This window comes from Lolium perenne, chromosome 6 (assembly GCF_019359855.2).
Source record: "Lolium perenne isolate Kyuss_39 chromosome 6, Kyuss_2.0, whole genome shotgun sequence".
NCBI lineage: Eukaryota > Viridiplantae > Streptophyta > Magnoliopsida > Poales > Poaceae > Lolium > Lolium perenne.
In genome coordinates this window covers 237,308,733-237,380,148 of record NC_067249.2, presented here as the reverse complement: position 1 = coordinate 237,380,148, position 71,416 = coordinate 237,308,733, and the positions used below count along the sequence as shown (strand labels likewise).

The 71,416-nt window shown below is 47.0% G+C and overlaps 3 protein-coding genes and 1 long non-coding RNA gene across 4 annotated transcripts; all 4 read left to right on the top strand.

Annotated features, from left to right (window-relative positions):
- The first annotated feature begins 7 nt into the window (after positions 1–7).
- On the top strand, positions 8–1,589 carry LOC127305762 (putrescine hydroxycinnamoyltransferase 1-like). The gene has a single exon (XM_051336290.1). The coding sequence runs from the start codon at positions 60–62 to the stop codon at positions 1,377–1,379; it is 1,320 nt and encodes a 439-aa protein (XP_051192250.1). The 5' UTR covers positions 8–59; the 3' UTR covers positions 1,380–1,589.
- A 3,422-nt stretch (positions 1,590–5,011) lies between these two features.
- Positions 5,012–5,818, top strand: LOC127309257 (uncharacterized). The gene is made up of 2 exons (XR_007857063.1): positions 5,012–5,106; positions 5,672–5,818. It is a non-coding gene; the product is annotated as an uncharacterized lncRNA (long non-coding RNA).
- Positions 5,819–11,126: 5,308 nt separating this feature from the next.
- On the top strand, positions 11,127–23,023 carry LOC127305764 (uncharacterized). The gene is made up of 20 exons (XM_051336291.2): positions 11,127–11,297; positions 12,696–13,016; positions 14,257–14,448; positions 14,619–14,702; positions 15,633–15,692; positions 15,905–15,949; positions 16,019–16,218; positions 17,084–17,773; positions 18,275–18,401; positions 18,487–18,684; positions 18,829–18,918; positions 19,415–19,477; positions 20,183–20,257; positions 20,345–20,395; positions 20,615–20,689; positions 20,954–21,088; positions 21,390–21,497; positions 21,748–21,813; positions 22,014–22,131; positions 22,525–23,023. Exons 2-19 carry the CDS (start codon positions 12,714–12,716, stop codon positions 22,080–22,082), a joined length of 2,631 nt encoding a protein of 876 aa, XP_051192251.1. The 5' UTR covers positions 11,127–11,297; positions 12,696–12,713; the 3' UTR covers positions 22,083–22,131; positions 22,525–23,023.
- Positions 23,024–39,835: 16,812 nt separating this feature from the next.
- On the top strand, positions 39,836–41,858 carry LOC127305765 (growth-regulating factor 1-like). Its single transcript, XM_051336292.2, has 3 exons — positions 39,836–40,244; positions 40,328–41,305; positions 41,391–41,858. Exons 1-3 carry the CDS (start codon positions 40,004–40,006, stop codon positions 41,396–41,398), a joined length of 1,227 nt encoding a protein of 408 aa, XP_051192252.1. The 5' UTR covers positions 39,836–40,003; the 3' UTR covers positions 41,399–41,858.
- Positions 41,859–71,416: the final 29,558 nt, after the last annotated feature.

Sequence of the window (71,416 nt, the reverse complement as noted above, 5' to 3'; positions counted from 1 at the left end):
CGCGTTAGCAGGAGTAGTGTAGCTCTTAGCTGTTTCTCTAGTTTTCCACTCTGAGCAGAATGGCCCGTGTGGACGAGAAGGTGAAGGTGGTGGAGTCGTGCATTGTGACGCCCAGCGAGGAGACGCCTAGCCATGGACTCTGGCTCTCCCCGCTCGACCTCATGATGGTCAACAGAGGCCATACCCCAAACGTCTACTTCTACCGGTACGCGTCTAGCTCCGGCGTCGTCGGCGACATCTTCTTTGACGTGGCCAGGCTGAAGGAGGCGATGGCCAAGGCCCTGGTAAGCTTCTACCCCCTCGCCGGCCGTCTCGGGGTGGATGCCGACGGTCGGGCAGAGATCGACTGCGCCGGCCAGGGCGCGCATTTCGTGGTTGCTCGCTCGGACCTCACCGTTGACGACTTCAGCGACTGCCAGCCGTCGCTGGAACTGAAGAGGCTCTTCGTTCCACGCATCGTCGACGACTCGCCGTGCGTCATGCTCGCCGTCCAGCTGACCTTCTTCAAGTGCGGCGGGGTGGCCTTAGGCACGGCGCTGCACCATGTCGCCGTCGACGCCGTGAGCGCGGTCCACTTCTTCGAGACGTGGTCGGCCTTCTCCAGGGCCGGGAGCCGCGATAAGGACGTCGCGGAAGTGCTGGAGCTCCCCTGCCACGACCGCACCCTCCTACGTGCGCGCTCCCCGCCACGCGTCGTCCACCCCGACGCCGCTCCCATGTTCTGGCCGCTTAAAGATAATCCAAACATATCACCGGCGGGGCCCGTGGTCAACGAGATTTTCGTCATCTCAATGGATCAGATCGCCGCTCTCAAGCATGCCAGCAGCGGTGCGAGCACGTTCTGCGCCGTGAGCGCCCATGTGTGGCGGTGCATGTGCGTCGCCCGCCGGCTGGCTCCAGAAGCCACGACACGCCTCACCTTCCCGGCCAACTTCCGGCGCAGCCTGAGGCCGCCGCTCCCAGAGAGGTACTTCGGCAACGGGATCATCGTGGTGGGAGCCGCCGGCAAGGTGCGGGACATCGCATCGGAGGATCACCTCGCGCTGGCCCCCGTCGCTGGACGGGTCAAGGAAGCCGTCCGCGGGCTGGACGACGAGCTGGTGCGTTCCACGATCGACTACCTGGAGATGAATGAGGCTCCACCTGCGAGCAGCATGCCGGAGACCGAGGTGAGGATTGTGAGCTGGCTAGGCATGCCGGTGTATGACGTCGATTTCGGGTGGGGGAAGCCGTTGACGATGATGCGCGCCGTGCAGCAGCGTGCCGGTCTCATTTACCTCATCGACAGCGGGCTGGGAGACGGCGGCGTTCGCATCCTCTTGTCCATCGAGGCAGAAGCTCTCAAGGACTTCCAGCGCCTGCTATACGAAAATTTATAGGATAATGGGGAACACCTTTCATGTTGTTTCAGTAGTGGAACTTCGATTTCTTTCTGTCGCGAGTTTGTTTCCTTTCACATAGAGGTTTAGAACGCAAAATTGTCCCTTTGGCGACGTCGAGAACTGTTGATCTGAATAAAATTACAAAGCCGACTGCGTTCAAAGATGGCGGCTGGAGTACAAGCATACACTGGAAAGCATCACTCCCTACTTTCTGTGTATAATCTTCGGGCTATGTTTCTTTACTGGATCTGCTAAACTTGTATGCATCTTTAAAGTTTTTCTTCAGTGTGTGAAACCTGTACGAAAATTCTAAACTTGAATAATATACGAATCTTTGAAGTTTGAAGGAGGCTTCGCAGAAAAACGCCTCTCGGGTAGCCCCCTCCAGGCGACCAGGGAGGCGAAACCCTAGTCGCGCCGCCGCCGCCTCTCCCAGCCGTCCTCTACCTCCTCGTCGCCCTAGAGGCGCCACCGGGCTAAGCCCGCGACGCCGGTGAAGGGGGCGGCGGGGATCTGGGTCCTCGCCCCCCGCGCGGAAGATCGGTGGAGGAACTTCGCGCTGGGTTCGCCGTGGCCGGTGGGGCTGCTCGGTGGCTCTTCTGTCGCCGCTGGCTGGCCTCGGGCCTAGCCGGAGGTAAGGGAGGGTGCTGCCGGCGGCGTCCTCGGAGGGGGCTATGGACCTCAGGGCGGCGGCCCTGATCTGGTGGACGGCGCCGGCTCTGCGGCGAGCGGTGGCTGTGAGTGCTTGCCCTCCTCTCTGGTCGTGTGGACGGCGGAGGGGTGGCGGGCGTCTGGTGTGGCCGGGGAGCTGCCGCCAGCTCTGTGTGCCTGTCCGCGGAAGATCTCCCCTTTTCCGGCCGGTGAAACATGCATCCCATGGCCAGATCTGCTTGCTCTGGTTTGCTGGATGGTGGCGGGAGGCTCGGGACCGGGGAAACCTGTGGCCGGCGGTGGCCACGACGCTGGCGACGCTCCTGGCGCCGTTTCCCTCCTTGGAGGCAGCGTTGAGATCCCTTGTTTCTTCCCCACCCTCACCCCTGCCCGGGGTGAAAACCCTTTTTCCTCGTGTGGGCGTTGGCGGCATTGCGATGGCGTTCCCTTCCTGGAGGCTTCGTCTGAGGATTGCAGGGGTGGTTGGCGGGTTCCGGTTGGTCATGGTGGTGCTTGGCAGTGCGTTCTCTCCTTTGTCAACCCTGCGCTTGGCCAGGTTGATGCTCTTGTTTGCCGGTCTTCGTGGTGCGTCGGCGCCCAGCAGCTTGCGTCCTCCTCATGGTGGTGCCGAGGCGCCTGACGGCGCTCGTCGGGAGCTCTCTGTTGCGGTAGCCGACTTGCCCACTTCCATGCTCTTTGGGTGTTCTTACTCTGGTTTGCTCTTGGGAGAGCTTCTCTATCTGCCGACGGCGGCGCTCTTCGGACCGGGGCGAGAGGGAAGGGTCCCTCTTCGGAGTCAGAGGCCATGAGTTGGACACTAATCACTCTTCTGGAAGCTGGCGTGCTCGTTCCTCCGCTGATGGTGCTCCCTTCTAGCTATGTTTCTTCCTCTGGTGGCTGCTCGGGTAGACGATGGCCTTAGTGATCATAGGGTCTGTGCTTTTTCTCTTTGGTTTGTAAGCTGTGTATGCCTTGTTGCACTTTGTATCTGCTGTTTTGGCTTTATTAATTTAAAGTTGGGCCTTTGGCCTTATGTTTAAGTTTGAAGGAAAATGATTGGCTTCAACCGGGGGATAGCACGACTTGCAACCTCCGGGTCCTGAACGCGCCACATCCTTTTCTTCCTTGTTTTGCACGAAAAGAGGGATACTGCCCATGGACTCCACGCATGATCTCCGGCACGAACAACGACCTCCCCGCACTAGTAGAAAAAAGAGGGTTTTGGTATTTTGCTTCAGAGCTTTCGCACAGGATTTGGCACGAATCGGTGCTAAAGGGGGGTCATTAGCACAGGTTCGTGCGGTCTAGACGTCCAGGGGACCCGCCGGGGTATTAGCACCGGTTCGAGCGGTACCTCAGCACCGGTTCGTGACATGAACCGGTGCTAAAGGTTTGTCGCCAGGCACGTGGCAGCCGCGAAATCTTTAGCACCGGTTCGTGCAATTATCCAAGTTTATTATTTTTCCTTACAGCTATGACACATAATATGACAACACGTGAAGGTTTCACGTTGTTTGGATCGTTTTTTAATGTTTTTATGCTCATTTCAAACTATATTCAAAACGGCGGGCATGAAGATCCTTCGCTCGGGGCGGAGTTTCGCTAAACTTGCGCTGGATCTCTGATGAAATAGCATGTCGTGAATCCAATAAGAGTATAATGATGTTCTTGATTGTTTCCATGTGTGAGTAGTTCCTCACTTCCTCTAGTTCTTGGGGAGATGGAGAAACCCTAGCATGAATATGAGATGAATCTGAGATGATCTATAGTTTTAAGTATTAATATGTGTTAGTTATCTCACTTGATATTATATGTTGTGCACCATGTAATATTTTCCTTATGGTCTCGAGAGAGAACTACCCTTTGAAGTATGGTAAAGTGAACGACGAGAAGTGACATTACCGTATCGGCACTTTAACACGTGGATGAGGGGGGTCAAGGGGGACACACCAAGCTCATATCATTAACCATGGGGTAAAACCCTTAATTTTTAAAGTCAATATGTGGTTTGCATAGGGCTGGCCGCGATGATTATTTTGAGATGCGATGACCTATGGCATACTGGGTGCATCTTGTTATGGAGCTCTCTCCACACACAATATGATTAAAAGAATATTTTATATTGATTGAAATGAATCCTAATGCTAGAGGTGGATCCAATAATCCCCGAGAACACTTTATCTTATTAAGTTTTAACCTATTCTCTCCACACTCAATATTAAGAGAAGGGCGGCGCAAGGCGACGAGTTTGGGGGCGGCTGCACAAGCGCGGAGCGGGCGGAGATGGGCGGCGGGGAGGTTCCTTCTTCCTTCGGCGTGCGGCCACAGCCCCTAGTATATACTCTATATCAAAGCTGACCCATTTTGCTCAAATTTTAGCTATTTAGATACTGTTCACGTAAGTTTTCTTCAATCAGAAAATGACACGTTACCCAAAATTAATCTGTTCATCTTTAAACCGTTTTTTGGAGATAGTTTCAGCAGTGGTTTTCAGATGTTGTGACATGGCGTGCCTTCGGATCATTGTAGAAAAAAGATTGATGTGGATTTAGATGGGTACAGAGTCATGGAGGTTCATCAAGTGTGATTAGTATAAGGCAATCTTGAACATTACTGGTTTCTGAAACATGCCATGGTAAGGTATTAATAAAATAGTGGGTTCCATGCAGAGAAACAGACATCATTACTTTTAAGAGCAAGTACAATAAGTCCTAGTCAGCTGGCTATAAGCATTAAAATAATATATTGTTGCTTAGTTGGAGGAGAGAGAGGAGGAGAGAGAAGAAGAGTGGGCTCTTATGCAAGAGCCAACTCTAGCACGTGCTCCTAGGCACTATGTGAGAGTGAATGGTGGGCCATGCTCTAATAAAGTAGTCCAATTTTATAGCTCACTATTGTACATGTTGGCTCTAAGATTACTATAGATGACATGGCACTTGGCTTATAGCTAACAGTTGGCTCTACTATTAAACTTGCTCTAAGGTGAGCACGCCAGGCAGCATCCAGTTTGTTGGCATGACGGTTAGCCAGTTTTCAGGTCAGATCAGCAACTCCAGTGGAGATGACACCTAAGGTGATACGCTGTAAGGTTCAGGCTGCAACAAAGTTAGTATGAATCAAAATTTTCCTCCTGCATTGTTTCAGTGGGCTAAGATTAAAAAAAAAGGTCTTTACAGAACTTTCTCTGTCCAGTAAAAATATATGTGAATTGAGGATTATATTGATTCTTTCCTGCAGATGGAGTATTGTTTTTATGTATGAAATCCATTTGATGGAATGCTTAATGATATGCATAGGTGTTATTTTTTGTCAACTGAACTATTTTGTAGATTCAGTTCAGTTTTGATTTTTTCCCTACGTTCTGTACATTCATGTTTCATACAATAACTGTATCTTCCTGGCCATTCGGAGTATGGTGCTTTTGTAAGGATTTAGGAATGTAGTACTTAGGCGTTTATTTATTGCGTCCACCTTTAATCTTTGGGCTATAGTTCAGAAAAGACAGTCCATCCATTGTTTTCCTCTCTTACTAATTGTAGTACGTGAAACACCATAGAATGTCATCATATGTGCCCTTTGAAGTTCAAAAATTTCCATTATATTAGAGTGTAGCTAATGCATTCCTTTACTTCCCTCAGGATTGCACTTTGTTGATGTGGAACAGCGATACGAATACAAACAAACGATGTGGCCTGATCATCTGATCTGCATTGTAGGTGCAGGGTGTGTTCAGAAAATTCGTTTAAGTCTTCTCCCATGTTAACTGCAGATATTTAGTACCTTCATACTCCCTCCGTCCCAAAATGTAAGGCATCTAAGGATCAACTAAAAGTCAATGTTTTTTAAGTTTGACCAAGTTTATACACAAAAATATGAATATTTACAATACTGAATCGACATCTATAGATTCATCATAAGTTTTATTTTCTTAATATTTCCATTTGATATTATAGATGTAAATATTTTTTCCTAAATATTTAGTCAAAGTTAGTAAGGTTTGACTTTTGATCAATCCTTAGACACCTTACATTTTAGAACAGAGGGAGTACAACAGTCGACGAAGTACAAACAGGCTTTTGTGCATTAGACCCTCTGATGCTGACTGCAGACATTTGGTTTGGTACCTTCCTACAATATCAACCAAGTAAAGATATGTTTTTTATTTGGATTAGATCCATGTACTGCTACATCATGTTAGGTTATGTGCTGTCTCTTTATTGTTGCCAGCAGTCTGCTACATGGCACCATCGGTCTTTACGCATGCTTATGTTAGCTCTAACCATTCTGACCAGTCCACTTAGGAATGAGCTGTGACCTCTCTGTACTAGATTTCTGCCCTTCCTTTTCAATTTTGCTTCACTTGTATGAAAACACGCAGAAGGTCTTGATGTGCTGAAATTGAAGTGTTCACTTTGGAAGGAAATTAGCTCAATACAGCCATATCTGGGACTCGCAGCAAGAATTGTATGCCTATCAGCCTATGGTTTACTCAACGCCGAATTTCTCTTAACCAATCGGCATACACCCTCGACTAAACCTTTTTGTAATGAATGTAACTGTTCACAGCCTTGCTAATTTTCAGCTTATTTTGCTACGAACCAAACCATGGTGGTTTTACCATTGATCTATGGTTCATTCCACTGTTTGTTTGACAGATTATAGCCTGTTTGTTTGACAGATTGCTGCCCAGTTTACTATAAACATAAGGCACAAGTGCCCAACTTTAAATTAATAAAGCCACAAACGGCCGAGTTTGATACAAGATGCTAACCAGCTTACAAACAACGAACACCAAAAGCACAAGATACACACAAGAACACAGCTTGTTGATGTCGAAGCCTCCTCGCGAAGCCACCAAGGAAGGAACAACCCAGGTTCGAGGGAACCGCCTGCCGCCTTGAGGAAGACCATCGTCTGCAGCACATGATGGGAGGGGAAGCAGCATCGACCATTTCCAGCGCCGAAGAGGGACCCTTCCCTCTCGTCCTGGCTCGAAGGACGCCGAACCGTCGGACACTAGATGCACTCCCCTGAGCTATGGCTGATACTGACCACACACCAATCTGGTCAGAGCTAGAGACCCCTCGCCGAAGCTGACAAACCATCGAGGTTGCGCTGCCACACACCGAAGGAGCTGCCGCTGGGAACGTAAACAGGGACCGCAATCGCTGACGAGGAAGGAGCAGGCACCAAGAAGACTCAGATACCACCGCAACCAGCCTCCCACCACCAAAGGCACCCTCAACCGGCCAACTGTTCCCCAAGCCACGCCCCCAAGGAGGAAACGGCGCCCATGGCGTCGTCGTCGCCCAATCCGAAGGATTATAGGTTTTCACCCGGGAACACGGCCGGGTGGAGAGAATCGGGACCTCAACAGCGCCTCAAGAGGATACACGGCGCCCGTGGGCGTCGCCACTGCCGTGGTCAAACCACCCGACCAGGGATTTCTCCCAGACCCGATTTCACACCACCACCCCCAATCGGCACCGAAACCAGCAGGCTCCGACTACCAAACCTGGTGGGGAAGAGGACCAGTGGGAGGGGAAGACTGACCTTCCGATCTGACGGATGGTCGCCGGGGCAGCCACCACGTCGCGACCGCCGTCCACCGCCACCTTGCCGCCCACGCGACCAAGGACGACGACGCGCATCCGCGGACGCCACTAGCCGCCATAGTCGACGCCGCCGCACCACCAGAGGCCGCCGCCTCTTCGCCCGAGCACCCACCGCCTGAAGAAGCCGCGCCGCCGCTGCCGCCGTCCGGGGAAGATGACAGCTTTGCCGAGCTCCGCCGCCTGCACCACGAGGAACCGCCTCGCCGCGGCTCGCCGGCCCACCGCGCGAGGAGTCATCGGTCCGTCGCTTTAGATCGCCGCCGTCAGAGTGGAGAAGCCCCGCGCCACCACCTCACGCACGGGATCCAAGAGATCCGCCGCCGCCGGCAACCGCACGGGCTTTGCCCGGCGGCTCGCGCCGACGGCGGCTTGAGCTAGGGTTTGGAATCGCCCTTCCATCGCCCGCGGGGAGCGACGGTACGGGCCGAAACGTTTTTATCCGTTGACCAAATTGTGGCTGCCCAGTTTACTCATTCTGCTGTTTGTTTGACAGACTACTGCCCAGTTTATTGAGTTCATGTTGCTTATTTACTGATTGAAATCTATTACGACCGAATGTCTTCATTGCATCACGTTTCTAATATAAACCAACCTGGCCGAACATCTTTATTCAACAGGCAAGCTAATGCTGGTATCACACTTTGTTCATGTTTCTAACATAAACAAAACTGGTCATTTACTTTTATGGTATATGACACAGCTGTGTTAGACTTCATGTGTGATCATGCCGTACCGCCTGCATTTAGAAGCAGCATGGTTCCACACTTGCATTGTCTCCAGTCGATGGCGCCGCGCCGGAGTTGGAGAGGACGGGAAGGGAGGAGAGGAGCTGTGCGCCGCCGCCGGGTCTCCAGTCACTGGCGCCTTGCCGGACTTGGAGAGGACAAGGATGGAGGGCGAAGATGTGCGCCGCCGCCGGGTCTCCAGTCGCTGGCGCTGCGCCGGAGTTGGAGAGAACGGGAAGGGATGGGAAGGGAGGAGAGGAGCTCGCGAGGAGGGAGGCCAGGACGTACCGCTTCGCTTCGCTCGGTCGTTTCCGTGCATTTCCGAGGGAGCGAGCTTAGAATTGTTGGCCCGCTCTTTACACATGGATTCCGAGCGTCCCATTTCCGAGCAAAGATTCCGAGCGCAGTCGAAACGCCAGAAAGCGCGGAATTGGACCCAAATTCGAATTCCATGCCTAGTTTCGGCGCAATCAAACACAACATAAGAGAAAATAGTTGCAGCAAGAGAAGCCATCCGGCGCCCTGGGCAGTGGCTGTAGGAGCCGAACGCAGCGGCAGCCACATCTCGTATTCCACGGGCCTCGCGTCCAGTGCATAGAGCATGATTTGGGATGGGAACGATGAAGAAAAACCGCACAAGTGCATAACTGAGGGTATAAAACTAATTCTAATTTGGATGATTAATTGTTTTTCCTAAGCTGCAACTTTCCTTTACTTCTCATAGTGTGTTTTAGCAAATGGTACACAAATTTATAATGGTACTTAGCAAAGCGACAATTGATGCTATGGTTTAATAAAGCAAGCCGTGTGCATCTATTGATGCAGAGGCTGTGGCAATGCTCCTTTATCTAAAAAAAGCAAAGCGACAATTTAGTAGTGTCTTTTAGAAAATGCCAGAAAATAACGGTGTCTAAAAGCAAATTTATCTAAAATAAACGGCCAAATGACTTTTTTTTAACGAGGAAGGTTGTAGATTACCATAATAGTTATATTCAGCTCAGAAGCATTGTACGTAAATCATTGTACATCAAGGATTACAAAGTCCTGCAGCTAGAACTGGACACGACGTGCTATTATGAGCCGTGTTCCAGCATGAACTATAGTCTATAGGCATAGGCACACAACTTAGCTAGCTTTACCTCACGTGCACATCAGTCGGCGACGTGAGTATCACAGTTTTTCATGGGCGACGTGAGTATTTGCTCTATTCAGTTATCTTTTCAGGTGTGCACGTGGTGGAGAGCGGTAGAGCCTGTTGCACTGTATGATGATTCATGGCGGCCGCAAAGCTGACAAAGCAAAGAGTGCTGCCGTGCATTTATTTTATTTTTTTGAGGCAAGAATGTTTTTTTTCTCTGAGAATGAGGGCAAGAGTCGACTCAAGACAAGAGTGGTGCCGTGCACGAGCCAAATTGGTTAGTTTGGGCCGTAGTGGGCCATTCGAACCACAGCAGGGCCAGGCGGTTTTCTTCCCATGCCGGGATGGCCCAGGTAAAAATAAAAGATCCGGGATGTTGACGGAGAAAGGGAGAGCCGCGTCCTACTCGTCCGTCCTCCACGCCGCCCGCCTTCTCTCTTGGTCTTGTGCACAGGCACGGCGCGCGCATGCTTCATGCGGCCATTTGTGTGTTCGGTGCAATACCGAAGTTGCCCATGGAGCAGCAGCAGGCTTTGAGCACGCGAGTTTTTTACCGCAGCTTTCGTACGGGGCCGTACGTGTTGCTTCCATGTCATGCAAAGAGCCGGCCGGCAGCCGTAAGATTCACGCATCCGGTCCAAGGGGGAGCCTCAGATGGATCGATCGATGGATCCGCCGGAGAAATCAATAACGCATTAACGCCGACGACGCGAAACGCTTGCAGTAGTCAAAGCTGTTAGTGCTCGCTGTGAGAGTAACTCTTCGATCGTCGGCCTGAATTATCCGGAACCGGTCGTGGGAGCGACCGTATCTTCTTCGGCCTGAATTCTCCGGAACCGGTCCAGGGCCTGGGCGCGCGCGAATCAAATCAAAGCGCAACGACCCATCGCATACCACTTCCTACGAATCTCGTCTCGGCAAGCTCGGACCGGAGAAAGCTTCTCGGAGAGAGAAAGAAATACTGACAGAGAAGTCTGCGGACACCCAAGAGTCGCGCGAGGATAGCAAGAAGCGGAGATTGGCCTGTTGAAGCATATCCGCGATCGACGTAGCTATCCGACACCAGAAGCACGTACGCATAGGGACAGCTAGGAACGGGACGGAAAACGACTCGCGTTGCATCATCACCATTATCAATTTATCGGATTAGAAGAATTCTCTGTCGACAGGAAAGTCGACTGCTCGTCGGACACCTCCTAGCCAGGAATATAATTTTATCCACGCAAAAAAGAGCTGGAAACCAATCAGCGTACGTATTATATTCAGTTTGTGTTGGCGAAAAGAAGAAGAAAGAGCCCATCTTCGATCGGGAGGAGTAGCAGCTTCTGCCTTGTGCAGCGGTGGCTCCGCCCAGTGGTGTCCACGCCTTCCAAAACGATGATGTGGCGGCGAGCGACACACACGCATGCCACACGGCCATCATGGGGTCAACCCCGACGCTTCCCTGGCCCCACAGGCAGCGAGAGGTGGTGGGGCCCAGTTCGTTTGCGCCAGCAGCGAGAGTCCCAGTCGGGCACGACAAGCTCGCTTTCGAAATCTGCCCAAACCAAACCAAAAACAAACCAAATCAGGAGGCCACTTAAACTCTCTCTCCCATGCCATAACAACGGATCCATTAACCCGCACGCGGAAAAGGAAGTAGGCAGCCCAGGCCAGGACAGGGAAGACCGGCCGGTCCATTCAGGCGGCGGCGGCGCACACAGCACCACCACCAGCAAGGGGATCAGCGACGAGGCGCGCCGGCCCAACCTTCCGAGACCCCCCGCCGCGGCGGCGCCCACACCAGGTGCCGATTCCCCTATCCCCTAGCCCGGATCTTTTCTTTTCCGGCCGTTTTCGTCGATCCTTCGGCGGAGTCTCTGCTGTCAGTTTCCGGAACCATCTGCCTGCCGTCCTGGCCGCCCAATCCCCGCTAGCCTCTACGCGCCGCCGATTGCCTCTCGCTTGCCGCGGCGGGAGGGGTCTGGACTTCGGAGCGGCCGGGGGTCAAACACGACCCAATTTCGGTCGACTATCTGGGCGACCCCGAGGTCAAACCCGGAGATCGGGTGGGTGGTCTTGTGCGATTCCTAGGTAGAGAAATCGATGGCAGTCTTAAGGAAACAGAGAGGTCAATAATTCTGGTACTATTGGATTATGTGGGATTCTCTGATTCCAGATGCTGCTTTTCAGATTCCGCCGTATGCTCTTGGACTGTTAGTGACTTGGTTGATACCGCCGGAAAAGTGACTTGTTAGCCCAGTGGAGCGCTTTTCCGTTATGCAAAGTACAGACAGTTTTGTTAGTAGATAGCTTTCCCTTTCTTGCTGGATGGTAGAGTGAGATGCAAGCTGATTTGTTGCCCTGTACCAGGTAGGTGTCACCAGTTTACGTGTGCTCCTCTTACATATAGGATTGGAAAAACACAGATAGGTCCAGTCCAGCTAATTCGGAGCTGAGGAACATGGATTACTTGTTGGGAAGGTGCTACAGCTGGGTCATGATCATACTGGGATGCTCCTCACCTTTTGCTAGCCACAGCTGAGGGCTCGGCCTGCGGCTGATGTGCTTCTGCTTATTTTATGGATGATGTGGAGATGAGTTAGTTTATTACTTTTCTGAATATTGAGATGAAATGCAGTCAAGTTATCTTATCCAATTGTTGTATTTAGTTTTCTGGTGATACCTTTCATATCATTTGTGAGCGTCACAATAAAAGTGAGGACAAGTATAGATAGCCAAAGATCCAGTTATCTAAAAGCAGCTGGACCCAATGCGATTATAAGTTCTTTTAGGATTGAAAACCCCTAGTTTCTGTGGGTGATAGCTTCAGTCCAGTCAAATTTTGCTAGACATGGCTGAGGGCTCTGTCTGCCGTTGATATGCTTGTGATTATTTTCAGGATGATGTGGAAAGTAGTTAGTTCACTACAAGTATTGGGATGAATGCAGACAGGTTATCTTATGCAATTGCTCTCCTCTCGCCTTTCATCTCGTACTTCCCTTCTCCCGTGGGATACCTTTCATATCATTCGTGAGCGTGAGAAATATATAAAGAGAAACGTAGACAGCAAAACATCAAGTTATCTAAAAGAAGCTAAACCCAATGTGATTATAACTGCTTCCGTTGTATAATGCTTACTTCCTGATGCTGTGTGGATGGATGTGTGCTCTCAATGAAACTAATGAAACGATTATGCTTGCAGGAGTGAAAGGCATTTAGGATGGTGAACCAGAATGACGAGTCCGAAGGGATCAAATTCAACGCGGCGCACCTGATGCAAACAACTGAAGAGGTTGCGAAAGCATTTATTTCTGCTGCTTCAGCTGCCACCGTGCAGTCGACACGGCCATCTGTGGTCTATTCCTCTGGAGAAGAGAGCGGCAGCCCGATGCGGAAGCTGCAGCAGCAATTTTCGAAAATCATGAAAGGGTTTTCAAATTCACCTGAAGTGTCTGGAACGTACAATCCAGAAATTCTCACTACACACAAGCGGCAGTGGTCGAGGTTCCAGCTCAAGTCATTGGTATGTCCCTCTCTACCTATGTTGAATTCATGTCTATCTATTGTGCTCTACTTTCTGTGGAAATGTGGGGTATACTCTGCTGGTTAGCTAAGGTTCTTAGCCAGAGCTGTAATACTAATCATTGATATGGTACCTTGCTTTTTAAACTAATAGGTATGAAAACAAAACCACATTTATTTTGTATTGTTGTTTAGTGACAAACTAAAAGTATCTTCAGTTGCAGCTATCATTCAACCGTAATACTCATGCTTGCAGTTCACATAGACTAGACTAGGAGTTGGGACGGAGGGAGAGAGGGTGGGCGGCGACGTACCTGGCGGCAAGGTTCCTGGTGGCGACGACGGGAACGGAGCAGGAGTCGCGAGAGCTCGTTCTTTTTTCGGGAGAGCGACCCGTCGCTCGATTCCGAGCGAATACGGAGGTCGAGAGCTCTGAATTGGGCCACAGCTAAAGTTGCCCCGCGCGGGCCTCTGCTTAGAATTGGGCAACAATTCCACACACCAATATCTAGCACATCCAAACAGTAGAATTGGATCCTCAATTCCAGATTTCTCAATTCAGAGCCCAATTCATTGCAACCAAACACAGCATAAGTGACATTTGTTTTGCAATCTATGTTGCTCTAGTGTCCAGACTAACTATTTGTTTTGGTGTTGTCGCCGCCATTTCATTATTTAACAGTATGTATTTGATAAACTGATTAACATTGTTCTTTCCAATATCTACAATCATGTAATGTCGTCTGTGAGAGTACAATATCAGAGGAAGTTATTTGTTTGGGACCTGTGGACTCCTATTACTGTTTTTTTTTAAAAAAAAAAATTTGGCACTTCACTTTTCTCAGGAGCCTATCCGGCAGTCAATTATTGCTAAATTACTTAGAATTGATTATGTATAATTTGTCGTGCTTGGGTCAGAGGTTTACACCAGTTGACTTATGAGTTGTGAGAGCTATTCTGTTGTTGGTATATTCTTGTTAGTCATCTGCTGAAGTGGTCTCATAAATTTATATCAAGGAGAATTACTGATGATTAGTACCTTCTACACAAGAGTAGAAGTATCTATTTATGCTTGACACACGATTTGTTTGTTCAGGATTCTTCTCAAAATTCCAACCTAAGTGCAATAGATAGTTATTTGGCCGACTGCTCCTTGTTGAAAAGGCCTAGCATTTTGAATCTGGCAGGGCTGGTAACTTGTGGCAAATGTTGAGAGCATGGTCCTTTTTTTTTTGGAACAGGGCAATCGGTGCATCAAAGAACCATCACATATTTTTGAGAGCATAGTGATTGTGGGGCTTCCTCCTCAGGCAGATATCCATGAGTTAGAAAACATCGCTCTAGGGAGAAACGATGATGATGCAAAGAAATCCAGAAATATATTTGGCAACAACCACCACCAAGTTCACGCCGTATCAAATTTGGAACCTCAGGTTATCACTCACCTCATCTATTGGTTCATGTTAACAACCCTGCAAATTTTTTTTTTTTGAAAAGAGACGGTCATATTGCTGCCTTCCTCCATGCTTCTGAACTTCCATTTCTTCTCTCCTTGGTTTTATTTCCAGAATAAACCTTTTGCTACTTATTTTCTTGTCCTTAGGTTCTTTTTACATACCCTCCGGAAAGATCTCTTCCACTCAAGTACAAGGATATCGTCTCGTTCTGCCTTCCTGGAGGTGCACAGGTTTGTCACATTTGAACTACATAACACTGATACTTAGTAATTCTCTGTAGTAATAGTTTGCAACAATTTTTTTTTGACTTTGTTTTTTACTAATTTTTGTGGGGCTTCATATATAGGTAATACTTTGTTGTACTGTGCTTAAATAATGTTATGCTGCTTTGGGTCAGATCACAATACTGTAAATTACCAGCCGTATTGCAAATTATAAGACAAGGAAAAAATATACAGCACTCCATGTGTAGGAAATAAAGGGGGATAAGTGGAAAAGAAGACAGATGAGAAAGTAAAAAAAGTTAGTTCGCATAACTTGTTGGCATGTCACCCTATGCTGAGTCACCAGCCTAGTTGTCTCCACGCCCACCACATATGCAATATCATCCTCAAAAATCTCTTCAAGGGGTCCATTGGACGGTTTGAAGGCCCAAAATCTCTCTATGGGCTGTGGTCCATGCAATCATTTGGACTATTTCTGAAATACAATGACATGTCAGCAGTGGCAAGTAACTACGCAATCAGAATGAGCAGTATGCCAGTACCACGAGATTTAGTCAATAACAGCAGTGAAACTAGAATTGGTCATTAAGGCTTTCATATGCTAAGGCTTTCAAGTTTCAGTAATGGTCATTCCCCCGCCGACCCACACAATTTTTGTAGGCTCCATTACAATGTTGTCTATATCGGATCTTACTTGCGTGCTTCAGTGCTCTCCTACAAAAAGTCTTGAAAATCTCAGTGACATATAATTTAGTTTCTGTTGGGGGCAAATCTGTAAGTTCAAACTTTTGTGGGCTGAATATGGTCCATATCCTGATTCCATGACTTAAACTAGGGTCATGCCATCTATGTTTCTTCATTGTGAGCTAAGCTTTTAGAGAAGATCATATAAACACTTCTCACCAAATATTTTACCTATATTTACATTTGTATTAGGTTAATGCTGTTGAACGGACTCCTTCATTCAGTGAGCTGAACGAAATCCTCCTAGGGCAGGTAGCTGTTTCTCAACTCAGTTTGTGTTTTATTCTTCAGTGAGTTTATACCTATTTACTCGACAAGTCTCATAATTACTCCTGAAACCACATTGCGAACTATGCACAAGATTTACAGTTTGTCAGAGTCCATGTTTACTCATAAGCAAGCTTAACCTAGTCTATTCAAGGTTTTTGTTGTGAATCTTAGACATTTTTTGTTGCGTATTTCAGGAACAGCTCAAAGAAAGCAATCAATCTTTTGTGTTCCGGTTACAGGTATATTTACATATTTCTTCTTTTGTACCCATTCACTGTATGAGGGCGCTGAGCATTGAGAGATTGCAGGTTGCCGATGACCCTACATTATATGGATGTTGTGTATTGGTTGAAGAGATTGTACAGAGACCTTCAAAGCTAGTTTCGATGCTAACGAATGAAAAGCCTGTATTTCCACGCCTCAGTCGTTATGTAGTAACCACACCCAGATGTTATTGCATCCTGTCTAGGCTGCCATTCTTTGAACTGCATTTTGGGGTGCTACAGAGGTAGCGTGCTCACCACCTTCTCCTGTTATCTTAATGGTTCTTATTAATATCTGAAGTTCTCTTTTCAGTTTAAGTCTCTTACTTTGTCAAATTTCGTGGGATGGTAGAAATGGAAATGTAATTATGCTTTTATTCAAAACAAATCGTTTGCAAGTTATTCAATTCACCTGCCTTTTTTAGTCCTTAATCCGAGAGCTTTCTGTTCCATTGATGATCTTTACACGTTGATTTTCTTCTCTTGGTTATAATAGTATAGTTCCGTCCATGCAACTAGTACATCTGGTTTGGATTTTGTATAGTACTTTCTAGTCTTCTAGTTACAGTATCTAAATTTTTCATTTGTTGATGTGCTTTGCATTTATATGTGTTTTCTTGTGTACTTACTTTCTCCATGTGATTCTCAATTCAAAGTTCTTCAAGGTCTTACTTTGGAAGTCACTCATGTGAAGTTTCTGTTTTACTGTATTATAAGGTTACATCCAGAAGCTACCTGAGCAAACATTGCAGGCTAACAGAATGTTACCCTTGTATATATTTTGTTTTGTTCTCTCTTGTGTTCTTCTCTTGTTTCTTTGTTTTTTTTTCTTTTGCCTTCTGCTGTAGCCTTGCTACCAACGCTGTAACTTTCCCGTCATCTTGACGGTATTCTTCTAATATACAAAGACACACGTCTAGGCGTGTGTTCGAGAAAAAAAAGTTACATCCAGAAGCCTGCATGATTGGTTTGATTTGTCTTAGCCTCTTAGTCTTTGTCAAACATTACTGTGTTTGTGTGTGTTGTTGATGCTATCACACTCAATATTAATAGTCTACCCTTTTCATCTGCCTCCCATAACCATAAGTGTCTGCTGTATTTCTTATGCAGTATTCTTATGGAAGAACGACTTGAATGGCTCACGGATGGTGTTAGCATGCTAAATTCGTTATCACCGGAGGAAATATGTGAGGATGATAATAGTCGTGAAGGCACTGAAGTTGTAGGACAGAAACTGTATTTTGATGGTACGATAGTAGAAATATCCTCCGAACCAAATATGGATGTTTCTAAGCAGCTGTCCGACACAGACAGCAGTTCTGGGTGTAGGGAGAACCAACTGGACTTCATCTCCCAAGAAGGCCAACAGGAAAGTGGTTCTCCTCTCGAAGGACAGAATGATCTTGCCACAGGAACGGCTACTCAGTGTGATACTGCAGAAGAGCCTGACAATTGTGTTTCATATACTGCAGAAGAGCCTGACAATTGTGTTTCAGACGATACAACGACTGATATGTCTGGAGTTAAGACACATGAACTGAATTCTATACCTGTTGTTCCGAATGAATCCGATGCCGAGAAAAATTTGAATGTTTCAGACGATGCAACGACTGATGTATCTGGAGTCAAGACCCACGAACTGGATTCTACACCTGTTATTCCAAATGAATCTGACACTGAGAAAAATTGGGATTTTTCTCATGAAATTGTGTATGATGGAGAACTTGATATCTTTGTCAATGATACTATTTTGCCGCTTATACGGTCACGCCTTAGTGAAGGTTCTGAATCGCCTCCAAGGTATGGTTATGATACTTAGGTTCTAGCAAGCTGGGGATTTTCCTCATCGCGCTTAAAACCTTAATTTTGCTAGGTAGATTCTCTTAGTTTGTTCATTGATATAACAATCATCCCAGTCTTAACCCAAATGTTGCTAATAACACTTGACATATAACCAGATACTGACAGAATCATTCAATCAACTTTATGCTGTACTCAATTCTGATACCCTTGACTCAGATCCTCTTGTTATGTCTGTTACTTACTGTCGACACATTGTGTCTGCGAAGCATGACTTAAACGTGTTCTGATACTTCATTTTACGTGAGCATCAGCCCCTTATTAGATTCATAAGACATTCTTAATTCCAATACCTTCGCCTCAGATCCACTTGTTATGTCTGGTATTAACTGTTGGCACAATGTGACTGTGAAGCATGACTTCAACTTGTTTTCAAACTTCATTTTATGTGGACATCAGCCCCTGATTAGATTCGTAAGCGGTTTCCACTATTGTCTGCAGTTCCCAAGATTCTCCTTCTGAAAGCATAAATTCGAGAAATGATACCCATGACATGGATTTGGAGGAGCCATCTTCTATCGGACATGGGGATGTAGTTGGGCACAACAGTATATTGCAATGGGCTAAGGTTCTGTATGCATGAAGTTATGCTTTTTTTTTTTGCTCAGCTTCTCTTCTTGTGGATTTGTTGTGTGACCCGATGTTTCCTCCAGGCAAAAAAATATGGATCTCTGCAAGTCGTCTGCCAGTACTACCAGTTGCAGTGTCCGACCAGGGGTTCATCACTTAATTTTCATCCGTTGGAGCACTTACATTCTTTGAAGTTTCACCGGCCAGGTGAAACCGCTCTTCATCTTGCTGGGTCGACTATTGATCTCCGGTCGCGTGATACAAGCTTAGAGGTGGCTGAGGTAATTCATCTGATGCATTGCCAGAATATGCATTTGGTGTTGACCTACTTGGTGTGATGACTGATGAACTACATCTATTATATATAGCATGAGGAAATATAAGAATATACTAATATGCTTGTGACAAATCTACCCCTTTTTCAGATGCGCAATGCACTCTATGCTGAGGAGGAATCGACTGCTTTATCCACATGGGCTGTTGCATCCCTATGTGGATGCCTCAGGTTGGAACATGTAAGTACCCATAACTTACGGCGTTTTTGTTTTAGGGTTTTAGCCCAAGTTTGCGTTGCCAAAATTCTGGATCAGGTTAACTAGAGTGGATAAAGGAGTATTGGCATGCCAAAATATTGTCCATCGTCCAAAAATGAACCAAAATTTTGGCTATGACCAAAATGTTGGTAGGGTAGCTTTTGACCACAATCCAAACATGTCCTGAGATGATATAGCTCATTTGGGAAAGACCTATTGATCCTTCTATCCCTCTAGTTGCTTGAAACTGTTGTTGGAAACACACATCAAAATTTGTAGAATATGAAAGCGCCCCTGTCAAGAAATTAATTCCTTCTCCCTCCGTTCCAAAATAAATTTTTGTCAAAAGTCGGCATCTAAGTTTGACCAAGTTAATAATAATAAAAAATATAATTTAGTAAAAACTTATTCTGTCCTTAAATGGCTTGTGATCGACACTTACCTGCAATTACAAACTTTGAATTTATTTTGTTGGCAGGTCATGTCACTTTTTGCTGCAGCGCTCCTGGAGAAACAGATTGTTATTGTCTGTTCTAATTTGGTATTGATCCGAGCCTAACAATGTTCTGGCCTTCAAAATTCTGTTTTGTATTTATATTATACACACTAGTTAAAATTTACCTATGACTTAGCTTATCATTTTCTGTTACAACAATAGAACAATCATACATGAGTTATTATTTAATAAAGAACATTAAGATTACCGCAGTATCTTCTGCTTAATTGCGTGTGCATTAGCTACAGCAACTCTAGCAACTACCCCTTACCATTTGAACAAGACTAACCATTGCATGTTGGATAATTGAACAATGTTTCATATATCTCATCTCTATATGCTTGGCTTTTACCAGCTTTCTTTTTCTCATTTACTTTGCCTCTGTAATGAAGATAAATTCTCATAGAGCAACTAGTTACAAGAAGAGAATTTGCTAAACAACAAGATAAACATGAAGTTTGACTTTGTCAAACACTTCGCCATATTTTCAATGGGATCAGTTAATGCCCCCTAGTAACCAGTATAAACCTTATTCATGGATCTTTCAATCATGTCATATGCTTTACATCCACCTTTGTCTTTCACTTTCCATGGCTAACTGAATCCTCGGGTGCCAACCTTAACTTATGTATTCATTGTTTTGCTTCAAATAATATTCAGTAGAGTATATTTAGCTGTTTGCTGGTGAAAAGCAAGAATTCAACATTGATGAACGTTGTTGTAAAGCTCTGACAATTTTCTGATGACCAGGGAATGCTTTCGGCTTCAGTTTTGTCCATGATACCTCTAATACGACCATACCAGTGGCAAAGTCTACTCATACCGGTACTTATTTTCTTCCTTTCTAGTGAACTCATGGCTAGGCAATATATTAAAGCTTAACTCTTGTGAACTCTGCATCATTGCATCCAGGTTTTGCCAAATGACATGCTCGATTTTCTGGATGCGCCTGTTCCATACATTGTGAGTTCCTGGGCTAATTGGCATTTTTGTTTGTTTTGATTGAAGTAGAGAGAATAATGGAGAAATGGTAGTGATATTTTTTTTAACCTATAAACTTCCTGGTGGGAGTTAGTGATCTGTATATTTGACCATTTGATTGTGATTTGGCATGTCACCATCAATTTTAATCGAGTTAATTTAACATTCTGATCCACAACTAACAGACAATGTCATGTTTAGGTTGGTGTACAGAAAACATCTGATCTGCAATCCAGGCTAGCAAATGCCGTCATTATTGATGCCAACAAGAATCAGGTGCCTGCAAAGTGTATTACCTTCTATTTACCTGCGGTGCCCTGTTACTTTCTGGAGATAAATTATGCACACAGCAGTGTTGTTATCAGTGTTTGGTTTCTAGTTCATTTTACAAAGCTTGTTGATTAGAGTTGTGCATCATGAGATGAGATGTGCTTGCAGTATCATTTTTAAAAACATCAAATGCTTTAGTATCATAGGTTCATTAATGATTTGAATAATGCAAAAAGCTATTACTGATGAACAAATTCATGGCTGATGTAGATTAAATCTGCTTCACTCCCGCAACTTCCGCAACAGAGAGAGTTGCTTTCTAATTTGCGCCCGTATCATTCAAGACTTGTGGGAGAAAGTTATCTCGCAAGAAAACGCCCTGTCTATGAATGCACAGACGCCCAGGTTTGTGGTTTGCCTTTATCTTATTTTGAATGTTTATTGAAGTTCCGAGAATGCATTTTGCTATTGTTCAGATAATTGTGTTCCGCCTTCATAGTTATCTAACTTCTTTGGGTTATTGCATAAGAACTGTTGTTACTCTGCCTGGTATTTCAAGTACTATAACATATCCCAACCGATTTTCATTAAGGACTGGCCTTGTTTTCATAGTAGTCGCAGTTCATTGGGATCCCTTATTTCTGTAGGTGTGAACTTACAGTTTAGTTCAAGGCTTTAACATGATTCTGAACTTCTGAGCATGCAGGTCGAAGCGGCCAAAGGTTTCTTGGCAGTGCTTAGATCCTATCTTGATTCTCTGTGCTCCAACCTAAGATCTCACACGATTACCAATGTGCAATCCAACAATGACAAGGTATGTTATCAAAATGCAGTCTGGATATTCTCGTGTACCATTTATTTGTTGGGCAAATTGTTTTTTGGTCCAGTGTTACTAAGGGAACTTATCAGCAGCTGTGTGCAAGTGTAGCACACTCGTTACTAATTTAGTCTGTTGTTGACATAAAATAATTACCAGATTCTAAATGTCACTATGTGTAGAGTATTGGTTGCTAACTTGCTTTGAACTTCCTAACTGCTGAATGGTTTCTGCTTTGTTTACACAGGTTTCATTAATTTTAAGAGAGAGCTTCATCGGTTCTTTTCCAACCCGGGATAGGCCCTTTATGAAGGTAAATTGCGACCTTCCTTTTTTTAAAAAATTATCTTCAATGTAGTTTGAGTGCCACAGTTGGAAAAAAGTTGGAGATCCTGATTCTCAGTTTAAGCAATCTCGAGTTTATACATCTTGTTCAGGAATCCATTTTGTCACCTTACGTATTATATTTATGATGAAAACATATACTCACAGTTCATTCTTTTTTGTTGGCAGCTGTTTGTAGACACACAATTGTTCTCGGTACATACCGACCTAGTCCTCTCCTTTTATCAGAAGGACTGAGTCTCTCTTAATGGCTTGACTATGTCATCAGCGACATGATTTTTCCAAGGTGCAAAAACTTACCTTTGCTCTTTGTACTACGATGTATCACTTCTTTTCCTGCTCGCAAAACAATGGTTACATGCACTTGGGGTATTTTCCTTAGCCCTTAAGTAGAGGACCATAACTTTATTAGGTTTGTATCTTTGGTTGTGACTTTTGATCCACCCGAAAACATAGATCCTATGTTTTCAATCAGGTGACAGAAAATTCCCTGTGGTAACATTTGCCTTATCAGCTTTATCGCTTTTCCGAATCTGTAGTCAACTGTCTTTTTTACCAGCTTTAAAGGTTAAAGAGTACTGCATGTCTGCATGGATGATTTAGTCAAATTATGTTGTATCAGTGCTTTTTAAAACTGTACATCTTGAGAAAAAATCTGATGTATCCGTTTGTGCTACAGCTTTTCGACGTTGAGCTCAACTGTACATATGGTCGTAGAAAAATATGAACTGCCTTTGGGCAGCTCATAGTGGGTTAGAAGCTGCAAGGTCGGACAACCCATATACTGTTGGCGAAGTTATAGATTATTGGGATCCAGGTAATGTTAAACCAGAAGCTGCCCCTCGGGCTGCTGTTGTAAATTAGTTGTTGCTTGGCTGTGCTACTCCATGAAAAGATTTTGTAGGCAGTAGCACTTGCCACAGAAAAAAACCTCTGGTTTGTTCATCATACAATGCATGTATGCCAATGGTCCATGCGGTGCAGCTTGTAGTTCCTATAAGGGGAGGAAAAAAAAGAGAGGAAGAAAACTGTTATTTAAGAATATATTAGAGTAGAAGTGATGCAATGTCAAAGGACTCTGTATCTCAGTTTTGCAGCGTGGCATTTCGTGTACAAACAGTTGTAAGTGTGATATACTCGTACATGGGACTTTGAAAAACCATGACTGTTTTGCTCAAGACTCCTGTAGCAGGAAGCTGGATATTACTAGTCTCAACAACTCTTGTTAGATATTCTGACTGTCCTGCTTCGCCTTGTCCCCATGCAGTGAGAACATTGACAGTGTATTTGCAGGACATGTCATGATAAAGTTCGAATGGCTTCCTTTGTAGCCGAAGTTAATTTGCTGACGACACATTAGGTCGCAGCTGCAGGTTGTGCGGACTATTGCTGCTGGGACGACCATCATTGCTGATTTTAGTTGTAGCAGTAGGCCATGTTTTTACAGCGTGCTGGTTACTGGGATGGATAGCCGCAATTTGTACTGTTATAGTCAAAGTGAGAAGGTCTAGAAAGGTGTGCCTCGAGTCGTGTAGCTGCAGCTACACGGCGCCTGCCCTGTCTTAACCTAAGTGTACCGTCCTGCAGGTCGGGCATGGCAGACTGATTTGGACCCTAAAGTCAGGCCGGGAAGAAGGCTGATTTGGACCCTGAAGTCAGGCCGGGAAGAAGGCTGATTTGGACCCTGAAGTCAGGCCGGGAAGAAGGCTGATTTGGACTTTGTTTTTGATGAACAACCCAAGCTGGTAGATGATAGAAGAGCGGCAACAGTGACGGAGTCTGCAACGCAACGCAAAGTGGGGTCGCGTGTGCAGGGAAAGATCCTTGGCCGTGGGGCGGTAGCAGTGAATGTGCCTGCCACAAGTAGTATAGCGCTTTGAAACCGGTGGTCGTCTCGTCTGCTTTGCCTGCAGCCTTTCTGACCGCCCCATCGCAGCTGCATGTGCCGCTCGGCAGTGGCGCCATGCGGTGTGGTGGTACGCACACGTACCATCGGCCAGGCAGGCATGGCAGGAAAGACGCTGCGGCGCTGCCCCCTGATGCCACTACCGCCGGAGCGTCTGCCCCTCGCCTCCCACCATGCAGTGCAGCCAGCGTTACGGATCTGTGCCACTACAGGGCACCGGTTTGTGGCATCAGACGGTACGTGTTGTCCGTGGAATGCCGAAAACACACTACGCGGCTGTGTTTCACGTGTAAGTACCAGCAGGGCACACCACACGTGAACCGATCTCGACGTTCCACGATCGAGGAACGCTGATCGTGTCATCCTCGACTCGACCATGGTCTGGACCCATGTAGGCCCTGCGCCGGTTCGATCCAACGGGAAGGTCTTGAGCCTTGACCGCCGGCCTCCCCCGGATCCGGCCAGCATGGCCGACCTGAACGCGCAGCAGTTATTGTGTGGGAGCGGTTCCGCCGTAGTGCACGCACACTGTTCCTCCAGTCTGCACGATGCTGGTCCGACCCCTCATGCTGCCTCAGTCTGAGTGCCTGCGCGTGTCCAGGTCCTGCCGCACTGAAGAAACTCCGCCGCCCCACTCCGTCGTGGCTCGTTTTGCTGATCGCCGCTGACGATGCCAGTTCGTCGTCTAGAAACGATGGGGATCCGGAGGCGCCACCTCCAGCTACCTACCCAGGGCATCTCCCATTTACCACGCTGCTGCGGCTGCCGTCCGGCCGGCCGGCAAAACCCATGACAAGCAGCACACACTGACCGGGAAGGCGCGCATGCATGCATCCGCGCCAGTGGCCAGCCCCGTGCACGCTGCAGCCGCACAGAGATCTGAGATAGTAGTAGAGAGAGAAGCGTACTGCAGCGCGTATGACATGCACCTGTGACACTGAATCTCACTGACGCCAAGCCTTACATTTACACTGGCCGTGCGACTTGCAGGGTTGCCTGTTCTGTTGTGACCCCGTTGTTGACTCATCCTGCGTGCTTGCAGTGACCTGGTGGACGGACAAGCCGCCTTCGCCGTCCAACACTCGCTCGCTCGCGTTGGGGACACGGCATGTGCGACTAGCATCACTGCGTGCTGCTCTCGGCGCCGATGATAGGTCAGGATAGATCATAGCGCGCTTCGTTCGTCCTTCTTCTTCTCTTTGTGGGTGGGGGAAATTAATACCGGGCGGCAGCAGGGATTGGGAGGATCAAAGTGCAGGGTTTGGGGCCGGCAGCTGCTGAGGAAGATTTGATGGTGACTTTGCGGTTTTCTAACCGCCTTTGCTGCAGTACAATCTCTCTCCTCAAACTTTAAACTTGGCAAACTCAAACACAAAGATCAATTGCAAATACCCCTTTAGGTGCAAAACAGAAACCCTACCTAGAGGAGATGTTGTTCAATGACCGCGGTTCAAGCGATTACCGTGGAGCAACCTTCTCTTCTCACACCGTGGGAATGAAGATGAGATTTGCGAAGAGCAAAGGGTACTGGTTGCTTTTGGCCAGACAATAAAACGAGGCATGCTCGAATCATGTGTTAAAGAAAACTCAAATTCCAACGTATTTTTTCGGAATTAAAGCAGCAAAGCAAGTTTTTTCACGTTCTGGAAAAAAAGTTTGAGCATATTTGGCTGGCTTGTCTACCATGCATATTTTGCTAAATGTGGGTGGGGAACGAAACATTCTCATATTTGTCATTTTCACGTACACTCTTGCATTGTGGACACATTTGCTCTCCCCTGATGCAATAGAAATAAAAGAAGATATACTATTCTACATTTCAGTCTTCAAATCGATATTATCCTGAATACTATTTCATATAACATGAGTGCATGACACATAGTCAAAGGAGCAGAGAAGACCGGGACAGTGAGAAACCTTGTACTTACGATAACAGACCTATCACTGGATCCTTGGGGGCCTGCGAAAGAGTGCTTTGCAAGTCTGAGTCCATGCAACATATCCCTGGCCGCCCCTGCCCCGTCACAGCCAAAAGACGGGCAGGACTCATCAGTATCACCTCACCTCTTTTTTCCTGCAGAAAAGAGACAAGAAGGGTCAGGTCAGGTGCATTGGAGACCAAAAACAAGAAAAAGTACTCAGTTTCGGACAAGCTTCTGGGTGAGTTCCCAACACGAACCAAGAAAAGATATACCCCTAAAACCAAGCAATTCTTTTGTGCTCTCTTTCTCAAGGGTCAAGCCACATCATCATCATCGCAGGGGATTCATTCACCAGTCAGCAGCGCGTGTGATGTCTGATAGCCATTGATCGCTGGTTCAGTAGTGGGTTGGCTCATCTGAGCCCCCAGGGGCCGGCCGGCCGGCCCACTCTGCAGGCAGGCCTTGGCACCTGGGCCCCAAGTGCTGGTGTCAGTGGGCACGCCACGCCCTCTCTTTCCCCCTCTACTTTGACCGATCAAGTGCAAGTGTGCAACGCTGCAAAACCATGTTTGATGGCTAATTTAATCATTACGCTTAACCTCTGCAGGCATGGAACAGAGCTTCCAGATAGGGTACTTTTGGCGCCTCATAATGGTGTTGCTTAAGTTCATAAGATGGATCATCTTTTTATTACTTGGCGGGCCGTGTGGCCTACATATACTGTGGATGCAAAGACTAGTCCACGGTGCCTGAGATTTTCTACAGTGGTACAGTATCACCTTTTGGTTTTGTACTATCAGGAAAGGAAAAGTACAAACCTAAGCCTGGCTCGGGTGTGTACGTGACCGGACGTCTCTGTCCCGTCAGATTCTTATTTCAGGTTTGGTCTAGGGCCTCTCGAGGCTCGACGCATCTCAGACCTAAAATGTGTATGATCCGTTTACCACGGACCATGAACAGGAAAATGATCATGTGTCCATATTTTTCCGTAGCAGCCCAACGCATTTTGCTCCGGCTGGTCCATTTTAGTTTATTTTGCCTCATTTAAATACAACTTCCTCATATGTATATGAAAATATAATGTTGTAATCAAATAAATTTAGCAAGCTTTGTAGTTTTATTACATCCAAATAAACGACATAATTCACATGCAATGTAGGGCAAAAAAATAGAAAACATAGTAAACAATTAAATGGAAGCACTCCTCAATGGTTGAACCCTAGCTTGCGAATATATGCGTAAGATTCGGTAAAAGGTGAAGTCTAGCTTACTAGTGGCATCGGGGCTTGCATCTGAAGTAGGGTTCGTAGTCCCTAACGCCTCGTAGAATAGTCATGAACAAGTTTCTTGACATCCAAAAGCAGAGCCGGAACATGTTCACCGTGAAGATCGGCTTCGTGGGGTAGAAGTAATCCAGCTGGAGCCGGTGGTGGCTAGCCTCTCGATTGCATGCCGCATTGGCCCTTCGAGCCCTTATACACTAGTTTTTGCCGCTCAGTGTGGTCATGGATGAGGGAGGGGCCGCATCAATCATGAACTCCGACTCCTCGTCCGACGAGCTGTCCATGAAGGTGTTGAACAAGAACTCTCTCAACTTGTTGAGGACCATCCGTGGCCAACAAGGAAAAATCAATGGCTTGTCCACATGGCTCAAACGCCAAGGCAAATGGACTAGGTTTTCCTACCTTAAGATTGGCCTCACAATTGGTTGAACATGTATTGGGCGTCGATGTCGGTGGGTGGGTCTGAATAGACATGCGGTGAATAGGGTCCCACAGCAATGCGGACAACTGCTCTCTAGGGCCATGGCACCAATTATGACCTCCAACGAGCTGCGGCCCGATAGACGATGTCAGCAATGACGATGGGCAGGGCAGGCGTCGTCGTGGCTCTATGGTTGCAAGGGGAGGGAGGGATACAATTTGGTGGTTCCATGGAAGGTGAACTCCTGGGTTAGATGAGGGGAACACGCGCTGGTGCGCGCATTGCCAGCCAAAATTCATGCTAGGAATGCGTTGGCGCGGATAGTCCGATCACTTTACGTCAGGTAATTGGGTTGCGGGCTGAAATGGACATATTTGATCCGTTTACGTGATTACATCGGGCTGCTCGGACTGCCGAGACAAGCTAAACTATATGTCTACGTAACAGACGCACAGTGCACGCAGCCATGCATTACATGCAGGTTACGTGTAAGTGATAGAACTAACGACACAAGTACAGTACTAATATTTCTCAGAACAATAACAACGTGAGAAAGAAAAAAGTCTGAAGTTCGGTAGCAAAAGGAGGAAAGCAGGCACACGCAAGGTGGGTGGGAACACATGGAGCGGCAATGGGAAGCGGCATGCACGAACAGTGTCGAAAAGCTTGTACGTGTGTGCAAGTTGAGTAGTACGCTCGGCTCTCCTCATCTTTACGTCTCCTCCTCGTCGCCTACACTTGGTTGGCCTCTGCAACCTCTGCAGGCAGGCCAGCTGCTGTGTCACACTTGACCGTCAGTAGCAGGCGCACGCATACACACCACGTATGATCTTCTTCTTTTACCATTTGCTTTTCTTTTGGTCAGGGAGGTACCTCCGAGCTTTGGCTTTGAATCGAAATTGAACGGGCACACATGTGTGCACAGTGACAGAGAGAGACGACTGTACAGAGAGGGTGCATTGGCATGGCATTGCCTTTGTTTATGAGTTTCCGTAAAGCTGGCGGGGGTCAGAGACCGCAGCAACAAAAGGCAGAAGAGCGCAGCAGCCATGCTGCAGGCTTCGCAGATGGGCGCTGCCTCTCCTGTCCCCCAACCTAGCAAACCTACAACTACTCTACCGCACGGACCAAAGCATCGACCCTAGAGCCCTAGTCATAGAAAACCATCCTTCACAAGCTCAGTTGGGTTCAGGTACCCATCGTTTTCGTGCTAGAGGAGTACCCCATACCAGTACCTGATACATGCGTGAAAATGTGATAGTACTGAAGTGTGTGGCAGTACGTATGACCGAGCAGTACATAGATGCACAGTACCTTCCATGGCGTCTCCTCTGGTGGAGACGGACGGAGCCTGGTTGGGATCTACACGATGGGCATACGCATCTCGTCCCTCATGTGACTGCTGACCAACAGTACAAATATCTGGTGCTCTACCGACGTGTATAAAACCACTTCGTTGGAGTACGTGTAATCCTGCGATATTTCTCGGCCGGAAGTGAGTGTGGAGGTGGGGTGGGTGGTCGCAGGCTATCTGCGTGGGCTGTCAGAATCTGCCTGTCTCCTCTCTCGCTCTCTCTGTCTGCTGCCACCTGCAGCGCTGCAACATTTGCAGTCAGTAATAATATTAACAAGTGTTGTGTTAATATTCAGAGAGGAGCAGGGTCACTGCACCTGGTGGCGCCGTGGCAGCATCCACCCAGCATTGCCACCCCTCTGCTTCTACTTGCACCACCTACCTTCCACGCATGAATCAACTCTAACCAGAATGAGTTTTTTTCGTCTCGTCACTCCTTCAAACAAAAACGAAACCGTACTCACAAAAAAAAAAAATTGGGACTATTTCTCAGTCGAGTGAGTACTAACTTCCTTCTCAGTCAGATGATCCCATTAAATCTCAGTTGCAATTCATGTTATAATTCATGTTATAACGTATGATAAAGTCAAGTGGTCTTTCCTACAGTAGACACTTAGGATGAAAGGTTTTTCTCCAGAGTGGCGCGCTCTAATAAATGATTTTGTGTATGGAGGTAGTGTAGCAATCCAGGGTAATGATGACACCGGTCACTATTTGCAAACACGAAAAGGGTTACGCCAAGGGGATCCGTTATCACCGATGTTGTTTAACATTATAGTGGACATGCTGGCTATACTCATAGAGCGAGCCAAGTCTGATGACCAGATTGAAGGTGTGATTCCACATCTGGTTGATGCCGGTTTATCTATCCTTCAATATGCCGACGATACAATTCTGTTTATGGATCATGATCTTGAAAAAGCTCAAAATCTGAAATTAATTCTGGCGACTTTTGAGCAATTGTCGGGATTGAAAATCAATTTCCATAAAAGTGAATTGTTCTGTTTCGGTGATGCCCAAAATGATACGGCTCTGTATACAGAGTTGTTTGGTTGTGGGCAAGGCCAATTTCCTGTCCATTATTTGGGTATTTCGATTCATTATCGGAGACTTACAATCGCGGAATGGAAATTAGTGGAAGAAAGACTACAAAAACGCCTTAGTAGTTGGAAAGGTAAATTGTTGTCCCTGGGAGGAAGATTGGTACTCATTAATTTGGTACTAATGAATATGGTACTGTATATGTTATCATTCTTCATTCTACCGAAAGGAATTCCGCATAAACTAGATTATTATCGATCCAGATTCTTTTGGCAAGGGGACAACGAGAAAAAGAAATATCGACTGGTTAATTGGAGTATAGTTTTTAGTCCCAAAGATCAAGGAGGGCTTGGAGTTCATGACCTGGAGGTCAAAAATTCAGCTCTACTGGGTAAATGGCTGTTTAAGCTACTTACTGAGGATGGGATTTGGCAAACTATTCTTCGGAGAAAGTATGTCGGCTCGAACACATTATCCCAAGTGGTTTGAAAACCTGGGGATTCACACTTCTGGGCGGGTCTTATGGCGACAAAAAATGTCTTTTTTCGCCATGGTACTTTCTCAATCTAGAATGGAGAACAAATACGGTTCTGGGAAGATGCTTGGCTTGACAATGCACCCTTTAGTGAACAGTATCCTGATCTGTATAGGATTGCTCGTTGCCAAGGTGATACCATTGCCTCTGTAATGGCTACCTCACCTCCGAATGTGACGTTCAGACGGGTTTTATTTTGACAAATACTTGTGGCATGGAATACCCTAATTCACCGACTCAGAGATATTCATTTATCGCCTGAACCAGACGAATTTAGATGGAATCTTCATGTAGATGGTACTTTTTCTGCAAAATATTTCTTACAATGCGATCCTTCTTTCTGATTTACCAGTCGATAACAATAAGAAGATTTGGAAGATGAAGATACCATTAAAAATCAAAATTTTTGGATGGTATCTTCGTCGTGGGGTTATCTTCACCAAAGACAATCTTGTTAAGCGGAATTGGCATGGAAGTACACGGTGCGTTTTTTGTCATCAGGAGGAAACCATCAAACACTTATTATTCCAGTGTCAGTTCGCGAGATCTATATGGTCAGTCATCCAAGTAGCGTCTACCCTGTATCCTCCGACTAGTGTCACCAATGTCTTTGACAATTGGCTTCATGGTATCGATTCAAGGTTTAAGTTGCTTCTTAGAGTGGGGGCGCTAGCAGTTATCTGGACGCTTTGGCTATGTAGAAATGACAAGATCTTTAATGACAAAAATTGCTCTTTGTTGCGGGTCATCAATAGATGTACAAGTATTCTCCGTTTGTGGTTACCTCTTCAGCGAGTGGAGAACCGAGGCCTATTTACGGAGGTCTATACACGGTTGGAGACTACGGCGAGGGATACTTTTTTCCTACATGGGTGGCAGCATAGTCTACGGATAGAAGCCCCACCTATACCTTAGGCGTCATATGATTCATCGTTCCGATATGTATCTCGCCTAGTTTTTATATTTATCCTTTCTGATTTGAGACAACAAAACGGCTGTGTGCATCCTGATTATGCAGAAGCTGGATGTAATTTCTTCTTAAAGTAATAAAGCATCTTTTATCGAAAAAATATCAAACATTAGAAATTGTAAAACGTCTAAGGTGAAGGCGGAGGCCCAGTTCGTAGATTATGCTGCCCCCCATGTAGGGAAAAAGTATCTCTCGCCGTGTCATGGTTACTGGCTTCTGGTTACTGCGTGTGCCGCTGCAAAAATATTAAAACACTCCAAAGAAGTTTGCATGATTTGTTGTGAAGATAAATTTATGTTCATACGGGTTTGTGTCGATTAGATGACACAACCTTGCCGACACCTAAAACTAAAACGAGTATCTGCAAACAGGTAATCATCATACCATGTTAGCAAACTGCTATGGTGTACCCATTTCAGTAACTTCAAAGTCTAGCAATGCAAAGGGCAGCAGCAATGCAGCGAACTCAGCCCAGTTGGTACCCAGCGCCATCAGCGGCACGTAGACGCCGTCACCTCTGGCCCCGGCCGGTCGCAGGAAAGAACCGACAAGTTTTCGTCGTGATTTTCCATGGCTCCGCCTACGGATGCCCGAGCAGCGCTGCAGCGGGCAGTACGACTACGATCAGTGGGAGTAGCCTCTGAGCGAGCGGGCTGGCAGAGGCGCGCACACAGCAGAATCTGCAGCGCGCACGCGGCATCTTGACTGGATGACCAATCCTCTGTACCCTCACCTTAAATTATGATGAGTAGGCACCGGGAGTGATTAAGCAAGCCGCCGTTTTTTGCTTCGCTCACACGTACGTGGACGTGCACGGGCAGGACATGTTCCGGGTACGAGCCCAGCCTCTTTTGTCACAAGTTTCACCCTTTGCAGTTGATTTATACTCTCAATAAAAAGTTGATTTATACTTGAGAACCAACGCACGCAGCGCAGTGGTATCCGAGGCCACCAGGGATCAAATCCTTTTTTTTTTATTTTTCCTTTTATAAAAATGTGAAACTTTTATTTATTAGAATCCTTTTTTTTTAATTTTCCTTTTATAAAAATGTGAAACTTTTATTTATTAGAATCCTTTTTTTTAATTTTCCTTTTATAAAAATGTGAAACTTTTATTTATTAGAAATGATGATATTGCAATGGATAGCAAGATCAATGTGGTAACTTCGTCAATCTAAAAACCCATCGGATCATTCTCACCAAGAGGCGCTCTCATCGGTAGGATGTGTGTGTGTATTCATATAAGTGAATGTATGTACATATTTTTGAGCATATGCGTTGTACGATGTTTCACCCAAAAAATTAATCATGTTACTTCTTCCTTGCCAACGCCCCATGGAGATGCTGTAAGTTTGAAAAAAAAATCAGGCGATGTAAAGTTATACGAGGTGACTAGAGGGGTGGGTGAGGGTGGGGTGAATAGGCGCTACCAAATTTTAGTTCTTTTCCTCAAGGTAAGGCTCTACATATGAATCTAGGTGGACGATCCTATATGGCAAGGTATACACGATACTGGATACAAATAATAAAGAATGATAAAGAATAGAAGTAACTGACAGAGAAGCACGTGGAGATACAAAGGGTTGATTCCCATGATTCCTTCCTTTTTAAAAGAAGTGTCTCTACGTTCGAAGAGTGTGGTGCCACAGAGGCCAACTAACGCCATACAAGCCTCACTCTGTTCTCCGGTGTACAAGCCACAAAGGTGAGGTCACACTCCAATAAGTCGTAACCTTTAAGGTTTTAACCAAAACCTTTACACAAGGTTGGGTCTCTCTCCATAATTTAATTGGAGGCTCCCAACGACGATCATAAAGCTTCACAACACCTAGATTGAGCTCCATATTGACCTCCTTTCCCTTTGAGTTTCAAAGAGTCAAAGGGTAGCTATATCCACACAGGAATACAAGGGGGAAACCCTAGATCTAGTCCTACTACACAAAATCCCAAAGTATCAAGGAGATTATGTCACAATGGTTTGACGATTTGCAAGATTGAGCTTCGGGCATCAATGGAGGAGAGAGATGAAAGAGGTAACCCCTTGGGGAAGAAGAACCCTTCCATTTATAACCTTGATAAAATCTATCGTCGTGGACTGTTGCCTGAACCCACAGTCTCAGTCTCAGTACTGCCGGAACTTTTGTGTGGCATAACCGGAGGTGCTGGTACTGCTGGCCCTGCTACCGGTCTTTGGTGCTAAGGCCACCAGAAGGCATCACGAACGGCGCGCCTCGAATTTCTTATATATATTCCAATGAAATATTTTTCTAAAATTTGAATGAAATTTGGATTAGACCTTTAAAATTGATTGTTTTAAAATGACTAGTGTGTGGATGTGGGCACACGCTCCCAATTGTATAGAAATTGTCCGAACGCCCAAACAAAACACATTTTGGGATGGTAAGACACATTAAGCATCTTTACCAACACGAACCTCCTCCATCACGACCCCAACCCTAGCCCCCACCGCACCCCCTCCTCCCGTCGCGCCGCCGGTGGCGCCGCCGGGCAAAGCCCCGGTGGCGTGGCGGCGGCGGGGGGTCTTCCTCTGCTGCGCCGGGAAGCGCCCGACCTAGTCTTCGCGTGGTGTTCTGGACGGTGTCGAGATGGTGGAGGCGACATCGCGTCGGAATAAGGATGTTGGAGCTCGATCCCCATCTCGGCAAGGCCACTTGTGGCGGCGCCGGCGAGCTGCTGGCATGGTTTCCTCTCAGATCTGCGGATCGGGGGAGGGTGGATTCCTCGGGCACGGTCGAATTTCTACCCTGCCATGGAGTCTGCGGAGTGTGTTCTGGAGTCGGAGGAGTGCTAATGTTGTTGCCTTCTCCTCGGCCGGCCGTGGTGGCGAGGGAGAGGAAGGAGATGGCACCACTGCCTTCCTTTTTAGGTATTGTGTTCTTCTGGTGGCTTGCGACTGTCATGTTTTTCAGCTTCTTCCGGCCGGCCTTAGTGGCGAGGGGAAGAGGCGGTCCGACGTGGTGACGCCAAAGACCCTTCTTCCTCCTTGTCGGTATGATTTGCTGCTACTGTTCTTCTTCTTCCTCGGCGCTGATGTTGAAAGGAGTTCCTGGTTTGTCCGGTCGGATGGCTCGGCCGCGGTGCTTGACCGGTCGGTTGACTCGAGTTCCCTTCCTTCCGGAAGGGACACTTTTCGCGGTACTCAAAGCCAAAGATGGCGACGGCTGCTGCAAGCGTGTTGGATTTGTGTCCATGCCTTCTCGGCGCTGGTGTCAAGGAAGGAGGAAGCAACGTGGTGGCAATTGCACCGTGGTCGAAGATGATGACCTGCTTGCGCTTGGTTGTAGTTCTTACTGCTGCAGGGGTCTTCTCTCAAGTTTATGGGATGATGACACAGGGCTCTGGAGATCTTCATGGGTTATGATGGTCTTAAGGTGTTTTAGGTGTTCTTGGTCCTTTATGTTTGTGTTTCTCCGTGCTTGTAAGGGTCAACAACTTTGTATTTTTTCGTGATATGAATGTAGAGAAATTCTCAAAAAAAAAGGAACTCTTTGGATCGAGTATTTTTATATGTATTTTAAAGGATTCCAACCTATCGTACTTTCTATATGAAATGCATTTGGATCATAGGATTGAGTTCATCAGATTCCTTTGAAATCCTTTCTTATGCTCTCCATTCCATATTAATCTCAACATGAGCCCAAACCTTGTTTAATTTTACATTTATAAGTCTAATGTACTTACACTCTATCCATCTCCTAAATCTTGTAAAGTTCTTGTGCTTGTTTCGGTGCTGCAACATCCAGAGACACCTCTTACAATATTACCGTGTTTTGAAATCCTATAGAAATTTGCAGTGCATGATATCTCACCAGTGTTTTTCATATCCCTACGTTTTGAATACAATTCGAAGAGGCACTTAGAGCTTCTTTTGATTCGTGCAACATGAAAACAGAGGAATAAAAATAGGATCTGAATGTCATGTCCGAATGAATCTTTTAGGATGATAAAGTGCCTTTAATTGCGGGAAAGGATTTTTTTTCATAAAGTGTTTTTTTATAGAATTTACAGCAAAAGATGGCTATAGGAATTTTCCTATAAAATGTGTTTTTGTGAATAATCGGTATGTGTAGTAAATTGTCCTTAGAATTTAAATCGTGCAAGATTCATATATAAATCCTTAAAAAGGTTGCATGTGGAGGTGCTCACATTTATTTTCATTTATTACAGAACACGAACATACTTTGATGTGACTAGAGATTAAAAATCGGCAGAGATGTGCTGCTAACCCTGAGCGCGCATATTCTAGCTAAATCTTGTGGTTCTGTTTCAAATTCTAGAGTTTTTCATTTTGTTCCGGGATTGTATCGGAGGAACTTTTTGTTTTGATGTGGTTTAATCAATAAGAGCATCTCCAGCGCGACGCATTTTAATGTCCGCGGCCGTCCGTTTGCGTCGCGCTGCGGACGCTAAAATGACCGTTTTTGTCCGCGCTTCCATTTGCATCTAGGGTCTGCTCCAGCGGGGCGACGCATTTTTCTTCTTCTTTTTTTCCCTCTTCTCCATTTAAACATAGTTTTAAATATTACATTTTGAAAAATGATTTTACACAAACTAACACATAGTTTGGAACATGGTTTACACAAACTAACACATAGTTTGAACCATGGTCGATACAAATATAATTTTTTTTAAAAAGAAGCCAGTTGTGTTGATTTCCGTATATTCGCTGCCAAGAAAGAACATCCGAGGGCACACCCAATCACCCAAACTGGAAAATCCAGCGGGAAGAGATGGTGCCCTTGTTGGTTCTACTGATGAGGCGAACATCCAGAAACCTCGACTACTGGCTTCATCTGGCCCGTAGCCAGATTCGCTGCAAAGAAAGAACACTGTATGTTCTAACTATCGGTGTCCGAGCCGGATTCATCGGTGTGCTAGCGCCTGCGGCAGGCTGTGTTGTCGAACACCTTGACGATCATCTCGTCGTCCCCCTCGTAGAGGAAGGTGAGCTGGCAGCCGGGCTCGAGCGCGAGGTCACGGGTGAACTTGTCCCACCCCGTGTGCAGGTACGTCTTACCCTGCCCGTCGAACAGGACCTCCACGGTCCAGCGGCAGAAGTTGCAGCTGGCCTCCCGTAGCTGCAACTGCGCCGGCTCGACGCCGTCGACAAACTCGGCGAACTTGTCCGGTAGCCGCTTGATGGCGAGTGGGTGGTCGTCGATGCAGAGGAGGAACTCGAAGCAAGGCTCCTCCTGCGAGGACGAGGAAGGCGCAGGCGACGGCGAGCGTGGGGCCGTAGCTGCTCCACCACGGCGGCCCCTGCACCGGCCACGGGGGCGCCTAGGGTCGCGGCCTCGACCGTCTCGCCGGCCACCAAGACCGGCCATGGACTTCCTCGCGGGCTTGGCTGCGTCGCAGGAACACCTAGGCGGCGATACGGTCGAGCTTTGTGGCAGCTAGGGTTTCTTTGGAGGAGTGGATGAGGAAGAAGAACGTGCGCCCCTTTATATAGGCCGGCGGCATGCGGTGGCCGCGGGACGCGTGGCGTCACCATTAACGTGGTTGGCGGAGGTGGGCAGCCGCTCGGCAGCCGAGGCATCGCCATTAACATGGCGCAGAGTGCCGAAGCGACGCAACGACGCTGTCGCTGGCGCGTTTGAGAAGACGCATCGACGCAGGGTCGCTGCCTGGCGGGGCCCAACGAAACGTCCGCCAGACGCGAGCAGACGTTTACGGACGTCCGCCAGACGCGAGCAGACGTTTACAGACGTCCGCAAAGACGAATCCGAGGCGCATATTTGAGCCAGGTTGCGTCTTCGCGGCCGCCCCGATCACTTCGCATCGCCCCGCTGGAAGTGGTGCCGGGCTCATTTCCGGTTTGCGTCGCGTCGCTGGAGATGACGTAAAGGGCCTGTTCTCTCAAAAAAAAAAAAAAGCCTGAGCGACCGTAGGTCCTCAGAGCATCTCCACTCGTCCCCCCGACGAGGCCCCCGAGCGACGTTTTTTCCATCCGGACGGCGAAATTCGGCCCAGTCGCGCCCCCGGTTCCTCGTTTTCGTCCGGATTTGGCCCTTAATCCATCCGGCGAGCCCACGCCACCCCCGGCCCCCCGGGGCGCGCTCGGGGACTCCGGACGAAAGATTTTGGCGCGAAACGGCGTGTGGACCCGTGTAGTCGGCGACTGGAAAACCAAATCCTGTCGATTTTCCCTCCAATTTGCTTGCATATCCCCATTCCCTCCAATTTGCTTGCATATCCCCATTCTCTCCCGCCGAAATCCCCCAATCTCCTCGTCTTCCAGCTCCGCCTCGGCGGCGTTTTCGTCCACCACCACTCTCCTCCTCGTCTTCTCGTCCACCACAATGCCGCCGAAGGCGCCGGCGAGGAAGATGCGGGCGAAGAAGACGAAGCCGCCGGGCATGTCGAACGCCGAGTGGGCGGCGGACGAGCAAAGGCGCGACGTGGAAACAAGCGCCAGGGCGGAGAGGGTGAAAAGAGCCGCCGCCAAGAGGTCGGCGGAGGCGGCCCAGGAGGAACAAGCGAGGCTGATCAGCATGGCCTATAGCGGCGGCATGTTCCCCGGCCAATGGCCGACGCAAGGTACAACAAGTTCCCCGTCTTCCTTCTCGCCTTCGCTGTACTCGCCGTCGCCGACTGCCGTGTTCCAAGAGGGCGCCTACGTCCAACCGTTCAAGCCCACACCGTCGCCGCCCGAGGTTGACGTCGCGGCGGCGGCGGCCTGTTCGAGGGCACCTCGCCGGCCTCGCGACGAGGGCCGCTCACGTTTGGTGCGATGGCGGCGCCGACCGAAGACGAGATCCACGAGATGAGCACCTCCGGCACCACCGCCGCCGCTGCGAGCCCGGGGTTCTTCATGACCGCCGCCGCTGCGTGCCCGGGGTTCTTCACGCAAGAGGAGACGAGGGCGACGGCAGCTGTGGCGGCGCGCAACGAGCATCGGGAGGATGTTGCCGACGGAAGCCACGCCGACGAAAGCCAAGCCGTCGAAGAAGAAGGCGAGGAAGAAGAAGAGCCAACTCAATCCGCCGCCAACCTGTCGAAGGGGAAGAAGAAGAGGAAGAAGGACTCGCCGCCTGCCGAACCGCGTATCAAATGGACGCCGAAGGAAGAGGAGTGCCTCGCCGAAGCTTGGACGACCGTGTCCACGAACGGCATAATCGGGGCCAATCAGTCGTTCGACACATATTGGCTTCGAGTGAAGCAGCAGACGAGGAGCGCAAACTCGTCAATCCCTACTTCAAGAAGACGAACATGAACGTGTTCCTGGGAGACAAGGCAATGGCCACCCATTGGGGGCTCATGCAGACGGCGTGCAAGAAATGGCACAAAGATACAGAGGAGGAGTGCGAGAACGGCCGATCGCCGCCACGACTTGGAGCAAAAGGTATGCTCCGTCGACCCCGCATCACCGAGGTACATCGTCGTTAGCTGACCCGTATCGCCGTGTTCTTTTTCCTCAGCTGCGCCGAGCTTTGGACATATACACGGACGACACCGGCCTGCTTTAAGTTCCTCAACGTCTACGCCCGCCTCGAGAACTGCGAGAAGTGGAAGGAAGTCCGCACGACCCTCTCGAAGAGCAAGACCGAGCAAAGACAACCCCGACGCTCCGGCGGCAAGCGCGGCGGAAGGGCGCCCGAACTCGGCCGGAAGAAGCTCAAAGAGCTCAAAAAGACGGCAATCCCGCCGACAGGATGCAAAGGCGTCGATCGACAAGTGCCGGGGCCGACTTGAGGACGCACGCCGACGGGAGGAACGACAAGTTCGACGGCAGTGGCGGGAGATGCTCGCCAACCAAGGCGTCCGGATCGCTTCGTCGAAGACGACGGCGGCGGCGAAGAAGAGGAACACGTACTTGGCGTTCCTCATGGCGGCGGCGACATGGAACCGATGGACGAGGAGACGAGGAATTGGTACCAGGGCCACCGCAACGACATCCTCCGAGCCACTCCGCCGGTCCTTCGTCGTCTCCGCCGCTCCTACCTCGTCGCTCACCATCTACCTCGCCGATCGCGGCCGCTTCGACGTCCACCGCCGCCGGTTCATCATCCGCCGCCGCAGCCGCTTGGCCACGACGTGTGAGGAAATCGTCCGTCGACGGCCGTGCCGGCCGGGACTGCCGACGAGCCTGTTTCCGTGTAATTTCCCTCCGATCGCCGATCTGTGGCTGATCCTTTTGCTCCTTTTGCCGATCATCTGGCCGTACTTGTAGCGCGGGACGACGGTTTGTTTGAATTTAAACTCTATCCGCCGAACTCCGGGTGGACGACTGAAAATACGGTACTCCCCACGCCTTAATTTCGTCCAATCCGGACGTAGTTTCGTCCGGATTTGGGCGTGGGGAGCCCAAACGAGTGGGGATGCTCTCAGCAATGGAGAGCATCAGCTGGTGAAGGCGTGCGTGAAGGCTCCGTACTGACAAATCCCACGTTGCGCTGCCCGACCCACGCACTTGTTTCTGCCTCCGGCCTCCGGGAACAGTCCTCTCCACACCACGTAGGGTTTGAACGCGCGCGTCAGCCCCTCCCTCCTCGTCCGCCTACAAAACCCCCCGCCCTCCCGGCCTCCCAGAGTGCTCACCTGCACCCACCACTCGCTCACCGAGTCACCACTCACCACAACCACCGGAGCACGCTACGCTCCGATCGGCAAATCTCGCCGCGCGTACCGTGTTAGCTAGGTAGCGTATCTACGTTGCTGTGTTCGGGCGGCGCCGGCCGGCCGGGTGGTACGTGTCGTCGGAGATGATGATGCTGGGCGGTCGCGCGGGGGGCGGCGTGGGGACTGTCGGCGGCGTTGGCGGCGGGAGGTGCCCGTTCACGGCGTCGCAGTGGCAGGAGCTGGAGCACCAGGCGCTCATCTACAAGTACATGGCCTCCGGCGTGCCCATCCCCTCCGACCTCCTCCTCCCGCTCCGCCGCAGCTTCCTCCTCGACTCCGCCCTCGCCACCTCCCCCTCCCTCGGCTACCCTCCTCAGGCAGCACGTACGTATCTACTCACCAGCTCGTCTTCTTTCACAAACATTCAACTTAGCAGCTACTGACGTTCTTAATGATGGCGTTTGCAGTTGGCTGGGGTTGCTTCGGGATGGGTTTCGGCCGTAAGGCGGAGGACCCGGAGCCAGGGCGGTGCCGGCGGACGGACGGCAAGAAGTGGCGGTGCTCCAAGGAGGCGTACCCGGACTCCAAGTACTGCGAGAAGCACATGCACCGCGGCAAGAACCGTTCAAGAAAGCCTGTGGAAATGTCCTTGGCCACGCCCCCGCCGCCATCCTCCTCCGCGTCTTCCTCCTCCTCAAACATCAACTCCGCCGTCAACGTCGCCACCACCTCGCCCGCGCCCTCCTACCACCGCGCGGTCACGCACGACGCGTCGCCCTACCACGCGCTCTACGGCGGGCCCTACGCCTCCGCCGGCCGCCCGCAGCAGCAGCACGCCGGCGCCTACCACCACCACCACCACGCGCAGGCCAGCCCGTTCCACCTCCACCTCGACACCACCCACCCGCACCCGCCGCCGTCCTACTACGCCACCATGGACCACAGCAAGGACACCTACGCGTACGGGCACAGCGTCAAGGAGGTGCACGGCGGCGAGCACGCCTTCTTCTCCTCCGACGTGAGCTCCGACAGGGACGTGCACCAGCACCACACCAGCGCGGGGCAGTGGCAGTTCAAGCAGCTGGGCGGCATGGAGCAGCCGAAGCAGCAGCAGCAGCACAACCAGGCGTCGCTCTACCCGGGCTACGGCAACAACGGCAGCGCGTACGCCATCGACCTGGCGGCCAAGGAGGAGGAAGAGGAGAAGGAGAGGCGGCAGCACTGCTTCCTGCTGGGCACCGACCTGCGGCTCGACAAGCCGTCGTCCGACGACGGCGGCGCGGCGCAGAAGCCTCTGCGGCCCTTCTTCGACGAGTGGCCGCACGAGAAGGCGGGCAGCAAGGGGTCGTGGATGGGGCTGGAGGGCGAGACGCAGCTGTCCATCTCCATCCCCATGTCCGCGCACAACGAGCTGCCCATCACCACCACCTCCCGCTATCACCACGGTACGTGCGTACCTCGGCTGCATCAGCTCATACATACTTCCAAGTTTTTCCCGTAGCTTAATGGTTTTGCTTTTACGATCTGCAGGTGAATGAATCATCGCAACGTGTGCAAGTGGTTTGATCTGCACCAGACCATTTCCATGGACACGTACGGAGCGAATCGATTGGTGCTGTCTTGCCGTGCCGAGTGCCACCGACAGCTCGATCGGTCAGCATCTTCAAAGGCTGAAACTTGCCGAGGATCGAGCATCCATCGCGTCCATTTCCATTTTATTTCTTCTCCATTTCTGTAATATCTGCTTCGCCAAGGAGCTGATCGAGTGAGGCTGTGTGTGTTAGGTTTAGGCAGGCTATCTGAATCTTTTTAGGCGACTAGATTTTTTTTTCCTGCATGCAGTACCTGTCAGTGCCTGTAATACTAAATGATGCATGAGATGCTAGCTTGTGAGCGTGTTGGCTTTGGTTCACGCCATTTTCTTTTCTGTGATTCCTCTGCGTGTGATGGTTTGTCACATCTGCAGATTCTGAGCAAAAGCTGAGTCAGTCGCCCATACACACCCTCTCTGCTCAGCGCCTTACTTTATGCTCCCTGAGACGGCCGTACAGTGCTTATTTAGGAGAATACAGTGCAGCCAGTGCTCCAACTTTGTTTAAGGTTAACAGTACTCCAACTTGGTCACACGCAGACACACCGTTAACACCTTTTTCGCTTGGTCTTCCTCCATGCTTATGTTAACTACCGAATCGTGATGTCATGTCACTACCGTTCAAAGTTCCCATTGCGAGGTCTCCGGTCTATTGAGCAAGAAGCCGGATGCAGAGTTTGCAGGTGTGGATACAGTGCAGGACTGGCTGGGTCAGGGTCAGGAGGAGACTGACAAGGACTCTCTGGTGGGTGAATTGAATGGCGATTTACACAAAAATAACCCTTTGTTGTAACTATAGCACAGACTGACCCTCCGGGCTAACTATTTCACCAATCTAACCCTTTTGTGTGGCGCCCCTCTCATGGGCGCCACACATGGCAGTGTGGCGCCCGTGCCTGCGGCGCCACTCTCCCAGCTGACGTGGCGCCCTCGACGCTGAGCTGGTGCGTCGATCCGACGTGGAAGCATGTGTGGTGCCCATGGGAGGGGCGCCACACTACTCTATATATATAATTTCTGTCTAGAGATAACAGAAGACTCTGGTAGCTCAATCGGATGATGCCTTTGCTTCCCAATCTCAGGTCATGAGTTCAAACCTCCACACCACCCGAATTTATTTTTATTTTTAAAAATTATGCTAGACATTGTAGTATGTTTAAAACATGAAATCTAGCCTCGTACTGTTCTGTAGAGTTTTTTTTACCTTCTTTTGCTTGCACATCTCTAATGCATACTTTCAGTCCAGTTTTAGTGGACTTTTGGAATGCCTAGCTGTTTGTAGGTTTCTCCATTTTAGCTTGAATAGGAAATCAAAGGAGGTGAGGCATCTGACTGCTATAAGGCATGGAAGATCTGGACATGAAAGGATGACCTGACTTTTGGGGCAATTTTACCAATAATCCATCAAGTACAGTAATGAGCGAACCATGGAAAATCTGAAAGTTCGTTGCCCTTTTTGTGTTCCTTCTGCTGTTATTAAAGAAGAAAGTCCGTCGTCAAGCTAAAATACAGTACCCAACTTCTTTGTAAACATATATTTTTGTAGATTAAACAATATGATCATTTAGAGAAGTCTTTATATATAACAAACCATGGTTGTTATGGACTTCTTTTGTTAGTCACGTGTGGCACTGCTTCAGCTCTTATTTAAGACATGAGAAAAAATGTGTTGCACTACTCAACAGAAAGTTGATTCTATAGGATGCTTGCATTAGATATTTGTGATCAAACAGTAGACACCAGTAGCCTCTAAACTCGTGCATTGCCTTGCGCCATATAGCAGTATATATTGTAGAAAAAAGGCTACCATTTGCTTACTGGGTTCTGTATAGTTATTTTTTGTTTAACAACTCATAAATCATTATAAAATGGAAGTACGTTGTTTACAAGGTAGATGCTATCATGAAGATATATATTGGTTGTCTTTTGTTGGTTAGTTGTTCTAGAAGTAGAATCTTGACGATTTAGAGAACACAACTGAAAATGCTCTATGCCCCGGCGTTGCTTTTGTCTCCTCCCAAACCTTGAATTCCTCACCCAAATCCCATCTCTCTGTATCAATTGTATTAAGGATCTTGGCCAAGACAGTGACGGTGTAACAGTGTCAGGCTGTCAGCCAAGCCAGGTGTAACGTGAAACGGGTAGTATAATGCTGCTTATTTAGGGTGAGGTTTATGTAATCTCTATACGGCCGGACTGAACATGTCAAATCTGAAATAGATATTTTTTATTGCGGGAAAAAAGATTTTATTGCGGAAATATGATTTTTAATTTATTTTAAAAACGAGATCACTCGTGTCCATCTGCACCATTAGGAGATGGATATATTGGAAAGAGGTGTAGGCCACATCCATAGTTAGATTTGCCGAACAAAATAATTACGTACCAAATTTCTTCTCTAAACTTCGCAAAATTAAAATATTGTATACCCGAAAAGTTCATAACTGTTATTTGATAAAATTACACATTTTTTTGTTTCACACAAAAGCCCGTGCGTCCGGTCTAGCACCCTGCCCACTCGCTCAACTTTGGCCAATTTCATAACTAGGACCTGTGATCGATGGTGGTCAGGCAGTTTGGCTTGCGCCTAGTCATTATGAGTTTGGATGCGTTGCAAATCTGTTTTCTTTTCATCAATACCAAGGATGACCTTATCAATGAAGTTTTTTCTGTTACTCAAAATGTTGGATCATACAAATCAAAAATATCGTATAGCGAGTGTTTTGTAAATATCTAATCCAACTAAATTATTCTAAAAATACTTCAAATAAAACCTAATTCTTCAAAAGAGAAGACAATTCATCGAGGCCAAAACTTACATATGTGCTTTTTTTTTCTTAGCTTGTCATTAAAAATAGGATTTTGGACCGCTGATTGGCGCCAATACCGTGGTGGTCTAGTTGCGGTCCTTGTCAACCATGCAAAACCGAACACGAGTCAATACCCACTTCATTTTCAAGTGTTGATACACGAGGAGAATTTGGGCCATGACCGGATTGGTTTCTTCCAGATCTTCATTTTAATGTTTAGCTTCATTTCAGTTCTGTCAAATAATGGTGGTCCTTGGTGTGCAATGTTCACCAAAAAGTTTGAAATGTGTTTTCTTTCGTTCTCATGCTAGTGGCATGCGAGTTACAGAACTATTGGAATACCCACGTTTTCAGAACCATTTCTTCCTTCCCTTTTTGTAGTTGTTACTCTTGAATCATTCCAGAACACAAGCACACATCTCTGAATCGAGAGAGCATTTCCCAAACACCAAATCAAAAACTAGACAATATGGTTACTTAGTAATAGCAGGCAAAAGAAGGTAAAAAAAAAACTCTATAAAATAGTACGAGGCTAGATTTCATGTTTTAAACATACTACAATGTCTAGCATAATTTTTAAAAATAAAAATAAATTCAGGTGGTGCGGAGGTTTGAACTCATGACCTGGGATTGGGAAGCAAAGGCTTCATCCGGTTGAGCTACCACAGTCTTCTGTTATCTCTAGACATAAATTATATATATAGAGTAGTGTGGCGCCCCTCCCATGGGCGCCACACATGCTGCCACATCGGATCGGTGCACCAGCTCAGCGTCGAGGGCGCCACGTCGGCTGGGAGAGTAGCGCCGTAGGCACGGGCGCCACACTGCCATGTGTGGCGTCCATGGGAGGGCCGCCACACAAAAGGGTTAGATTGGTGAAATAGTTTGCCCGGAGGGTCAGTCTGTGCTATAGTTGCAACAAAGGTTTATTTTTTGTGTAAATCGCCGAATTGAATGGCGACGGCAGTGCATTTGCTGCAGTCCGTCCACGTCCAGCCCCTGCTGAGACGATGTCAGTGCGTGTGTCAGGCGCTGCGCCCATGCGCGAGCGAGCGATGGAGGATTGACTGATCTAGGCTCAGATTTGCCGCTGCTGACCGACGACCGCACCACCGCTGCACGCCTGTCCGCTTCCCCTCTGCCTCTGCCCTGCTGCGCCGCATGCATGCGTCCCACGGTACTACTGGGTGCCTGAGTAGGTCGCTGTCTGCCGCAAGACGCTACTGTGTCTGCTCCCAGCGCTGTGACAGTGTCTCGAGTCATGGGCGCAAGCACCGGCTGCTACGTGGGCCAGGTTAGACAGCAATCTTTCCATAGGAGCGAGTTTGGTATTCTCCGTTTTCGTTTTGGTAGGGCGCGTTTGGAGGGCTGAGCGGCCCTCATCGGTCTAGAAGAGGTCTGTTTGGTTGTCTCAAACCCTCCGTGTTGTAGTCTAATTGGTTTTCAAAGTATCTTCGGGACATACTCTCGAATCGACAGTTTCCAGCGAGCCTATTCTGTTGTCGTGCGATTTTATGCGTCCTCGTGCAACGGTTGCACACGTGAAGAAGCGCGGAAGACACCGTGTTGTCTTGGCCCTCGTTCCCCATTTCCAGTCATCGGTTCGCTCTTTCTCTCTCAATTCAACTATGTCACTAACACTGAGAGCGGTGTCACATCAACCGCCGTCCATGGCCTCCTTGCCTCGTTCGCCTCCTTCCGCTCCAACGTCGATGGATCCAGCCAGCCGCGTGAATGTAGATATGATTGCATTCTCATTGCATCTGCAGAACTAACCCTTCATGGAAACCTTCCCATACTGGACGCAAGGGACATAGCCATCTGGGTGCAGCTTCGTGACCTCAATGAAGGGTTCATAGAAGCCCACCAGCAAATCACTGCACCAAGGGTTCACGCCGGTCGTCCTACTGACCTGGGGCACGGTCGCATGCAACGGGTGTCGGCGTTCTTCGTGCAGCTGGAGAACCCAGACCTCCGTGCCCTCTTTGTGCCGTTCTACATGGAGCAACACCTAATCAGCAAGTACAAGCTGAAGAATAATGGCCCACCGGTGAAGGTGTGCTCATACATGGGCAAGCACTGCGAGTGGAAGGTGCGGCTCAAGTGGAGGGTCGAGCGCGTCGGCTTCATTAAGTCTTGGTGCAAGTTCGCCGCCAGGCTTGACCTCCGCGTTGACGACACAATCGTCTTCACCCCTAAGGACGACGGCTTCAAGGTCGACGTCTTCAGAAAGGAGACTTCATGCTCCAACATCTTCAACTGCAGGAAGCATCGCTGAAAGTGCATGGAACCCCCATGTGTGGTTTTGGTAATTAATGACAATCCCTATGGACTAATGTTTGCATTGAGTTATATGTGTAGGAGTTGTCCATAGACAATTCTTGAACCATATGTTGGCTTCAAGGTTGTAATAAGAAGAATTTGATGAAGTATATCAAGTGTCAAGTATGTCTTGAAGATGAAGATGAAGTGTGCCCTCAAGTTACTTCAAGACATCAACATGATGAAGAATGAAGAATTGAAGTGCAAGTTCAAGATGAGCCAACTCGAAGAGATCATAAGCTTGAAGCTTGCCATGGAGAAATGAAGTGCTAGTTCAAGATGAGCCATCTCAAAGAGATCCTTTGATTGACTCTTGTCATCCATATGGTGATCATGGATATGTGAAGTTGCGCCGAAGAAGAAGCTCTCCCATGGTGGTTTGTGGGGGAGCAATCTACAAGACTTCGTCAAGCAAGCACAAGCAAGAAAGGTGTTCCATCTTATTGCGGTCAAGATCGTCATCATCGAGCTCAAGTGGAATGAGCAAGGTTAAGGTTTGCTCTTGATAGGGTTTCTTTCTCACCGGTCTCATGGTGTAGTTGGAGACCGGTTTATAGTTTAGTTGTCGTACTATCAAGAGGGCTCTCTAGTGAGTAACTCGATCGTATCGTTCGGAGAGAGCTCAAACCTTTGCATCCTTGCATCATCTTTCTTGGTTGTTATTTGGATCTTATCCATGTGATGTTTTAGAGCTTGTGCTTACTCTCATGACAAGCTCTAGTTCATCAAAAACGGATTTTGCATAGATCACTTGTCGCGTTTTCGATTTGGTGATTTTCTCGGTTTCTCATGTTGAGGTATTGCACCTCTAAAAATAATAGAAAATCATCCCCACCTAGTTTCCATATTTTCACTCTTTGTTGAGGTAGCTCTTGTTGTCCTCTTTCCAACAAAATTGGTTTCATGTCGATCGGAGTTTCCAAACTCTAGTTATTGATTTTCTAAGTTTGCCCAAAGAGAGGAGTTTGGGCTGAGCGGTAGTACCGCCCGAGCACGAAAGGTAGTACCGCCCGTGCACGGCCGGTAGTACCGCCCGAGGTACCGCCCGCGGTACCGGAAAATAGGCCAAGCCTCACAGATGGTTTCCCGTGTGTTTGGGGCGCTCGGCGGTACCCCGGCCGGTACCTCGGCCGAAGGCTCCGGCCTCCCCCTCCCGGCCCGCAGCTCCTTCTCCTCTCTCTCCCTCACACGCGCAACACACTTGGGCGGTAGTACCGCCCCTAGCTGGCCGGTACTACCGGCCCCAAATGGAGGCAGCCCCAACGGGCAGATTTTTGGGTCTCCTTTTAATCCCTCCTTCTCTCTCACCTTGGTACTTCTTCTTCAACCTTTGTCTCTCCACCATTGTTGCATCTTGAGAGCTCCTCCTCTTCCCCAATCCCTCCATGATTCTTGCTCAAATTTGAGGAAAAGAGAGAGGTGGTCTAGATCTATATTTGCACCAATCAAATTCCCCTCTTTGTGAGGGAATCTCTAGATCTAGATCTTGGAGAGAAATTTTGTGTTCCTCTTCTTATATTGTTCTTCCTCTCTTATTCCCCCAATAGCTTTAGTAGCTTTGTTGGAATTTGAGAGTGGAGGATTTGGACATCTTTGTGGTGTTCTTGCCATTGCATTTGGTGCATCGGTTTGAGTTCTCCTCGGTGATTCGTGGAGGTGAAAGCAAGAAAGTTGTTACTCTTGGGTTCTTGGAACCCTAGACGGATTCTAGGCCTTTGTGGCGATTTGTTGGGAGCCTCCAATTAAGTTGTGGATGTGTGCCCCAATCTTTGTGTAAGGCCCGGTTTCCGCCTCGAAGGAAATCCCTTAGTGGAACCGTGACCTAGGCCTTTGTGGCGAGGGTCACCGGAGATTTAGGTGAGGCGCCTTCGTGGCGTTCGGTGTGTGGTGTGAGTACCGCATCTTGGGGTGAGGCCTTTGTGGCGTTGGTGTGCATCGAGCAACCACACCTCAAGGTGAGCCTCTTGTGGCGTTCGGGAGCACTAAGCATCCGCACCTCTCCACCGGAGATTAGCACTCGCAAGAGTGTGAACTCCGGGATAAATCATCGTCTCCCGCGTGCCTCGGTTATCTCTATACCCGAGCTCTTTACTTATGCACTTTACCTTGTGATAGCCATCGTGCTTGAAGTTATATATCTTGCTATCACATACTTGCTTATATTTATTAGCATAAGTTGTTGGTGCACATAGGTGAACCATAGTATATAGGCTTTGGGCTTGACAAAGTAAACGCTAGTTTTATTCCGCATTTGTTAAGCCCATCTCATAAAAGTTTTAAATCGCCTATTCACCCCCCCTCTAGGCGACATCCGTGTCCTTTCAATCGCGAGGGCCCTTATATTGATCCTCGCCGTCAAGTGCTTGATCCCTGTCTATGGTGTTGTCTGATCCTCGCCGTTAGTTGTTGTGATGTCCTCCAGGAGGTTGTTAAACACTTGCTTTTCTACATACGTGACTGTAATGTTTTTGGCATGTAGAGGCTGTTGAACATTGCTTTTGGACCTGGGTAGTCTGCCCCCTGGTTTAAGTAGGCGTCTTACCACTCTGATGCTAGGATTAACTACTAAGTACTCTGTTCGTTGTGTATAACTATGTGATGTGCTTATGATCGTGTTTGAGTTCTTGTGTGCCCTTGTACGTAATGATAAGGTCACCATATTTGAATGTGTTGCGGAGAAGCACAATCTGGGTGCCCAAAATGGCAAACGGCTGAACAGAGATGGAACAATTTGTCCAGGCATCCAAGCAACCTTCATTTCTGTTCGTGCCGATGCAACACAGGAGACCAAACACTGTGTAGAATCTGGCCCGTGGCCCATTCGCGACGTGTAGGGGCTCCCGTCTCACCACGCCAGTGGTGCAGAAATCTGGCCTACCAAACGCACCTGTAGTGTCGAGAGGCTCTTTGGCCTTCATCCGAGATGATGAAAATAGGCATTTTGGTTGGCTGCCCCGTAGTTGCATAGCATAAGTTTTATAGCGAAATCGGGCCTATCCTAGAAAGAACTGTAAAAATCGGTCGTTTCCACCTGGCGTATCCTGTTATTGTCGTTGGGATGCACGCGTGGAGAAGGTGAGGGAAATTTCACATCCCTTAAGGAACACAGGCCATAAATCGCCTCACCGCCCAACTTCTTCCTCTCACTCTCCCTCTTCCACTCTCACTCCAGCCTGTCACATCAAAGGTCGGCAGTTGCACTACCGCCAACAAATCCGTCGCATCGCCGCAAGGAGTAGGAGTGGTACTATACTTGGGCATGTGTCGGGCCGGGCCTCGGGCCGGGCCAAGGAAAGCCCGATGCTAAATAATCTAGCCCAAGCTCGGCCTGGCCCGACCAAATACCCACCAAGCCCGTTGGGCCGCGGGCCGGGCTGTAGTGTTAAACTGTGTTTTCGGGCTACCTAGGCCCGGCCTGGCAGTCGGGCCAACATTTCTCGGCCCCGGCCCGAGTTTTTCGGGCCGGGCCTCGGCCCGGGCTGCCCATGGCCAGGTATAAGTGGGACTGGACGGACAACAAGACAATGACAATATCGACCGCAACGTTGGCCACAACCTGTGACGCGAACGGGAACTGCACGACTAGTACCACCACGACCTCACCGTCGACCTCGACAATGGCAGTAAGCATGTGAACCATCCTCTCCCTCGCTTCTTCATCATGGATCTGCATATTGCTATGACATGGATATTAGATTTGCTAGCGTAGCGTTAGGGTTTGGTGCCAATTGATGACTGCTTGCTCTGCGTCGCGATTTAGTACTAACACGAAGCTGTTTTCACCGTCACACTTTCGATTTTCTTGGATGTGCTACTTCTAGTTTGCATGCAGGGTAAATCCTTTTCAAATCGAATGCAGATTACATCCAATAGTGTTTTTAATGTACATGCAAATAGGGAGTTTTTTTTCCGCACATTCGGTGTTAGAATCTTTGATGCTTTGCCGATGATAAGAACTATGACAATGCGTAGATCAATGTGGTAATGAACATTTAACAAGTACTCTCAATCAGCTTACCAAATTGGTTATGCTTGGCATTTATTAAATGTTCAATTATCTCATAGACAACATGTTACTATGGTAGCTGATTCATATGCTGCACTTATGAGGCATACATTTCATCCATTGTGTTATTCATATAGAATGCCAATGTTTAAACACGTATTTGAGGGATGACGTAATAACTAGAGTTATGTGAACTGAAATGTGTGTGCATTTCTCTTGTTCCGCTCGACACCATCCCTGTGAAAGGTGTGTTCATATAGGAGGCTTTTTTTGATTTCATGTTCGAGGCCGATGATTAAAATGTGGCCCAATCTAGGGATGGAGTTAGTGAATCATGTGCATTGTTCTAGTAATGAACTAGGTTCACTAACCCCGCCTATGAGATTGTGTGTCCAGTTATTGGTGGTAGAATGATCTATTCTGATCTTGAGTATTGTACAATTAATCATGACTGTCCATAGCACTCGGTCAGAAATAACCATTCGTGCCGCTAGGTGACTAATATGAGGCACATTGTTTGATAGTTCAGTCTCCCAGTTATCCCTATTAATTTGTGATTCAAGTGCTTCATCCTATTCTATGCATTCTTCTTGGCCAGTGACTGAATGTGTCAACCTAATGAACCACAATGGTGATATCCAACCATATATATTGCATAAATAATCCTTCTTGTGCATTGTCCTTGGTTGAATAGTATCAGTTGTGGTACTCGTTGTTATTTGTATTATGAGGTCTTATATGATTGGTTGTATGAGGCTTTTTTTTTTGTCTTTGACCAATGCTTAAAATATAGCACAATTCAAGGCAAGGGGTTCTCCTTAAACGTAGTCCTATATGCAAGCATATTGCTTATACACTAGACTTGGTTTGGAGACAATTCCTTTGTCTTCCGTGTCACCTATATCTGAGCCTATGATGTATGTAGATGCTAATTCATACTCGTAGGCTAGAGTCACTGGAACCATGATCTTCAGACACACATATTGCTTGTGCATTCCTTGTGATTCCAGTAGCCCCAACTCTACCAACGTATGTGCACCATGTGCGACACATTTTTTGTTTCTTCTGCAGGCTAAGATCGACCTAGGCATACTTGTGGAGGTTACCGACGAGGGTTCTACCAAGAGGCCTTGAGGAAGGCCGACCAACGTTAGCCGCTTCTACGACGAGGTGGGTCGAGAGAACTTCTTCCAGATCATCTTCAAGCCGCCTTTGGTCATGCTCCCAATCCCTTCGAAGTTCGGCGAATGGTTCGGATCCGTCCCTAGGAAGATCACCATCCCCATCAACATTGGGTGCAGCTACAGGATGACTAGCAAGTTTGAGGGTAAGGAGGCCATCATCGACTAGGGGTGGGCAACCTTTGCCATTGTCCATAACATCAGGGTTGGCTACTTCCTCACCTTCTAGAAGGAAGCCTCGAGCATCTACAGAATGGTCATCTTAAACCACACTTGCGCCAAGGTGGTGACTAGGTGCCCAAACCAAGGAGATGCCACCAGGTTGGTCGTGGAAGAAGAAGTTTGAAGTTGTCTTGGTATGTCAGATTAGTACTGTCGCTGAAATATTTGTCATGACAGTTGTGTCTTAATTTGGTAGTGTGTGTCGCCCCTATGTAAACATTAGCCATGTCGATTGTCTTGATTTTATGGTATCGTGTGGATCTTAGCATGTATAAATTGCAATGTTAAATTCCTTTGTGTCCTATTCACCAATGCCCGATAACCTCACTACACAAGAGAAGAGGTTACCAGACTTAGTTTTGGGGTGGAAACCAAAGAGCGGGCTCCTAGTTTTGGGATGCTCCATGGGCTTCCAATAGGGCAACCAACACCCTATGCCGAAATCTCGAGTGAGCCAAAATATCTACATGAGCAACCACACCGATGGACAATTCTAGCTCGTGGCTCGTTCCGAATGGGCTAACACTCAGTGAGCCTGCCCCCAATGAGCCCCAAAATCGGCCTTGGCTATCAAACGCGCCCCTACAGTGGAAACCAAGCTCGGCATCTTTATACAGTTTGGTTGGACATAATGGATGTGTTTGGTAGCTCGCATCTAGAGAGCAAAAAATGGGCAGTTTAGTTGCCCGAACGGCTTCCGTATTGTGGCCCACACGGTTCTTAAAGCATATCCAGGCCATACCCAGGAAGAATGTACGAATTGGCTTTCCACGGAGCCACCCTCGTCTCGCCCAAAATCGACAACACGCCGTTCTCGCAGAGCCGCCGAGGGGAGATGGCGAGCTATGCGAGGCATAGCGAAAAAGTGGCGGCACGAATTCAGTCACAGCCGTGAATTTTTGCCACCATGATTAGGGGCGGCACTCTCGCTGCGAAATCGAAATACCCCATATGTAGGCACGAACTCATTGCGGGTGTTCTCGTGCACACCGGGAAGATGATTTGAGCGCCTTCGCCAAATCGTGCTTGTTGCCGGTCACCAACTTCTATAGCTGGTTATCTTCCAAGAGCTCTTGCGCCGAGTGATTGCCTATGGGAGTGAGCAAATAAGGTTGCAATCGTGAGTGGAGAGTTAAGGGAAAACATCATGTCTCCCGCGCTTCCCAACACATGCAGAGGAGAACCAGACCACACGGAAACGGTTTAATCGACCGTGCCTCCCGGGCTAACTTTAGGGACACATTGAAATCCATGCGAGCAAGGCAACCTAGTGAGCCGTTTTCTTCACCCTCAATGCGGGAAACGGAATTGTGAGGGACCAAACTTCCCCTAGTAGTTCCTACGATAGCATCTCCAATTCTAGGGAGGTTGGCATGCAGCTCGGGTTGCAAAAGGAGCACCATTTTTATTTATTAAATTGAAGAGTTTTTTTGTTATTTGTCAAAAAACTACCCAAAAGCTGCTACAAAATGCACCAATATCGTCATGGAACACGTCTATACTGAAACCACTGATCGATATGGCCGCCCACACATCGCCGAATTGACAAACCACCATTGAGGTTGCCACCAGGTGTTATTGTCATCACTCTTCGTCGAGCTATTCTCAATTCACCTTCAACAACCAAAGACTAAGCCCTCGCTGCTAGCGAACACCGGAACCCATGTCGACCCATTCCAACATGGCAACTCGCGCTAATGATAGACGACTCCATCGTTGCTCGCCATCAAGCGAACTTCGACGGATGAGCAAGCGGCCGCTCCGAGATTTCGCTGAGTCGTTTCCTGATCTGCAGCAGCGAAGACACACACCATCGGCATGTGTTCCCTCATCGCTGATGTTTGCCTACAGCCGTGTCGCTGCACGATCCTTTGTTGCGCACCGCCGACTAGGGGCCGCCGCCCTGACATCTCCATCCTCCGTTTGCGCTGCAACCAACCCGATGGTCCCGCCGCCAGCACGGTCGAATCCGACGGCACAACACTCCTCGGTTGAATTTCTGAGGTGCTTGAGTTTGCTTCCCGAGCCGCCCGGTGGCAGACGACGCGGGAGGTGGGAAATGGAGACAATGCATGAGAAGGGGAGGTGATCAGGTCTCAAAAGGGCCCCACGGCCCCACGACAGCGTGGGGAGAAACCCTAGCCGCGAGAAGGGATCAAACGTTTGCAACCTCCCGTGGCATGCTAGAAGTTAATTTCTTTTTCTCAGGGATACTAGAAGTTAAATTGATTTCAGTGTTGGGTCCAAAGTTTGTTGGTTCTCTCTAAACGAGCCAAGACACTGATCAAAGATTCAAAGTGGTCAGTCCTCGGCGGTACTAATAAACGGTACAAGTGCAAGCGGTGGATTAAAGAAACGCACGCCGCACGGGCAGTGCCTCGTCAGAGGCGTGCGGCGGTGCCACCACCAGAGACCCGTGCAGCTGGCGCAGAATCTGCCGGCAGGTTCACGCGAGATCGACCAACACACACGAGGTGCGACCGTTTGTTTTGCGTTGCGTGGCCGTTCGTACGGCGCCGTGTCGCGCTCCGCCGCTCGCTGATGCTCTATCACGGTGCTATATCATCAGGATTAAAAAAAGCTGTGATCGCTCTGCAGCTTGCGTATGTGAGGTGAGGCCACGGCATTATTGTACTGACACTGTCTCTGCCCCGCGGCCATCTCCTGGGCTGGCCTGCCAGTCCTGACCGCTACTATTTCCGTGTAAACTTTGCATGTGAGAGCTGGTATCTGATCCTGTGTCGCCTAGTATATTGCAGCAGTGGCGACTGGTGACCACCAGTGATACACACTGATTTTTCTTTCGCTTGCAGTTCTGATCGAGCGGGAGGTTCAATGGTGTCAAGGTATGGGCATTGGGCAGGCACGTGTTCCCGCGTCACTATTAGCCAAGGAGAGACCCAGAGCATGTCCGGTATTGGTTAACGCACTTAACTAACAAAGTTTGCGCAGTTAACCGATTCAAGTTCGTAGGTCTTGAGAGTTGTGGATCTACAAAAAGCAAGCAGGAAAGCGTCCGTCATGTTTGATGGGCGACCTAGAACCCTGAGATCCTGTCAGGGCAAGCACTGACTAAACTAAGTTCATGCGCGACATACACTGATTAACTACCCGATTAGCGCAGTCTGACAACCTCGGGATAGCGAGCCCTGCAACGTGGTCGTTGCAGCAGGCGCGTGCGTGCAGCCTGCAGCTCGCTTCCTCCTTTGAATAGTCGCGTCAGGGGAGGTCGGTGCGCGGCGTAGAGATGCTGATCGCCGCGTCATGCGTTGCTTCAGTTAAGCTTACAGTTAGTTTAAAGTTTAAGCCTCTTGTTTTCTGGGCTAGTTTTGGTCAGTCCAGTCCAGGGGATCCAATGCAGCCTGCCAGAGACAGTGGCTGGACGCGTCAGGTGCTTAAACTAAACGTCGCAATCTAGCTGCATCCGTCAAGTCTGGCTGCGGCCTGCGGTGCAGGGTATCAATCGGAGTCAGTGGCGATGTTCAGACAGACACGTATGCACGAACCTGAATACTGTCAGCCACGTCAGTGGCAGGTGCACTGCAAGTTCCTTCCTGCAAGTTGATCGATGCTCTGCTGTTCCAACAGCACTTGAGGCTCCTGTACTGCATTACTGTGACGGACTAACAGTTTTTGGAAGTTCCAAGATTAGAGATGTTTAGTATTCTCGAAAAAAAAGATTAGAGATGTTTACTCTTCCAAGCAAAACAATGGACGGGCTGTTGCTCCGTGCACTTGTTTTTTCAGATGGAAGTGCCTGTGCAGCCCGTTTGCACTGGGTATGAGCTTCCGGGCCTGGCTTGAAAAGCCCGCTTCGGACGTAACGGTTTTGCTCCATGGCCCAGAGTGCTCTCTATTTTTGTTTCATGATGATATATATTGGCTCTTGAATGAGAGGAGTATATCGTTTCCAACTTTATGGGGTCTCTCTCTTGAATCCACAATTATTTCCCTAAGTTGGCATTCCAGATCTTGTACTGCCAGCGTGCTTCAAACGAGTTGTTTTCTCAGTTGTTTTGTCTACTGATGCTCTTCTGGTAAATAACTCGAGAATCTACGAGCAACCTAAGACAAAACCTTGGAAAGCTTGACTATGTTCATCGGAAGGTATGGCCAAATTCAATGTCGATGCAACTGTCAATTATATATACATCGTGGGTGTTACAAGTGCAATTATCCGCGATAGTAGATGAGGTGATTTCGTAGCTATGAGAAGTAATAAAATTAATACTACCTACAATGTAATGATAATGGATGAGGTAAACACGTTAAGGGACGAACTTCGACAATCGCAATAGATGAATGTCATTGACTGATAGCCCAGTCAGATTTCTAGAGGCGGTCAATACGCTTGCACATTTCGGTTTTTTCAGCTACAACAACTTAAAGGCATTTTCAAGAGTGAGAAATGGTGGAAATTGGTTCTGATAGAATATCATTCCAGCATCTTTTTCAAGGAATGCCAATGTGGTGGCGCATGAGATATTAAGCAATGTTGCTAAAAGTTATGTTTCCTATATTTGGGTCGAGGAACCTCCTAGTTTTCTTAGGCCGTTTATTTGAATTATTTATCCATGTTTGATAATCAATTAAATGCCATAGATAACTTCCCCTAAAAGAAACTTCATGGGGTCCAAATTTGAAATATTCGAATGATAGTTTTTGTAGCAGATTATTAATGGTAGGTAGGAAAAGATAATGCAAACATAGGGAATATGAATGAAATATCAACCTACTGATATTGCGGCCAAAATGGCTGACCGTGTATTACTAGGCAACTGAAATGATAGTATTGCTACATATATTGTTGGTTCATACTCTCAAACTGTAGCAAACAGGAGTGGCAAACATTTGCAATGTTGTGATATTTGACTCTTTGGGCAGCCTCTGAGGCCTTGAGGTAGCATCTAAACATCGCGTGTCACTACCTCTCAATTTCGTGCAATATTGGTTCAAAGGTGGTGCAAATGTTGCTCATCGTGCTCCGCGTCCGCCTGAGATGGTGAACCCCGACAAACCAAGTGTCAAAGAAAGGAAGACATTCGGACCCATGACTTTACTAAAGCCTATGCCCCCACAGAACTTTTAAACAAGCATTTCGGTTAGTCTATTCCATTCACCGGAGCTGTAAATAATTGTAGAGTCTGCAACATATATCTTTACTATTAAGATGAAACCTGCTGTGATGGTACGTCGGGTGGTTCACATTTCTCACAATTTACTTAAGAAATGCCGCCACACTCAATCCTTGTGGAATAGACACGTCAATTTTCACCCCGCGTGCATGCACTCCTTAAAAAGGGCTAACAAACCTAACAAACCTTATCTTTCAAAACTACTATTAACAGACCTTAGCTTGTCTGACCAAAGAAACAAAACTATACTGAAGATGCCATGAAAATCTTACAGACATTCATGGCAGGTTCGTCGACTCCGCAACTTCCGTGAACTCTCCATCTCCGGTATGTACCCTTCAAGCAAGGTGGGGTTAGTTCTATGCCATCGTTGCTGGGAGCTTGGACTTGATGGTCTATATGAACTTGTAAAGGATCCTGTGGCGTGTTGGTCTCTCGATTAACAATTATGCAGGTTCAACCGTCGTAGTACGAGCTTGGCGTGGTCACCGTGGCATCCAACATCCAGCATCTACGGGACGGTAGAGCTTCGGCAAGATGAAATATGTTGCCACCTCACCTGATTTCAGCGTGCACATATTCTCCCCTTGTCGCCTTCTACGCCCGCCATCTCCTCTACCAACGATCCCAAAATCCTCCTCGATCTATTGGCTATCCCTACCTCCCAGATCGACATTTACCTTGGCCACGGCCTTGCAGTTGCCAGCCAGCTTCGCCTTCACCCAGGTAGATGTTTTATTGTGACTAAATATAAGTGTATTTGCGAGATGTATGCTCAATTTATTCCCCAATCTATACTATCTTTTACTATCCAAAATTCACCTTTCAGATTTTCTTCCGAAAACATATTAATTTGATCTTTGATACAACTTTTTTCCTTATGCAATTTCACATCAGGAGACGAGGCCTGTATGCAACTTATCACGGATCTATAAAATATAAAATAGTAGCTACCAGTACTATTACATGTACCTGAGGCATGATGTCTTCGGCATGCGGCAGACGGAGCAGCTGCGCCCCGCACCATCAGGGTGACCAAACTTGAGGGGCCGGTTGGTGTCTATGCCCTAGCGTAGCACTTCTGCTCCGGTGCTCCCCCCTTGGCAAATGTCATGCCGCGTAAAAAATAAGGACGGTTGAGATTCTCATGCCCCTTCATAAGCAGTGTTATATATGATCGTAAAATTTAAAAATCTGAAATGTACGTACGATCCTCTAGAGGTCCGTATGGTGCGCGTTGTCTTGTACCTATAGTGTACTACTACGCTGATGTGCATGTACAGAATAGCCAGGACATATAAAATGGTTGTGAGCGTCTTCACGTACGTCGCCCCACCAATTTGTCCCCAAATCAGAACGGAAATACCTTATCTATACATGTAGACATATATTGGATGGACATTGGTCAGCGGGTCTAAGTTTGGGAAAAAAAAGCCTCTCAACTTGTGTTAGGGGGGGAGCACCGGAGCAGGACTCCGTGCGTAGTATTATAGGTTTAACGCGTCACAAAATTTGAAACCATATAATACATATAGCATAGTGAAAAGTTCTGAATCTGAATTGTATCCTCCTTGCACACTTGCATAATCGTATTTCTAGTTTCTAGGTTTCTATTTTTAGGCATAACTGAGTGCACATAAGAAAGAATACACAGAGGCAAACCCTTATTGCTTCATAAAGTATATGCTGGAGATCAAAGTACAAGTGTACAACTACATGACAGCACATAAATATCCCATGAATGAGACCTGATTCAGATCCAGTACATAGTTTGGAAAACAAACAGATAATTGGTCTTTTTACATGTCGTCACTGATTACAGAGGAGAAAATATAACCCTTGTGCCTGAAAGGTACATTCTGTAGGTAGCATGTTCAGTCCTTTTCTTCAGGTGGGTGACATGTAGAAAGTTCTCGGTCATGAGCATGTGATTCAGAAAATATATGAAGCTGCCGGGCAGACCACTACTGCGACCACCAACTCAAGGGTTCGTCAACCCATGTAGTGCCAAGTTCCAGTCCCTCCTTTCCATTAAACTCAATGATCTCTGTGGCATAGGATGTTATCTCGAAATAAATCTTGCCACGGACAGCTGCAATGCTTTGACACTCGCCTATGTTGGCGGTTCGGGGAACGCCGCCTCCACGGCACCTGGTGAGTTGATAGCGGTGGCTGTGCCACTTGGACGCCCCGTTCTTGCACGACCTCATCTCAGAGTCATCGAGATCACAGACCAAAACGGAGCAGCCTGAAGCCGTACTTGGCATGTCCGAGAGCGAGTTCCTGCAGCGTTATGGGAACCCGTGCTCCTTGGACGGCAGCAGATGGATACTCTCGCTGTCCTGAGGCCGCCATAAGAATGTCTGCTAGGAAGTAGGGTCGAGAGCGAGCACCCAACCCATTGGGGTCTTGAAGCAGCGGTAGTGTTGCAGCTCGTCGGTGGCTAGCCTACTCAGGGCTTGGCTGGAGATGCTATATAGTGCCTGCGAATCGGGTTCCAACATCGTGCAGAAGCGCAAGCAACGGCGACGGGACGGCGAGACCCTGGTTTCTGCACAGACTCCATCTCTATTTTTGACAACACGAGATATTCTCAACTCTATTCACGATCATGCAGCAGCGGTGTGCTTGCGTTACGTGCCCAGCCCAACGTAATGTAGGCTTCAGCCTTCAGATCGTTCCGGAGCCGGACTCACCAGCGGAAAACAGACCTTTAGTCTCGGTGCATTTGAGGCTTTAGTTTCGGTTTAGTAACCGGGACTGCTCAATCGGGACTAAAGGCCTCCACCTTTAGTCCAGGTTTAAATATAAACCAGGACTAAAGGGTCCTCCATATGGTGCGGTCAGGGGGTTCGGGGTTGAGGGGCTTTCGTCCCGGTTCGTAAGGGTCTCTGCCGCGACAGAGAAAATGGATGTTTCTCTACCGTGGCAGAGGTTTAGGGTGGAGCAGCGTTTCTCTGCCGCGGCAAAGAAGACAGAGTTTCAGAGTTTTATGTTATTTATTCAAATCTGCATGCATACATCATTCAAGGAACCACAACATCGTCATGAATATATAGACATCTTCAAGAAATACAATACACGTAATGCATATTTACAATATAAAGTAGATCCTCTTTACCATCTCTTTTTTCTATCCCTAATGTCAAATATTAACTCTCGATGGTATGCTCCAGTTGGATCTATGACCTCCCTAACTAAGAATCCCGCCAATTCCTCTTGTATTGCTCGTACGTGATCTACCGTTAGAAGAGTGTCCCGCACGCGTTCCATCTAATTTTAAAAAAGGAGATCAATATATATGAATGAAACTCAACACAATTGATGGTAATGAAATAAGATTGTGAAATATTGTTCACCTACATGAAGGGCATGTATAGCCTTTTCCGTCTCCCAGTGACAGGCCATCTCGCGAATGAACTCGCAGATGTAGTATCCACATAAGTTATTCCCGGCTTATTGCTTCAAACACTTTACGAAAAATAGATCGATTAAAATAATAATCAAGCATGATAATGCATGGCACTGAAACAAAAAATTAAAGAGATTCACGGACATAGCTATAGTACTACTTACAAGCCGATCTTGAAATGTAAGCTCCGTCTCTATTCACCCGGAGCAGTCTTGATGATCCGTTTCCAAGCCCTGCCCGAGAAAGAAAAAATGAGTAAATTAGTTATTAATTACTTGATATAAGGAAATGAGAACAGAAGATGTCGATACAGGGTGATATTGATTGAAATTACCTCTGGAGAAGGCAGATAGGTTCGGCCATTGCCAATGTTCTTTACGTTTCGAGTCCATGACAAGTACTACTCCTTTGTCAAGCTGAATTATTATGAGAATATAGTGAAAGATGCGCACACATAAGACATGATTAGTTAGATTTAACATCGAGTAAGCGAAATCAAATGTGTACACGACAGTAACACTCACTCGAAGTTGCAAGGGAAGAATATTTCCGATTTGTTTTCTTAATTATGTAAAAACATTTACAAGTTATCCTCTGTGTCATTGGGGAATTGTTGTACCGTAACTTAATGAATGGTGTTTGGATCAATGAATCCAATGTCATAGAGTCCGCCCCTTTTGCATTCGAGCATCTTCATTCTACATAATATATAGCATATAAAAGAATATAGTGAGGATAATTGTTAGTGCAATGAACGAGATGAGCTAGGGACTTAATTACAGAAATAAATCACTTACAAACAGTAGCAAGTCATGAGAGTTTTGTCGAGGGCATCTCGATTGAATAACTGAAATAGTTCTTCAAAGTTAATGTTTAGCTCCATGTTTCACCGGAAGTAATGCTCATATTTAATTCCCACTATGAGGAAAATCTTTGACTCCCTATAGGCTTGCATGTACCAGTCACACAATTTTTGCATTTGAGTTTGTAAAAGCGGGATCTGGTCAGATCTGACGAGAGGCTGTCCGTATGTGTATATGTATGTGAGTTCAGCCGTGGGAAAGTAACTTTCGTACTGAACTGATGCTCCAAGATCTTTATCCATCCGTTTGATCAATTCTGTCGTCTCTGTATTATCAAAGGAGTGCACGACCAAGCTGGGGTACCGATTGGTTTTCCTGTTCTTCGAGCTGGGCAATTGTTTTCTCTTTTAATGGTCTACTTCCATATTTTTTTCTCAAAATCCGCTCTCAAGGACTATCCAAGAGAGCGGTCATAATCTGTTGCCAACTCAGGTAGCTTCGGTCGCGTCTCGGCAAAGTGCCTCACTGTATGCGGTGGTATATACAACTTTGGCGGGGGCTTCTTAGGTGCAAAATGCGCCTTCACCTTGGCCCTTGAGACTTGGTCGCTTTCCTCATCAGTCATCTCGTATGCTAACAGGTGTGGAGCCTTCTTCACGGTTGATGATCTCTTCGGAGCTATAGTACTTGCCGTTGTACTCTTCCTCTTTTGTCGAGTCTTCTTAGGAAGCAGAGTCGGTGGAGTCTGCTGACACGGAGGATGCGATGGAGTCTACTCACGCGGAGGAGACTGCGGAGGCGGCGGAGAATGAGCTAGATGTGGCCTTGGCTTCGAACTGGAAGCACAATGTATTCCTTTCGCCATAGAATGGTGCTTCTATTGGCTTCTTCTAGTTTAGCCAGTTCCCCATCTTCAGCTGCAGGGTGGTCAAGCTTCACCTGCTCAAATCCTGCTATCACTTCATCCACCCCGGTAACAGCATAGCCATCTGGAACCGGACATCAATGGTAAGTTGTTGTAGGTAAGACATAGCCAACCGCCGCCTTCATGGTTATGTTCACAATTTTGACATACAGGTCACAAGGATGGCTCTCTGTGATATCATCCACAGGGTAGCGAGGAGCCAACATCACTTGATCATCATTAGTCTTGAGCTGAGTGGAAGCCACGTTGTTTTTCTGGTGCTGAGATTGCTGCGAGTCGATAGCATCGAATAAAGGATCTTCATGCTACCCCTGAGATCGATGGTCAAGTACTTCGTTAATTTGGGCCTGCTGTGACCTCACTTGTTGTTGCGTCTCCCTCACAGATTCTTCTAAGTACGCGAACCGGTCTTCTTCCCTTGCCTTTCTCCTCTCATTGCTTTTATCAGAAAATCTCTTCCTTTCCTCGGGAAACCCATACTTCCATGGAAGGGAGTCGGTCGTGCCTCGTGTTTGTCCGCCGTGTTCTTTATTCCCAAGGGTGCGTGTCAGCTCGTCGTTCTCTCTTTTGGGACGGAACTTCCCCTCCCGCGGCTCCTTATGTGAAGTTATAAGGGCTTCGCCAGGTGTTTTGAGATGTTATTTTGTATAAATACACTTCCTTGTTTATGGGTCCAACTTCCCCCAACCCCGTAGAACCACTCCTTCGACCGTTCGGTCCAACCTCATGTCTCTATATCGATCCCTTTGTTGATCAGTTCCTTCTCAACTTTCTCCCACTTAGTCCTTTTAGACTTTTAGCCACCTAGACCTATATCGATCCCTTTGTTGATATCTGCTTTTGTAAGAGCGTAGCTGGAGTAATGGCGTCCTTTATCTATCTCATTCTATGGATGCATGTTGTCTCTTTTTTCATACGTTGCTGGTCATGTCGTGCTTCCGGTGTATCTTTTATCTTCCCATACATGTCAAGGAAGCCTAGCAGGTTCACACAAAGATTCTTCGTGACATGCATCACATCAATTCAAGAGCGTACATCTAGGACTTCCCAATAGGATAGCTCCCAAAATATAGATTTCTTCTTCCACATGGCCGCGTGTCCGATAGCGTCATTCGGAACAGACTGTCCGCCAGGATCCTTTCCAAAGATTACTTCTAGATCCTTGACCTTACCAAATATATCAGCACCAGTACAGTGGCCAGGCTCCTTCTGGTGATCTGCCTCACCTTTGAAATGCTTGCATTTCTTTCTTACGGGATGGTTACGCGTAACAAATCGATGATGCCCCAGGTATATGACCTTCTTAGATTTATCCAAGTATATATTGTCAGTCTCATCTAAATAGTGCGCACATGCATTGTATCCCTTATTTGACTGTCCTGAAAGGTTATCAAGAGCAGGCCAATCATTGATGGTTATGAAAAGCAGCGCTCGTAGGTCAAATTCCTCATATTTGTGCTCGTCCCACACACGTATACATGTTACGACCCACAACTGTAGAAGTTCTTCAACTAATGGCTTCAGGTACACATCATTGTCATTGTCGGGTTGCTTCGGGCCTTAATTGGATAAGCACTGGCATTATAATGAATTTCTGCTTCATGCACAACCAAGAAGGAAGGTTATAGATACATAGACTCACATGCTATGACTGTATCTCTGCTCTCCAAAAGGATTCATGCCATCTATACTTAGACCAAAACGTAAGTTCCTCACGTCCTTTGCAAAGTTCGGTAACTTTCTCTCGGTTTTTCTCCACTGCGACCCATCAGCGGGGTGTCTCAACATCGCATCTTTCTTACGGTCTTCTTTGTGCCATCACAACAAACTGGCATGTTCTTTATTTCTGAACAAACGTTTCAGCCGTGGTATTATAGGAGCATACCACATAACCTTGGCAGGAACTCTCTTCCTAGGGCGCTCGCCCTCAACATCACCCGAGTCATCTCGTCTGATCTTATACCGAAATGCAGTGCACACCAGGCGTGCATCTAAATTCTCATACTCACTGCAGTAGAGGATGCAATCATTAATGCATGCATGTATCTTCTGCACGTCTAATCCTAGAGGGCAGACAACCTTCTTCGCTTCTATGTAATGGTGGGCAATTCGTTACCCCTTGGAAGCTGCTTCTTAATTATTTTTAGCAACTTTTCAAATCCCAAGTCAGTCACACCATTCTCTGCCTTCCATTGCAACAATTCCAGTGTGCTACCTAGATTTTTTTTGGCCATCTTCGCAAGTGGGGTACAACAATTTGTTGTAATCCTCTAACATCTGGTCAAACTTCAACCTTTTCTTTTCAGTTTCACAGTCTCTCCTTGCATCAGCAATGGCCCAACCAAGATCATCAGCAGGCTCATCTGATGCCTCTTGATCTTCTGATTCCTCCGTTGCAGTATCACCGTATTCAGGGAACGTGGGATAGTTGTCATCATCCTCTTCTTCTTCATTGTCTTCCATCATAACACCTCTTTTTCCGTGCTTGGTCCAACAATTATAGTTGGGGATGAAACCAGACCGCATCAGGTGGGTGTGAAGGGTTTTCGAGGAAGATTAATTTATATTATTCTGACTAGTTAACACATGGACAATATATAAACCATCCCGTTTGTTTTCCTCAGCCACACCAATAAAAAAATTCAGGCCCGTAGTGAACTCGTGACGGCGTCGGTCACTGTACAACTATTGCTGATTCATCTGCACGATATAATTAAGCTTATTAAAAACCATTACAGAACATCATGAATAGTGAAGTGATGTATATATACACACATCCATTTTATCAATGCGGATGAAAGGATAAAATTGTTAACCTCGATCGAGAAGGAATAAAGAGAGGAGAAATCTTAAGTGTGACTTGTTTTGTGTGAACTCAAGTGGCAAATGGTTTTAGGCATTTCATCAAGCACTTCTTGTGCATAAGAAGAGAGAACAAAGCAACATACACCTCTTGTGCTAAGAAGTGGAAAAAGTTAAGTGTGACTCACACTTAGGCAGGACATGGTATATATATAGAGATGATCCTTTAGTCCCGGTTAGTCATACAAACCAGGAGTAAATTAAAGGTGCTCGGGTCCTAGCGCGCTCTGCCGCAAGACCTTTAGTCCCGGTTGGTATGACCAACTAGGACTAAATGTCCCTAACGAGCTGAGACTAGAGGGTGCCGTCGCCCAGCGCCGTTCGAACCGGGACTAATACGGCACATATATCTTTGGACTAAAGTCCTGTTTTCTACTAGTTACTACTGCTCTGTGACGAGAAGGAGACGGATTGTGTACTTAAGGGCCATATATCTTTTACCCGCCAAAAAATAAGGGAGCTATTTAGGGAATTAGTAGTCTGGCCAGGAAGATGTCGGGAGATGTGCGCAACAAAAATTGATTATAGAAGTCGAATATTTTACAGAGATTAGAAAGAACACATTTTGGCAAACTACTCAACTCACCTGATATGAATTCCGATTGACGATGCTTCGTCTAGATAAACCCTTCGCAGCGATTTTACCCTATATGAGGTAGCACGACGAAATCAGAGCTTGGGCTCTGGTTATTCTCTGATCAACGAGTGTCGACTCGAGTAGTGAGTCCAATTCCATCGGAAAGATTGTTCGAACTGAATGCTCAATTTATCAAGGTTGTACGTCTTGTTAGGCTGTTAGCCTCCTTAAATTAACATGCAGTGCATGCAATGTGCAGCCGTACAGGCATACATGTTAGGGAAGTTGTTGGCATCGGTGGAGGCTACTTGGTTTAGTCCCATCTCACCGACAGGAAGAGGCTGTAACCAGCTTATAAAGGAGAGTTTCCTCATCCCTTCGGTCCAGGCCTTTGAGGTGGAGTGGGCTTTACTTTTAATGTCCGAACGTACGCTAAACCTGAGTGGACGCTAAGAACCACCATGGCCATGCCTTCCCGAGGGTTTTTCACGGGGACAGGATGTTAGGGCTGCTGTTGGCGTCAGTGGAGGTTACTCGGTTTAGTCCCACCTAGCCCAAAAGCCTCGAACGGACTAACTACTTGTTAAATTACTAGTTAAACCAGCTAATATCTATTTATGTGTTCTACGCAAACCATTAAATGAAATGTGGTGTTTTGTGAAAATAAACTTTGGTTGTAGTTATGTGATACAAATATCCTAACTAGTGGTGTCAAGTGATAAAATCAAGGGCATTTCTGGGAAAAGGAAGGTAAAAGAGTGGAAGTGACCCTGTGATGTTGCATGAGCTTCATCCTTTTCAATGTTTGAAAATTCGGAGCCTTATCTTATTTTTCAGCCGCGATGAACTTGTTTTTTGCACATGTTCCCCAAAGAGATTGACTATCTCATGTACCTCATCTTTGTCCCCAGGCTTTCCCACTTCCTTTATACCATCTTCTCCCACGAGCCCCGAGGTTTGCTACGGATTCCTAAATTATCAGTATCACGTGTCCACGACTGTATTTTAATTTTCTCCAACGATGTTGAACCGTCAGCTAAAGGCCTAAAACAGGGTGTGTTGTAGTGTAAGACATCAACTCTTAGGCCTAACAATGTCACACAAACTTGTACACACATAAGATACACTATGTATGAAAATTATTACTTGAAGCCATCTGCATGATACGAGCGAAGTGGAGAATCTTCGTAAACAAGAAATAATTTTGGGTTGTTGGTTTCTATGCATATCATGCTGAATTACATTTTTTTTACTAAATTGCATTTTAAGGAAAGTAGATTCTTACAACTTCAAAATATTAGTGGTTATCTCGTTGGATACAAGTGATCTTTCATGTGTACTATCTTTAGATGTGTGACCATAAAAAAATTAAAAGTCGTGGCAACTTAACCAGTTGGTATACAAGCAGTAATTGAAAGACTAAGTTGGAATGTCGCATAAGCTACCATACAAATAATTAAAATGCCATGCTAATAGCTCGAAATATATGCATAAGAAGTCCCGCAACACTACTTCTTGCAGTAAAGCATAGGACATGTCGATTTTTTTTTTATTTGGGCTAGGGCCTTTGGATTTACTTTTTCTTTTCTAGGGCCTCCAATACTGCCCAGCAACCGAAGTGCCTTGTCCTCAAGTAATTATTTCTCGCGTGGAAGGCTAGGCCGAAGCTGAGGATGGTGTTCACTATGCTCCGACTATGGGCCTATCATTTCTTAAGTTCATACCCCTCTGTTCCAACAAATAAGGGGTTCTTACTTTGCATGTAGTTCTTTAACCAAGAATTACTCTAAATAAAAAAACGGTCGGTATAAAATTAACATCACTAGAAAGTGTCGTTCAATAAAGATCCATCAATACTGATTATTTACAACATAAGATTTTTTTTCAGTTTTTGGTCAAAGTTCGTTACGCATGCACCTAAGAAAAGTATACAATATATCCTTGGGATTTAAAGAAATCCAGGGATAAATTTAGGCAACCGGATAACCTACATAAAAAAAAGCGTTGCAAAATTCAGGGGTAAATCTGGAACTCAATAAAAGGGAAGTATATTTTCAGCCTCAAACTAGTTAAATGCACGTGCATTGCTATGAATATTTAAATTTTATTTGCAGATGTAAATGTAAACACACTGCACACAAAAATGAAAACATAGTGTGTGTGAATATTTCCAAGTAATGTGAAAGATATATACCGTAAAGAATACATCCTGCTAATCATCATTTCAAAGGCCAAACCATCCAACGAACAGGAAGAGTAAATCAAACAATAAATCATGTTATTATTAATCATTGCTCGTCCCCTCCACCCGAAGGAATGACAAAGATATGCGTTTCCCCACAACAATTGGCATGCCGCATGCGCCATGACCAGTGTAGACCATGGACCTAAGGGGCAGAATTTACTTGCTCTTGCCGGCTCTATTTGTGTTTGTGGAGTTAAACCGTAATCTGCATAAAAAAGTTAACCAGAAAAATCAATCATCAATCGAGTATCAAACAGACCAACATGTGTATTTTATAATCCGTACTAAAATTGCTATAGCAAAATAGTATTAGATAGGTAGCCACATGGCTCATGATTATGTACTACAACAGCATTAGCTCACCAATCATGGCTTGTTTGATTCATAGGATTTCACAAACGTAGGAATAGGAAAAACATATAAATGTGATAGGAATGTATGTGTAATCCTATAGGGTTGTAAAACTATAGGAATTTGTTAAATTGGATGTTTGATTCAAACAGGAAAAACACAGGAATCTTTAAAACAATAATTAAATCATGATTAAAATAAATGTAAAGGTAATATATTATGTCCTTATAATGCAACTTATGACCTTTGCCTTGTTCTTAATTTGTGCCTAGGAATGTAAAAAAGAGGTTTGAGTGGACTGTAGAATTTCTTTGATTTCCCTATGAAACCTAAACTAAAGGAAAATTTCCTATTCCTATGGTTTTCCTCCAATATTTTTATGAATTAAACATGCCCTTAGTTCATACGCATCTCCGACAAGCACACCAAGACACAAAAAGGAAATCTCATTCACTAAGGGCATGCACATTTGAAACCCTGACAAAAAAGCAAAGCAACAATAAGAATAAAACTCACACATGCGGTACATTCTGTAAAATCTATATTTGATCAGGTAGGTTTTGTTCTACTCGGATAACCCACCGAGTCTGGTTCTCTATTTATATATATGAGCATAATGCGGTGCAAGCTTATACAACGTATATAGTTAGGATTCATCTATCCTAGCTATTTGATTCTAATACAACTCTATCTCTAACACATTCATCCCGCCCACTCGCCTGCGGAGAGTGACTTTCTGCCAATCCAAATGGCGGATAGCTCCTCGAGTCACGCCTATCTTAGAATCCTCATCTTAGCACAACTAATTGGCGATCACCGTAATAGCGTTGGTATACTCACTAGTAGAAAACCTCTCATCCATCTAAGCCATTGGTACCGGTTCCCTTACGAACCGGTACCAATGGGGTCATCTATACCGGTTCAATGGCTCTGGCGGGCGAGGAGATTTGGTACCGGTTTGTGAGGAGCTTTCGTACCGGTTCATGTTAGGAACCGGTACGAAAGGTCTTCGGCCAAAATTCAGACGCGTGGTGGGGCCCGGGCTGGACCTTTGGTACCGGTTCGTAACACGAACCGGTACCAAAGGGTACCCAGCTATATCAAATCGCCCAGATCCCTTCCCGAGCCCCCTGCTGGCTCTCATTTTTCTCTTCTTCCTCACACTCTAAATTTTTCTCCACCTCTCACACTCCAATAATCTTTATTTTTCTCCACCATTTTAACAAGATTAACGACCTCCATCTATCCAAGGGTTAGCAATATCATCCTTTCTTCCGGCGTTCCTAATTTAGCTCATTTCTTTGGTAGTTTAACTCGTACTATTTTTCTAGTGCTAGCAACGTGTTTGATGAAATGCCTAAGTTAGGGATTTTACTTTTTTTATAATCAATTTGAGCTGAAATTATGGTATATTTTGTAGGTTTTAATTAGTATCATCCCCGTCCTCACCGCCGTCGATCGCTAGCGTCGTCCCCTAGCCGGCACCGTACAACCTCGGTGAGCCTCTTCTTTTTTATAAAAAAAACTTAGTTTTATGTGATGAACTTGAATATTACTTAAGTTGGTCACTCATATATCCATGATGTTGTGTACTTAATGATTTTTGATATACATATAAAATGCAGATGAGTCGACAATGGATGTACGGTGACCGGTGCCATCCCGAGTTCATTACTGGCATGCATTATTTTCTCAACGTGGCTGAGGCAAACAGGCAGTCGAATGGTTTCATGTATTGTCCATGTAGTTCCTGTAAGAATATGAAGGATTACTCTACCTCGAAGACCCTTCACGTCCACCTGCTGGAGAATGGTTTCATGCCCAGCTATAATTGTTGGACCAAGCACGGAGAAAGAGGGGGTTATATTGGAAGACAACGAAGAAGAAGAGGATAGTGACAACTATCCCAGCTTATTCACTGAAGACGGTGGTAGTAGAATGGGGGAAGACGAAGCTGAAGAAGAGCTCATTTTCGATGAGCCGATTTTTGATGACCCGGATGACGATTTGGGTCGGGCCATTCTTGATGCGAAGATGAACTGCGGAAATGAAAAGGAGAGGTTGAAGTTGGAGAAAATGTTAGAGGATCACAACAAACTGTTGTACCCAAATTGCGAAAATGGTCGAGAAAAGCTGGGTACCACGCTGGAATTGCTGCGGTGGAAGGCGAGAGAATGGTACTTCTCGACAAGGGATTTGAAAAGTTGCTGAAAATAATAAAGAAGATGCTTCCAGTGGGAGAACGTGTTGCCCTCTAGCACGTACGAAGCAAAGAAGGTTGTCTGCCCTCTAGGATTAGAGGTGCGAGAAGATACATGCATGCATCAATGACCGCATCCTCTACCGCGGGAGTACGAGAATTTGAATGCATGCCCGGTATGTAGTGCATTGAGGTATAAGATCGGGCGAGATGACCCTGGCGATGTTGAGGGTGAGTCCACCCCCGGGAAGAGGGTTCTGCGAAGGTGATGTGGTATGCTCCTATAATACCACGGTTGAAACGTTTGTTCCAGAACAAAGAGCATGCCAAGTTCTTGCGATGGCACAAAGAGGACCGTAAGAAAGATGTGATCTTTGAGACACCCCGCCGACGGGTCGCAGTGGAGAAAAATCGACAGAGAGTTCAAGTCATTTTCAGGATGACGCAAGGAACTTAAGATTTGGTCTAAGTACAGATGGCTTTAATCCTTTCGGGAGCAGAGCTCCAGTCATAGCACCTGGCCGGTGACTCTATGTATCTATAACCTTCCTCCTTGGTTGTGCATGAAGCGGAAGTTCATTATGATGCCGAGTGCTCATCCAGGGCCCGAAGCAACCCGGCAACGACATTGATGTGTACCTGAGGCCATTGGTTGAAGAACTTTTAGAGTTGTGGCGTGACGAAGGTGTACCTGTGTGGGATGAGCACGAACAAAAGGAATTTAACCTACGAGCGTTGTTATTTGTAACCATCAATGATTGGCCTGCTCTTGGTAACATTTCAGGGCAGTCAAACAAGGGATACAATGCATGCACACACTGTTTAGGTGAGACTGATAGTAATTATTTGGGAAACAAGAATGTGTACATGGGGGCATCGTCGATTTCTTCCAAAACAACATCACGTAAGAAAGA

Bases quoted from the DNA above. Each gene is read 5' to 3' on its own strand.
- LOC127305764 (XM_051336291.2), top strand. From the start codon at position 12,714: ATGGTGAACCAGAATGACGAGTCCGAAGGGATCAAATTCAACGCGGCG. The intron at 15,693-15,904 runs GTAGCTGTTTCT...TGCGTATTTCAG, and splicing joins ACGAAATCCTCCTAGGGCAG to GAACAGCTCAAAGAAAGCAA. The intron at 15,950-16,018 runs GTATATTTACAT...GAGAGATTGCAG, and splicing joins CTTTTGTGTTCCGGTTACAG to GTTGCCGATGACCCTACATT.
- LOC127305765 (XM_051336292.2), top strand. From the start codon at position 40,004: ATGATGATGCTGGGCGGTCGCGCGGGGGGCGGCGTGGGGACTGTCGGC. The intron at 40,245-40,327 runs GTACGTATCTAC...TGGCGTTTGCAG, and splicing joins CTACCCTCCTCAGGCAGCAC to TTGGCTGGGGTTGCTTCGGG.
- LOC127305762 (XM_051336290.1), top strand. From the start codon at position 60: ATGGCCCGTGTGGACGAGAAGGTGAAGGTGGTGGAGTCGTGCATTGTG.